At 41.3% G+C, this 72,089-nt stretch overlaps 1 protein-coding gene and 1 pseudogene across 1 annotated transcript; both read left to right on the forward strand.

Annotated features, from left to right (window-relative positions):
* The first annotated feature begins 19,206 nt into the window (after positions 1-19,206).
* Positions 19,207-19,753, forward strand: LOC121793695 (monothiol glutaredoxin-S6-like). The gene has a single exon (XM_042191739.1). The coding sequence runs from the start codon at positions 19,252-19,254 to the stop codon at positions 19,558-19,560; it is 309 nt and encodes a 102-aa protein (XP_042047673.1). The 5' UTR covers positions 19,207-19,251; the 3' UTR covers positions 19,561-19,753.
* A 48,949-nt stretch (positions 19,754-68,702) lies between these two features.
* On the forward strand, positions 68,703-71,908 carry LOC121795577 (annotated as a pseudogene).
* The last annotated feature ends 181 nt before the right edge of the window (positions 71,909-72,089 follow it).

A 72,089-nucleotide genomic window follows, 5' to 3' on the forward strand; every position in this document is an offset into this window, starting at 1 on the left:
TATACTCCTAATGTAAACACATATAATGAGGATGACTTACTCGATCATTGATTAGTCATAAGACTTAGTCAGTGTAACCCCAAAGACATTACATGAATGACTGGTAAATTAGAATATAGCGATTAGTCTTTCTCAAGTACTATGGTATATCCATTACCTTAATCAAAGTCCTTTGCCATAGTTAATATGATATATACTTGCTATGCAAAAGCACAACTAATATCAAACTTAGTACACATCATAGCATACATGAGACATCTATCTGCAGAATCAGTCTCATAGTCCTTGTTCTCACTAAGTGTCAAACGAAACTTGAGTAGAGACGAGACAATTCCATCTTGAATGGTAAAAACCTTTTCATGGAAATTCTAATGCTAAAATGTTCCAAGCAATGTATAGATATAAGATTCCTAAGAGAATCTCAACATTCTTTCTAGCAATCTCAAAGAATTAGATGCTTAGAATGTAATTAGTTTCTCTTGAATCCTTTATCTTAAACTGGGTAGACAACCAGTTACCTACGCTAGATGCCAATCTTAGTTGTTTGCAACTTTTATAGATTTCATCATCGTAGAGTACCAATAATACCATATTTAATGCACTTTCAACTTCTTTGTCCTCACAACACATTTAAGGGCACATGTCAAATTCCAAACATTTGACAATCTAGCTAAAACACATACTCTGATTTAGATGCGTGCCTAAGACCACAAAGGTCTTCATAAGTTTCCAATCATGTGTTTCTTGCCCTCTATTACATACCTATTAGGATGTTCCATGTAGATGATTTCTTCAAGACTGCTATTAATAGAAAGTTGTCTTGACAATCATGATACATACATTCTAATTATGTAAGTGCAGATAGACAGAAGGATCAAACAAATCTTGGCACAACAACAGCGAGAATATGATATTTCTCTTTGGGAAGAGCCCATTGTCATTGACTAGCCATTTGAGATCCACATTTACACTTGCAAATGTACTATCTCCCACTGACTGACACAACCTGTAGGCAGTATTGCAAGTCTTGTAAAATATGTTGTCTACCTAAGATTGTAGTTTGGAATCTACCACCTTTCCAAGGATGAATATCCAAACGAACCAATTCTACATTGTAGTTAAAGGGATTATGTTCAAGTTAATCTAAGACCGAGTCTTGCGACACTCTTAGACCCATGAACTTGTTATGTTCCTAGGAACGCTCCCACTACGACATGGTTCTAACAATCATAGGTGTTGAAGTTGATTTTATTAGTGCATAAGCTTCTAATGGTATTAGTCCTTGGTGACGTGGAAAATTCGATATCTCTCTCTGTCCTGAGAGTTATCACACTGTTAGGCTTTTAGTTCTGATAAGGCTAATTTCATGCATCGGTCTAGGGGTTTTTATTTCGTGAAATTACTGGGTCTAACGCATGTTTTAAGCCAGGTGTGTGAAGGTTTTCGCTAGATCCAGGAAAAGAAGAGGACGCTTGCATAGTCCTAGGAAACTGGCGAAAGAGCGGACATTATGAAAAAAATTGCTTGACGGAGGAAGCCTCGGAGTTGAAGGGTAGAATAGGGATTTCTACGAAGACTCTAGAAGGCTATGTCCGCATCTATAAAAGGAAGAAGCATGCAAGCTGGAGGGACCTTCTCGGTGGAGGCCTCACGAACAGCCTGTTGCTCAGTTCACTTTTCACATACTTGGTTCTAATTCGCGGAGGATCTCGGGTTCGCGCTGGGGTTCACATTTAGCTTTCCGATAGTGTTTGTGGGTTGTAACACCGTCCTTCTTTGGGGCGAAGAAACAATTTATTTCTGTTTTTTGTTTCTACTGAATTCGCCGAGTTTCGCTATTCGAAGCTCGGTCCTCTTTTGTTTCTGGATATTTCTCTACTTTTATGCAAGTTTCGTTTTCGCTTACGTCGATCGTGATGATTTCTGTCGATTGATTGTGTTTACTTGAATTCTGGAGTTGGATTGTTGGAGTTTGTTGTTCTCGTGGTTATTTTCTGGATTATTGCAGGTTAATGGTGAGATCTGGAAGAATGGAGTTTGTTTGTGGATGAATCGGGGTTTTGTTTTGCTGATGTTGTGGAGTTGTTTGTGATTGTTGGAATTTGGAGTTGATCGGAGCAGATCTGTGAGAATCGGAGTTATGGAGTTGATTTTGTTGGTTGTTGAGTTCGGATGGCTTGGATCCGGAGTGGATTAAGCGTCTGAAGTGATTCTGAGCAGGAGTGTTTTAATTTTATGCCTAGCTTACGTGTTTTCATTTCATTTCGCCTAGTTTATGTAGATCTGATGTATTTCCGATCCATAGCAAGTTTCCGGCGTCCAAATCTTTATATTCTGTTTGAATCTAGGAGTGTGCTCTATTTTCTTCATCTGCGAGTTTAGTTTAGTTGCGAAGGTGCATGTCGTAGTTAGTTGGAGCATGGGTTGGTTATCTGCAGCTTTTTACCGTACTTGCTATTTCTGGAAATATGGTCCCCACTGTTAGTTGCTTACTGTTTAGCTAGATTAGGTAGTCGTTTACTTAGTCTAGGGAGTAATTGTATCTTTCGGTATTGATGTCTGATTCCAGTAAGTTTTCTGTGTCCTAGGTCTAGCGTTTACATTTCTTGCCTAGATCTAGTGGTAGTTTAAATCTCAACCCCTTTGTGTGGCAGCAGCCGTTTGTTTCCATAGTCTCTTAGCACTACTTTGCGAATCCATCTCTGTGGGATCGACCCCACTTCCCTATACTAATTCATAGTATTCGGGTTGAGGGATTTATTTTTGAAGGGGAGTCGAGTGTGTCCAACGACAAAAACACTGTAGTTCTCTAGAGTTCCTGGACCCAGTGATCCAGTGGATTTAAGGAGCGTTGTGTCTGGACCGAGCTTTGCATTAATTCTCATATGTGCACACTCGCTTACTCCTGAGTCTAGTCATTCGACATTAGAGTCGAGTGAGACCCACTTCAAATGGCGCCGTTGCCGGGGATGGATGGCGTGCTTAGTGTTAGTGTTCAGAGTCTGTGGTGTAAATAGTTTTGATTTGTTTTCTTTCTCTTTTGTTTGCAGTTTATGAGCAGAGGCTCAAGATCTACCTACTGGAGCAACTCATCTGGGTGGAAACACGGCCAGTTTGATTGGCGGGTTAAGGGTACAGTCTCTACTGTGACCACCAGATCAGGGTTCACCACGGGAGGTCCGTTTCCGAGTGAATTTACTAGCGACGAATCTTGGACGTCATCAGGACGCGAAGATCCAGAATCACCACCCGAATCAGAAACAGAGTCAGAAACAGGGGAAGCAGAGGAAGTAGTCATGGCGCAGGTGGTAGACCCGGATCCAGAAATCGGCTCTCTCACTGCCCATTTAGATGGAGAACCAGCTCAAGCTATAGTGATGAATCCACGCCAGAGGACTATCGAGATCAAGACAAACGTACTCGGCATCTTGCCGACGTTCTCTGGGCGTAGAAATGAATGTTCGTATGAGTTCTTAAATGAATTCAGTAAGTTATGTGGTATTCAGAAGAGGCCGAATGATGCAACAGAGGAGGATTATCGCCTACGAGCGATTCCGTTTACCTTGAAGGGGGAAGCTAATACATGGCTATTGAGGTTGCCTCCGGATTCTATCCGCACGTGGAGGGACTTCAAGTTAGAATTCTTAGATTATTTCTTCCCATCCAACAAGACGAATGCACTTAAGAAAGAAATACTAGAGTGTAAGCAAGATTACGATGAATCGTTGAGTCAGTATTGGTCGAGATTTAAGGGGTTGTTGGATGCATGCCCGAATCACCGAATGATAGAGGCAGAGACCTACTCTCTGTTTTACGAAGGAGCCACTCCCGAGTCAAAGGACTTAATGAACTCCTCGAGTGGGGGAAATTTCACAAGAAAAAGGGGAAGTGAGGCAAGAGAGATCCTAGGGAAGTTGATTGACGCTAAGAAGACGTACGATAACCCTAGGAATGCAGTGAGAAGAGGATCGGTGCATGCTGTGAGAGAACAAGAAGATGACAAAGTCGAAGCAAGGATTGATAGGCTCGAGAAGGCTCTTTTGAACGCGATTGAAAAGGCGATTCCACTGGCTTCACAAGGGAAGGAGAAATCTCCTGGTCCAGGAGATAATCAAATTCAACAATATTACGGGACCCAGGAAGGAGATTATCAGGCCCAGGTCAATGCAATGGGAAGTTGGAATCCCGATGGGAGCTGGAATCCAGGGAGACAGGGAGATGCGCCCTGGAGAAACCATCCAAATTTCAGATGGACTGACAATGAACAGAATCAGCCGGCAACGCAACAAAGTCAGCAGTTTGCACCTCAGCCCGAAAGACAAGGTAATTGGTCAGGAAGGAATCAAGAGGGGCAGGGCAACTGGATTAATCGGAACCAAGGAGACCACTCGAGCTGGGGAAACAGGAATCAGAGCAGTCAAGGGAACTCTTATGTACCCCCACACCAAAGGAATTTTCAGAACAATTACCAGGGCCAAGGAAATCAATACAATAACTCTTCAGGCGGTCAAGGAAACGCTCGTCAGAATCAAGCAAGTGGACCGACTCTAAGTATCGGCCCAGGACCCAGTCAGCCACCGAAACCACCAAAAAGTATCGATGATATGGTGCACGACCTCGTCTGTTCTCAGCAACATATGCAAAACAACCTGCAATCGAACAATGACGTAGTGCACAAGCTTCAAGATGCTCAACAGGAGCAGAAAGCAGCCATGGATATGCTGGCTAAGCAATTGTCCCAGATAGCTACTTCTTTGTGTGATATGAGGGGAAATGAAGGGAAGATTCCTACCTCCGTAAGGCCACCGGACAGAGCTAATATAAGTCAGATTACCTTGAGATCCGGGAAGGGATATGATGGGCCAATGGTAAGAACAAAGGGGGTGACAGATCCCAAGGAAGACAGGGAAGAAGAGGATACAATTCCTAGGACAAGACACTTGGAGGGAGGAAGTCCCTTGGTCAAGGATGACCTTAAGACAGGAGATTTAGAGAAACCTTTGCCTAGATCAACTGAACCATTCTTCCTCGATCCAGAGCCGGAGTTGGAAGATGAGGCAGTAGGAAAAGAAACTGGAGAGTTATCAGCTGAAAGTTCTACCGGAGCAGGGAAGCGACTGAAACCCTTTCCGAGTCGGGGGGAAGCCAAGAAACAGAAGGAAGAACCGGTAGACTTCATGGACATTTTTGGGAAGTTGGAAATCAATCTGCCATTCTTACAGGCCCTGAAGATGCCAGTCTTTAGCAAGTTCATCAAGGAATTTATAGCTGGGAAGGCTAGGCCCAGTGGGAAAATTCTGATAGGCGAGAACGTCTCCGCAGTGATTCAGAAGAGGAAGATGCCTTAAAAATGCAATGACCCAGGTATGTTCACCTTGCCCATCTCTATTGGTGATGTGAGAATCGAGCACGCTATGTATGATTTGGGTGCGTCGATAAATGTGTTACCATTTTCCATATACAAGAAATTAGTGGGGGTAGGCATGGTAGACACGAGGGTTGTGATTCAACTGGCGGACAGGTCATGCATCTGTCCTGAAGGGGTGCTTGAGAATGTGATAGTCAAGGTACATGACTTCTTGTACCCTGCTGATTTCCATGTGATTAAGATGAGTGATAATGAGTCTGCAGAGTCGGGCGGAGTACTTTTAGGGAGACCCTTCCTACGTACCGCTAAGACTATCATTGATGTTTTTGATGGAACAATTTGCCTTGATTATTATGGGGAGAAATACACATTCAGCATTGATGAGGCAATGAAGAAACCTCTTGACGTTGAAAATTTGCATGCTATAGATGTTATTAACCCTTTGGTCCAAGAATACCTTGAGACGGAATTAATGCAGGAACAGATTGAGAACTCCGGGATGAGTCATGCCATTGATAGAGAAGTGGCCAGTTTGTGTCAAGCAATGAACACAAGCGAGTTATCAGATGAGGAGCTAGCTGAAGCAATTCTAAAATTCTGTGCAAATCCGGAGCTAGCTAGGTCAAGGAATACACCTTATGTGGCGAGTGTGGAAGGTTCTGCTGGGTCGAGGAAGGGAATGACAACGGAAGTAACAGAGAAAAATCCCTTGCCCCAGGAAAAAGATGTTCCCAAGAAAGAGTTGAAAACACTTCCACCAGGCCTAAAGTATGCTTATCTAGAGGAGAACGAAACTTTCCCTGTGATTATCAACAGCAGCTTGACCGAGGGACAAGAAGAGGGACTGCTGAAGGTAATCCGAAGAAACAAGAAGGCTATTGGGTGGACACTCTCTGACCTGGTAGGAATTAGTCCAGATTTGTGCATGCATCACATCCGCTTGGAGGAAGGAGCAAAAGCCTGCAGAGATCCTCAACGCAAATTGAATCCTAACATGAGGGAGGAAGTGCTGAAAGAAGTATTGAAACTACTCTCCCTAGGAATCATTTATTCCATACCAGACAGTGAATGGGTGAGTCCAGTCCATATGGTACCCAAGAAGTCAGGAATACAGGTGGTCAAGAACGACAAGAATGAATTGGTGCCCACCAGACTAGTTACTGGGTGGAGGATGTGCATCGATTATAGGAAGTTAAATGAAGCGACCAAGAAAGACCATTTCCCTCTACCTTTCATTGACCAGATACTGGAGAGGCTAGCAGGCAAGCAATACTTCTGTTTTCTAGACGGGTATAGTGGGTATTTTCAAATCTATGTGGATCCCGAGGACCAGGAGAAGACAACTTTCACGTGTCCTTTCGGCACGTACGCTTACAGGAGGATGCCGTTTGGCCTGTGCAAAGCGCCAGGCACTTTTCAGCGATGTATGTTGAGTATCTTCTCAGATCTTTTGGAGGACTGCATCGAGATTTTTATGGACGACTTCACTGTGTACGGGAATTCATTTGACTCATGTTTGGCTAGTTTGGATATAGTATTGAGAAGGTGTAAGGAAAAACATTTGGTTTTGAACTTCGAGAAATGCCACTTTATGGTCCCTGAGGGAATTGTCCTAGGGCACGTAGTCTCGGAAAGAGGTATACAGGTAGACCCGGCAAAGATTGAGGTGATCTCAAAACTGCCTTACCCGACGAATCAGAAGGAGGTGAGAGGATTCCTAGGGCATGCAGGATTCTATAGGAGGTTCATAAAAGATTTCGCAAAAATTGCTCAGCCACTCACCCACTTGTTGCATAACGATGTTGATTTTGTCTTTGATGGGGAATGCAAAAAGGCTTTTCAGTTGTTAAAAGACAGGCTAGTATCTGCGCCTATTATTAGAGCGCCCGACTGGAATCTACCCTTTGAGATTATGTGTGACGCAAGCTATTATGCCGTGGGAGCGGTGCTAGGTCAAAGAGTTGATGGGAAAAGCTATGTGATCTTTTATGCTTCAAAAGCGCTAAATCAAGCTCAGAGAAATTATGACACTACTGAAAAAGAAATGCTGGCGGCAGTATACTCATTTGAGAAATTTCGCCCGTACTTGCTTGGGTCGAGGGTGATAGTCTTCACCGACCACGCGGCTATAAAGTACCTGTTGGCAAAGAAAGAATCCAAGCCGAGATTAATCCGATGGGTGTTGCTTTTGCAGGAATTCGATTGGGAAGTCAGAGACAAAAAGGGAACAGAAAATAAAGTAGCCGACCATCTGAGCAGGATATTTCAAGAGGAGACCGAGGAAGCAATACCGGATGCATTCCCAGAGGAACATTTGTACTACGTAAAAAAAATTCCTCGACCTATCAGCTGGGAAGAGATTATGGTGTTAACAGGTCCAGGGGATGCCGAAAAAGGGAAATGTCATCAAAACGCTGAGCCATGGTTCGCAGACCTGGCAAATTACTTAGTCACTGGAGAGGTGCCCAGTTCGCAAGTAATTTCCCGGGCCCAGAAGATGAAATTGAAAAGCGAGGCCAAGAACTATTTCTGGGATGACCCGTATTTGTGGCGAATGGGAGCCGACCAAGTAATCCGGAGGTGTATTCCGGAGTGGGAACAGAGGTATGTGCTGAATCATTGCCATGCCCTAGCTTGTGGAGGTCACTTTGGACCTAGGAAGACCGCAGGGAAGGTGTTAGATAGTGGTTTTTACTGGCCTACATTGCATAAGGATGCGTTCGAGTTTTGTCAGAATTGTGAAAGGTGTCAACAGACTGGGGGAATCTCCAGAAGAGATGAAATGCCGCAAGTCCCGGTGATCGTTTGTGAAATTTTCGATGTTTGGGGAATGGACATCATGGGTCCATTTCCATCTTCATACGGGAATACATACATACTAGTGGCAGTGGATTATGTTTCGAAATGGATAGAAGCCAAGGCGACCACATCTTGCGAAGCTAAGGAGGTATCGAAGTTTCTTAGAGCTAATATCTTCAATCGGTACGGAGTGCCCAGAGCTATAATATCTGACAATGGGGCTCATTTCCGCAACCGGACTATTGAAGCTTTGATGAGAAAGTATGGTGTCCACCACAAACTGTCTACACCTTATCATCCTCAATCTAACGGCCAGGCGGAAATATCCAACAGAGAGATAAAGGCGATACTAGAAAAGACGGTTAATCCGTCTAGAAAAAGACTGGAGTAAGAGGCTTGGAGACGCACTATGGGCTTACCAGACGGCATACAAGACGCCTATTGGGATGTCACCATATAGGCTTGTGTTCGGCAAAATGTGTCACTTGCCCGTGGGAGTAGAACACCGAGCATATTGGGCGGTCAAGGAGATAAACATGAGACCCGAATCTTGCGAGGAAGAGAGGAAATTGCAGCTGCAGGAGTTGGAGGGGCTAAGGCTGGAGTCATATGAATCGGCAATGTGGTACAAAGAGAAAACAAGACTTTGGCATGACAAGAACCTCCGAGTCAATGAATTGCTAGTTGGGCAGAAAGTTCTCTTATTCCAATCCCGGCTCAAGTTGATGCCTGGTAAGCTGAAGTCCAAATGGGTCGGACCATACACTGTTGTGAGTCTTCGTGCAAATGGAGCAGTAGAGATCCAGGGAAGTGCTCCAAACTCTACTCCATTTCTTGTCAATGGCCATAGGGTGAAGGTATTTAGGGATAATTCGGAGATGTGTGTAGTGGACGAAATGCCACTACGCGCACTCCCTGATATCGCCTAATCAGTCTGGGAATTGAGTGTTCTTAGAGAATTTCCTAGGTCCAGCATCTAAGAAGTTTTAACATGTCCTGACCTAGGGAATCTTGAGAACACTTGAACATAAAATGTAAATATTTAATCGCTTTCTTTAAAATCAAGAAAAACCCAAACAAATCAGAAAAAAATAATCTTCCAAAAATATTTTCGAAATACTAGACTCCTTAAGGAATGTTTTTGATACTGTCATACCCTAGACCCGGGGAGTCTGGCGTTTCATTTTTTTTAGTTTAATATTTTTCTCTAAGTGTGATTTTGCAGAAGGAAGTTACTTGGGCAGGGAATTGAGAAGTAAAATTTTGGAGGGAGTTGGCACCGGCTCGGATTTCAAAAGACACCTTTATGGGAGGTGTACAGTCGCTAGCGTCATGCCTGCAACCCACCTGCAAAAACCGTCCTCGCCCATACTTATCGGATAATAACCGTGTTCTTTTATTTTTACTTACTTACTCTCTCTCTCTACATCCCAAATTCTCTCTAGGTTTTCTTTTCTAACCCTAATCAAAGAAGTTTCCGTCCAAGTCTTTGTCAAAAAAAAAAAAAATTCTGCAAAATTCTCCATGGATAACAAGCAAAGTGCCGGGAACACCTCAGGATCCGCCGATTCAAGTGCGGCGGTTATGGCAGACATGCTACAAAAATTTGGGGGACCAGAAAAGACGATGGAGGCGTTTGCCATGTTCGCGGCTGTAATGGGGAAATCCGTACCAACCGCCTCAACATCCTCCGCACCACCACCAGAGACCGTTCAAGAAACCACCGCTGAGCCGGAGGCCGTCGCAGAACCCACTGCCCTCCGTTTCAGAACCAACCGCTGCAGAAACTCGCGAAGACAAAGCAGATCTGGCCGCGGGGTTGGAGTTGTTGGCCGTAAGTGCACCCAGGTTAGGATCTGCCACTGAGGGGGAAACCCCTGTTTTAGAGGATAGAGTGGTTGGTGTTTCTGAGGGGGAAACCCCTGTTACTGATAGCCGTGTTGAGGGGGAAACCCCTGTTTTGGAGGAGTTTGTTGAGGGGGAAACCCCTGTTGATGGAGTTGAAATTCTAGAGGGCAACGAAGCCCTAGATGCTGAAAGAGATGTGGAGGGGGAAACCCCAGAAGTGGTTGGGGGCGACGAAGCCCTAATTACTGAGGAAGATGTCAGAGAGGGGGAAACTCCTGAGAAGTCTGCGGGTACAGAAACCCGCGTTGGAGAAGGTTTGGAGGGGATAGAGACCCCTGTTTATTTTTCAGGGGCAACCCCATTGTTGTTGAACAAGGAAGGAGAAGCCCTCGGTGCTGAGAATGTCCAAGAACCCGTCGATGTCGGGTTGGATTTGATAGTGGATCTGACTGATGTCCCCCAAAGGGACCGATTCACCGGTTAACGCAAGGGAAGAATGGAGACAGGCTCGTCGGAGCCTGCTTGATGAGATAGATGAAACCGTCAGCAGACGGAGGAAGAAATGCTGGGTCCAGAAGCCACAGCACCTGAGCAGGCAGAATCTCCCAGACCGAGCAGAGGAGGAGAGTGATGCAGAGGAACGCCGCCACGCGGCCGAGAAGAAAAGGAAGGGGAAACAAATTACTCCTTCCAAGACCAAGAAGGCGAAAGGGAAATCCCACTGAATCCCCACTTCCCTCGACCTGCCAAGGTACCATGCGCTGCAGAGCCCGAGGATTCTGCTGGGTCTAGTGACTCTGAAGAAGAACAAGAAGAGGAGCTCAACTTTGAGCCAACTGAGATCTGGATTACAAGAGAAGAGAGCTCCTGGACGAGATGAGAAAGTTTGACGACCCGAAACGCGCAACCATCCACAAGGAGAAGAGTGCCCAGGGCAAGTACGCTAAGTCTGGAAAAATGTACAGCTCATCGGAGCTCAAGCAGATCGCTTGCAATGATGAATTCCGAACTTATATCGACGCAATCGGCTTTGATTGGTTGCTCAAGCACAGCACCGCCGAAGTTCCAATCGACCTGGCAAGGGAATTCTTCTTCACCTTCCGATTTAAGTCCACCACTGATCTGAATGCTGACTCCATCAAATTCCGGCTCTTCAATGAAGAGCATGTGATGAGCATCCGTGAATGGACTCTACGGGTGGGACTGCTTACGCGCACAGAGGATGATGAGGGTTTTGTGGAGCGAGAGAATGATTGGTCCGCCGAAGCTGACGCTGGGATTCAAGACGCAGAACGCATGGGAGTTTGTGGCTCACCCTAGGGTAGGTCAGTTCAAAACCAGCTGGTCGAAGGCCCACCATATTGAGAACAGGGTCCTGCGATTCGCCCAGACCTTCATTAGCTACAACCTGATGGGCACAGCCAACAACGCTCTGACGACCCCCGACATGTACTTTACTTGGTGCATGGCCAAGGGAGTACGTGTTCACTTGGGCTATTGGTTAGCCCAAGCCTGCCATCAAGTGACAGCCAACCCTTCCCGACATCTTTACACATGCCACCTTCTAGGGGCTTACCTGCAACGCAACGTTATTATGAAAATCCACAAGTCCTGCAGAGAAGTGAAGATGTGTCTACCCCCGGAGGTGTTCAACGTGGACTACTTTTTCAATAAGGGGCTGCTCATTACACAGGGAAGGGACGTGTGCTTTTATGAAGTCGGTCAGTCGGAGGCGCAGACGAAGCAGGAGCCTGAGATGGTGGAGGCGAAGGATACTCCTGACATGGAAGCCAGAGTCAGGATAGAAGTAGAAGAAGTAAGGAAAGAGGTTGGATGGATGAGGTCAGAGATGAAAATGGTTTTGGAGGGGATTGTGGCCCTACGGGGTAAAGGAAGGGACAGTGCTGAGGATGCAGAAGTCAGAAAGTTAGTTGAGGAAGTGAGAAACGAAGTAGAGAATGTGAGGAAGGAGGTAATCGGTGTACGAAAGAAGTGACGGAGATACGGAGGGAAATGGGAGAAGTAGAGAGGAGGCCGTAGCCCTGAAGGGGCGTATCACCGACCTAGTGGCAGAATCGTCAAGGCTTTCCGACAAGATGGCGGAAGCCGTCGCACTGATGATGAAGATGACGAAGTGGCTTCAAGCGAAGTTCCCCGAGACACCGAAGGGACTTCCTGAACCTAGCGGCGGTTCCAAGACGCCGGGTCAAGGGAGTCTAGTTGTGCAGAAGCCGCCACAAGCCAAGGGCCTAAGACCACCGTCTTCCTCCAGGCCTGCTTTTGAAGAAAACCGTACCCCGACCCACAGAAGATCAGAAGGAGACGCCGGAGTCACCGGCAAGAAAGAAAGTTAAGTGACCCAACAGACAGTGCCACCCAAGTCTGGCTCCCGCGGGGCCAGAACCCGAATTGAATTTCCCCCAGAACCAAGTAACTTTTACTTTTCTGTCTTTTACTTTTCATTTTTCTTTCGCTTGTGTTTTTATGTGCCAGCATGCATCATTCTGTATATATGTGTTATACCTTCCTACACTTAGCCCAATTTTTGGTCTAAGTGTGAGAAGGGGTTGTTTTGTTTTGGTTTTGTATGTTGCGCTTTCTCCCACTTAGCCCGATGTTCGGTCTAAGTGTGAGAAATTTGTTTTGTTTTTGTGCTTTGTTTGCGTTTGTGTCTGGTGTCTGCTGTTCTTACTTCCTTTTCCCCCCTTCACTAGGATAGCTTGGGGACAAGCTTGAGTGAAATGGGAGGGGGGGAGTAAGTATGGTGTTTGTGTTCTTTCTGTTTTAAGAGTCTTTAGGATGTGTGTTTCGCATGAGCTAGTGAGATAATAAGGCAGGTTTCCCATAGTGAGAGCGATTGAAGAGAGAATGCATGTCAACTTTGACACCTTCTTCCTTAATAAACCAAAGGCGGTCTGAATGAAGTTGGGACGATGGAAAAAGCCTTAGATAACCCAGCTGTGCAGCCCTACTATAAGAGCGAGTTATAAGCCTAAACACTTTTTTGTGCTAACATGTAAATTGGGCTGCCACTTGATGCTTAGGGAGTAGAGTATAAAGGAGAAAAAAATGGGTTTCGGAGGTATAAGCTGGACGAAGTCCAGGGAAGGAGTAAAAAAAAAAAAATTGGAGGTATAAGCTGGACGAAGTCCAGGGGAAAAGAGGATATAATACAGGAAAAAATAAAAAAAATAAAAAAATTTATATCAGTATCCTCAAGGGCAGGAAGCAATTTCAACCTGACCTAGGAAAATCAATGGGAAAAAAAGAGAAGTACGAAGGGTAAAACTCTCATAACCCAACGCATCAGTGGCATAACTTTAACTGGGGAGCGTTTTGATCCTAACATACCTGGTGAGGAATGAGTGATCGAGCGAACCTAACAGCTAGGGTGTCAATAGGCTATCTTGACGAACTGACGGACCGTTTAGGTAGAAGAGGGAAGGGGGAAGATTTGAAGACTGTAGACGATCGGATTGAACTTAAGCTTGCGGGGACGGTTGCCTAAAAGTCGAACCTAGTTCATGCTTGTTTGTGTTTTGATTCTTTGTGTTGTTTTCTTTTATAAGTCTGTTTTTTTATTTTGCCAGTTGTCTAGGTCCAGGAGTCTGTTTTTGTTTTTGTTTGTAGAGTCGTTCTTGGGGACCGTGCATTGAAATTCGCCATATTTATTTCTCTTGTCTTTCATACTTGAGGACAAGCATGGTTTAAGTGTGAGCAGTTTGATAAGGCTAATTTCATGCATCGGTCTAGGGGTTTTATTTCGTGAAATTACTGGGTCTAACGCATGTTTTAAGCCACGTGTGTGAAGGTTTTCGCTAGATCCAGGAAAAAAAGAGGACGCTTGCATAGTCCTAGGAAACTGGCGAAAGAGCGGACATTATGAAAGAAACTGCTTGACGGAGGAAGCCTCGGAGTTGAAGGGTAGAATAGGGATTTCTACGAAGACTCTAGAAGGCTGTGTCCGCATCTATAAAAGGAAGAAGCATGCAAGCTGGAGGGACCTTCTCGGGGGAGGCCTCACGAACAGCCTATTGCTCAGTTCACTTTTCACATACTTGGTTCTAATTCGCGGAGGATCTCGGGTTTGCGCTGGGGTTCACATTTAGCTTTCCGATAGTGTTTGTGGGTTGTAACACTGTCCTTCTTTGGGGCGAAGAAACAATTTATTTCTGTTCTCTTTTCGTTTCTGTTGAATTCGCCGAGCTTCACTGTTCGAAGCTCGGTCCTCTTTTGTTTCTGGATATTTCTCTACTTTTATGCAAGTTTCGTTTTCGCTTACGTCGATCGTGATGATTTTTGTTGATTGATTGTGTTTACTTGAATTCTGGAGTTGAATTGTTGGAGTTGGTTGTTTTCGTGGTTATTTTCTAGATTATTGCAGGTTAATGGTGAGATCAGGAAGAATGGAGTTTGTTTGTGGATGAATCGGGGTTTTGTTTTGCTGATGTTGTGGAGTTGTTTGTGATTGTTGGAATTTGGAGTTGATCGGAGCAGATCTGTGAGAATCGGAGTTATGGAGTTGATTTTGTTGGTTGTTGAGTTCGGATGGCTTGGATCCGGAGTGGATTAAGCGTCTGAAGTGATTCTGAGCATGAGTGTTTTAATTTTATGCCTAGCTTACGTGTTTTCATTTCATTTCGCCTAGTTTATGTAGATCTGATGTATTTTCGATTCATAGCAAGTTTCCGACGTCCAAATCTTTATATTCTGTTTGAATTTAGGAGTGTGCTATGTTTTCTTCATCTGCGAGTTTAGTTTAGTTGCGAACGTGCATGTCGTAGTTAGTTGGAGCATGGGTTGGTTATCTGCAGCTTTTTACCGTACTTGCTATTTCTGGAAATATGGTCCCCACTGTTAGTTGCTTACTGTTTAGCTAGATTAGGTAGTCGTTTACTTAGTCTAGGGAGTAATTGTGTCTGTCGGTATTGATGTCTGATTCCAGTAAGTTTTCTGTGTCCTAGGTCTAGCGTTTACATTTCTTGCCTAGATCTAGTGGTAGTTTAAATCTCAACCCCTTTGTGTGGCAGCAGCCGTTTGTTTCCATAGTCTCTTAGCACTACTTTGCGAATCCATCTCTGTGGGATCGACCCCACTTCCCTATACTAATTCATAGTATTCGGGTTAAGGGATTTATTTTTGAAGGGGAGTCGAGTGTGTCCAACGACAAAAACACTGTAGTTCTCTAGAGTTCCTGGACCCAGTGATCCAGTGGATTTAAAGAGCGTTGTGTCTGGACCGAGCTTTGCATTAATTCTCATATGTGCACACTCGCTTACTCCTGAGTCTAGTCATTCGACATTAGAGTCGAGCGAAGACCCACTTCAGAGGCCTACAACGACACATATTTGCGAAAGCCGACTGTTGTAGATTGCCAGGGCCTGATGAAGATGCACGAGACGGCGCACGACTTTCCTGGGATGCTAGGGAGCATCGACTGTATGCACTGGGAGTGGAAGAATTGTCCGACGGCGTGGAGATGCCAATTTACTAGTGGATACAAGGGCAGCCACCCGACGATGATCCTCGAAGTTATCGCTGACCATCGACTCTAGATCTGGCATGCGTACTTCGGTGTAGCAGGGTCGAACAATGACATCAATGTCATCAACTCATCCACCTTCTTCACCGAGCAATGCAATGGCAACGGCCCGGCCATCGAGTTCACTGCCAACAAGCGCCAATACCACATGGGGTACTACTTGGCCGATGACATATACCCAAGGTGGCCTGTTTTCATGAAGACGATCAGCTGCCCAATCGGTGAGAAGAGAGTTTTAGTTGCGCAAAAGCAAGAGGCGGCGCGGAAGGATGTGGAGCGGGTATTTGGTGTGCTCCGATCACAGTGGGCAATAGCGGCGAGTCTCTGGTTCAAGGAAGTCCTCGTCGATGTCATGTATGCGTGCATTATCTTACACAACATGATAGTCGAACATGAAGGTGGGAGCATCACCGATTTGACCGATGATGAAGGTGCATCTAGCTCCTCCAGCACGGCGACCGTGCCCCCCGCTCGAGGATTACCGACGGGCTTCAATGAGGTTCTATCTAGACAGGCCTCAATGCGCAACCAACAAGACCATGCTAAGCTCATGAACGACATGATTGAAGAAGTGTGGGCCCGTAACCGTCGTCGCTGAGTTTGCGTATTTTTTTTAATTTGTATTGTAATGTATTAATTTTATAAATGAAATGAATGTTTTCCCAATTTTTGTATTTATTTAAATATTTAAATAAAAGAAAATGCTTAGAGCGCTCCTCAGGGCGGCTTGTAGGGCGCCCCACTGCAGGTGAAAGGGTAGGAGGATAAAATGCTGACGTGGCAGTGCATAGAGCGGGCTTTAGGGCACGCTTTAGGTCGCTCCACTGCTGATGCCCTTATGGCCTTACACACAAAAAGAGGAATCATTATTTTCAAAAACTGGGTCAAATCATACTATCGAACATTGTATATGATTCTTTAATGGAAGGGCATCCACTACCCAAATCTGTTCTAGTTTTTTATATTGGCCTTCCCAAATCAGACTAAGTGAACACGACCTTAGCGGAGAATGAAGTCCACTTTAATAGAAAGAAGTTACCATAAATAGAAGGAAATATTTTTATGGAACATCCCAAAATAGAAAATGTATTTATTTTTATATCACGGAAGGTACTAATAAAAATAATCACATCATATGAAGCGCATATTTCTTTAATTATTCCAAAAATGATACTCCGTTTTCTATCATTCTTTTGAATTGACCCTGATGATATTGGAGTAATATTTTTTCTTAATCATTAATAATAAGATGTTAAGGATGAAGTTCCTTAACTCGTAGATTTTGCGTCAAACGTCGCGGGAGCTTTTGCCCGTCGATCAATCCGGCGTCAAAATTATGATTTTGTGCGTTTTGCACGTTTGAAAGGAAAGAGAGTAAGAGAAAATAAAATAGAAGGATAAATGACATTTTTTGAATGATAGAACTAAAAAACAATGTCTACTATTTATAATAGTGGATACTAACTTAATGAGCAAGACAAAAGATATGAAAAAGATATGAAAATCCATAATTAACTAACTAACTGAATAATTATAATAATAATAGCCGTATCAACTCCCTCACGGTTGAAATCCACCTTCTCCTCAAGGTGGGCACCATGAAGCAACGATGAGTGTCGAGGAATCCTCCAGGGTCAAACATACACCGAATAGTTGAGCGTCTCCCTGCAGCAATGCGTCCATGAATGCTCAAGCATAAAGTGTCATTTTGCGGAGGAATCAACCGGGCATCGGCGTCGAGCGATGTTGATCGATGATTCATACTTGCGACAACCCTTACATGAGATGAATCACTCAATAATTTCAGCGATGCGTTGTCCACAATGGAACTACCCAAACCAATTTGGACTTGGGGAATCTTGAATTGAGAAGCATTCAATTGTCGCGCGCACTGAATCTTGATGCAACCGTGAACCGGTTTCTCTTTACGTGCGGAATCCGGTCTGGACTTCTCTATCTTCTCAACCTTTTCAACTCCACCAAAATGAGAAGAAGAATGTAGAATCTTCTCCGAAGAGTCATCAAATCCTTCCTCGACTCGATCACAGTCAAGAATCATAATCTCTTTCTTATTGCATTCCAAAACATTCCCAACTGAAGTCTTGGACAGAGCATAAGCCAACGAGCGATATTCCACTTGCCAAGGAATAAGTTCTGGCGGCGGCGGCGGCTCGAGGGCGATATCGGGAAGCAGCGCAAAGGGTGGTGGTGTTGTACTCGACTGCTGCGGCGGACCCAATGAGTCGTAGGGGACTAAACCCGACGGCCTCGACGAAGCCTTGCTATTTCCTGATGGAGGAAGGTGCTGAACGAGGTCCCCAAACCCGAAAATTTGGGAGCCGTAGGGCTGCGCAGGTTCAGGCAGTTCGGGAGGAAGCATGTTGTCGATTCGTCGGTCGGCTGCAACAAGGCGAGACTCCATCCTGTAGCACGCTTCCAACAATTGTTGAAGTTGTGCGAGAGTCAGATGTGTCGTGGTGGTGGCTGGACAAGGTGGCTGTGGCGCGGGTTGATTCCATCCTGAGTTATGGTTGGAGGGAAGTGGATGATCGTATGCCGAGACCTCGTGGAAGGGGCGTTGTCCCGTTGTCTCCCAATAGGCAGGTGGATCCCAGCTAGTGGGTTGTCTGAGCACGGTGTGGTGTGGCTGCTGAGGCGGTTGATAAGGCTGAGAGTATCCCTGTTGCGTGTACAACCTTGGCAGGTCCCAACAAGAGTGCGGTGGTGGCGAGTACAAATCTGTCTCGTAGGACGATGGTTGCTGAAACGCAGTTTCCTGGCGCAGCCATGGTGGGTCCCAGGAAGTGGGTTGACGGGCTTGGTAGGGATGGTGTTGTGGGTGGAGTCTCCCATCCTGTGGATATGGATATGATGGTTGTTGATCTAACGCTCTGTTCGGATGGAGCAGGGGTTGAGATACGGGCTGCCATGGGTGGTAATCCGCCTGCCGGAGTTGATATCCGGTGTAGCTGTACGACATGTAGACAACGATTCGGAGGAAGAGATCACGATGAAAGCACCAATTGTTAAGGATGAAGTTCCTTAACTCGTAGATTTTGCGTCGAACGTCGCGGGAGCTTTTGCCCGTCGATCAATCCGGCGTCAAAATTATGATTTTGTGCGTTTTGCACGTTTGAAAGGAAAGAGAGTAAGGGAAAATAAAATAGAAGGATAATTGATATTTCTTGAATGATAGAACTAAAAATCAATGTCCACTATTTATAATAGTGGATACTAACTTAATGAGCAAGACAAAAGATATGAAAAAAATATAAAAATCCATAATTAAATAACTAAATAATTATAATAATAATAGCCGTATCATAAGATATAATCCTTTTTCTCAAATAGGGTTCTCGTTTAAATTAAAAGTAAGAACACGTGTTGGAAACTGTAGTCATAATAAAACAAAAGAAAAGTGGAAAAAGGGATAAATGTTCCAAAGAATAAGAAAAAGGAAATTTTATCCCATAAGCTATCTACAAACAATTCCAATGCATGCAACTTTATCATATAAAGATCAAAGCCAAAAATCGCAGCATATTTTATGAAATCTCTAGATTGGACGTCAACTTTTTTTTTACCTTTATCTCTACCTCTATATATATCAACCTCAATGAACCCAAATGTAGCTCAAGTTCGAATCAAACAATAAACACATTAGGAAAAAAAAATACCAACACTACTTCTCAAAATGGATACTATTGTGAAGTTAGCAAGTGAAAATTCAGTTGTGATATTCAGTAAGAGCAATTGTTGCATGTCACATGCGATTGACTTGCTAATACGTGGCTACGGGGCGAACCCTAGGATTTATGAGCTCGACCAGCTAGCCGAGGGGGACCGGATGGAGAAGGATTTGATGGCAATGGGCTGCAACCCCAGCGTACCGGCTGTGTTCATAAACAAGGAGTTCATCGGGGGCTCGAATGAGATCATAAGCCTCAATGTTAGAGGAAAGCTCAAGCCCTTGCTCATCAAAGCCAATGCCATATGGGTATAGGTGGAAATTACAAGGCTAAGTGAGTAATTAATTAATAAGTTATGTTGTTAGATACATAAGCTACAACTTCTTTTTTTTTTCTTTTGTTTTTGGCCTAGAGGTATAAGAAGGATATATAGGTCAAGTTTTTAGCATGTGTATCATGTTATACATATAGTTAGTAAATGAGACCCTTCTCCATTTAACATGAGTAGATGTGGTCTATAAACGATTACATAAATGACATTTGAGCAAGGGTGACATAGAAAATACATATTGATAGTAACAATTAAAAGTTGTGGACCCTTATCATTATCACATGTAACGAGAACAAAAATTCAACTGTTGGAATAAAAACTGAAAGAATAAAATCAATCACACGCAATAGTTGATCAAATTGAGGCTAAGCCCAATACATACGTCCAAGAGTCACAATACAGTAGCCCAGAACCAAACTTTTTTTTTATATCGGTCTATTTAGTAAAAATTGTGTCCTAGTGCACCATTTTTTCCGTATACAACTATTTTCAGTTTGTCACTAAATAAGTTGAGAACTTTTACAACTATTATTATATTAGTTGGCACATGGCACAATACAACAAAAGTAATAGTTAAGGATTTTAGTCCATTAAGGACGCTTTTATTTGTTGCTAAATAATTCACCTTCAAAAAGTGTCCTTACTGGTAGTGTGCCAAATCTAATTAAGGACACTTTTAGTTAGTATCGGTAAATTAATTTTTGGGACAGTTTTAAAACGTGTCTCTAATATATTTAGGATGTTTTTTAAATTGTGTTCCAAATTTATATGGGACGCTTTTAAATAGCGTCTCCATTATAGTTGGGACGTGTCTCCAATCTAATGGTTAAAATTGATCTTAGTTTGAGATTGTTAATTAGTTAGCAGTTGATCACAACTCTCTCTCTATATATAGATGTAATCAAATGAAAATTCTAAAAATTGTACAAACTCCAAACTATGATCTGGACCATCAGAAAATGTCAACAACAGTATGTTGACATTTTCTGTTGATGTTATTTTGTCATCCTTTGACATTTTCTAATGACAGAGTTTGTACAATATATAGAGTTGTACGCCAAAAATAAGGGCATATTAACTTAATCTTTTGCTTTTTAGTACGCTTTCATTTGCGTCCTTTAATTTTAGTTAGGAAACAATAATAAGGACACTTTTTGAAGCATTAGTGGTATATTTAGAAAGACAAATTAGTGTCCTTAATTGCATTAAAAAATGTCCTTAACGAGTTTTTTGTTGTAGTGATATCGGTGTGCTTGAGATAAAGATTTTATATCGTGGATCTTATCTTGCTCCTTTCTAATATATCGTTCACCAGAACAAAATAAATAATTTTCTCCATCTGTCACCTCATAATTCCTTATTGGACGATCGAAAATCGTCACCTTACGAGAGATTTAACGTCAAAAAAAAAAGTAAGGCATTCATCTGCACTATACCCTTCAGCAATGGAATCATTTGGTTGTGCTTTATTCCGAACATATGATTTTAGCCTCATAAAAAATCTTCACAAAAATTAGTATAAATGAAGTTGCAAACTAGAATTTCAATGTGATGACAAATATAAAATGATAGTTATACATACTACTAGACTCACTAACCTCTCGATTGGATACAACCAATGATAATGCATAGGACCACCAAGATTGCCTTATAAGGTAGATGGATGATTAGATGAACCATAATTTTAAAGAACCATGGGGGAAATATTTTCTCCATGTGACAGTGCTAAAATTAGGGTTGGCTAAATATACTGAAATACCGCACTTACCGTACCGAAAATACCGAATTTACGGTATACCGCAAGTTGCGGTATGGTATGATATCTTACATATATATTTCGGTACGATAAAGGTGTAGATTTTCGTATACCGCGGTATACCGCATATATACCATTTGCCAAAAATTTGGTATATATATTGTTTTTATAAATTATACTAAATTGTTGAAAAGTTAAAATCCCTAACTCCACTTTCACATTTTAGTTCCTCTACTCCCAACCCCAAACAAACTCATGTAGAGATGCAAATCCAATCCACTGTAATTTGATAGATGAAGTTTTGTTGATTTCAATTTTTTGAATAATATTTGATTGTGGTGTAGTTTTAGTGCTTTGGACATTATTTAAATGGGTGATATTTTATTTTATATATTTGGTTATAAAATAGGATTTTTTTTTGGTATGAAACATAGGTGTAACGGTATTTTATACCTTATTTTGGTATACTGTACTCGGTATGCGTACATCATTTCGATATACCGTAAAAGTGCGGTATACCAAAATATTCTGTAAGGTATAGATATGACATTTTCTCATACCGCAATTTGCAGTACGGTATGCGGTATGACATTCTCGGTGCGGTATGCCATAAATAGCCCGAGATTGCAATTCATCAAGTTGAGTTGGATTAAGAGTTTTTGCACATAACTTCTTAAACACTACTGACACCTCTGAAATAGCCGAATTAATATTGTTAGCCATAATCCCTCTCAATGCAAGTGGAAGTATGCTATGCATCAGTATGTGCTCATCATGTGACTTAAGGTTAGAAAGCTTGCGCTCTTTCAAGTTGACACCTCTTGATATGTTGGAAGTATACCCATCAAGCACTTTCAAATTGCTAAGGACACTTAAAAATAAGTGTTTTCCCTATAAACATATATTGTAGGATGTCGTAGGCTTTAAGAAAACTCATTTTTCACAAAAAGGACATACAATTCTCCCTTTTGTACTCTATCTAGATAAGTTGGCATATGCGAAAAAATCATTGATTGTCAACATAAGAGCAACTTTCATATTAAAATTCGCACTAGCATAAGAGTCGCATGCTTCAACTCCCTCCCACAATACTTTTAATTCTTCAATCAGTAGTTGCAAATAAACATCGATATCATTACCAGGACCTTTTTTCCCCGGGTATAACCATTGTAGTAAAGTATCTAACACATTGTGATTGTGTAAACTATGACAAAAGAAAAGGAAAAACTGACCTTACTCTAGCAATTAAAGTTGTGAAGAAAGACAATTAATTCTCTCTTGGAATTTGTTGGAAGAGTTTCGATTTTTTTGGTTCAGCGGTCGTGGGAGGAATTCTTGTGGGAGGAATTATCTTTTTGGGTACTCTTTTGGTAAACCTAAACACCTGCCTTTTAAATTAGGGAATAGGGCAGTAGGCAGACTTTTTATACTTTTAGGGCTCGTTTGATATGTTGGTTGGGTTATGCACAGATTAGATATATATGTTATTGGGCCTATTGGGCCTATTTCCCTACTCTAAAAGTTAAAGAAATAAACAAATAAACTATTACTCCTATTCCCTACTCTTCCTACACGTACACAGCCATTCCACTCCTATTTTCTCTCTCTTTGTGTCATCTTCTACAATTCACAAAACAGAAACAATCCCAACCCCCATCTCTTTTTCCAAAACTTTTGTATTATCATTCTCAAAACTCTCTCTCTATGTGACAAAGACTTCCACCTCTCTCTCTCTAGTTCTCAAATTGGGAAAACAAAGCCAGGCAGCTCCATCTCTCTCATTCTGCTGTCTCCGTTCACACACCGCATTTGTCACTCTCACGCCGGGCGTCCGTTTGGAGTCCCGAGAAGAAGGTGCGGAAGAAGGAGGAGATCGGGTGGCGTGACATGTCGGCGGCGGAGGAGGCGAAGGACGAGGAGGATGAGGTGGAGGAAGGATCGTCGTCGGAGATCACGCAGTCGACGCGGACAACGACATTGTCGACCTGGGGAACAAGCGAGTGGAACCGCCTCGAAACGACGCAGCATCGCCCCAAGTGCTTGACGTCTCCGATTATATTGAAGATCAATAGGATGAGCGAGTCCGGCAACCGATCGAAGTCGTCCACCGCTCGGGGGTGGATTTTCCGGCTCAGATCTGCTCCAATCGAACCCATGGTTATCGGAAACAATCAGAGATCCTCCGCAACCGTAATACCCCCAAAAATTTGGCGGAAAATACACGAGAATCGGAAGGTAATGGCGATGGGGGAATTAGGGTGGGAAATTTGGCGGAAAATACACGAGGGGGGTTAGTCGGAGGAATTAGGGTGGGAGATTAAGCAAGTGGGTGGAATTTGGGGGAAGTGAGAGAAAGAGGAGGAGGAAGAAGAGAATGGCGATGGCGAGCTGTTTTGGTGTGTGTTGTGCGTGTTGGGCTTTTGAAAAAAACAAGGCTCATTATAGTTTTATATCAAACACATGAAATATTCAGATATATATCCATATTTGGGCTTATCTTAACATAACCATAGTATCAAACAAGCCCTTATTATTTTATTCATTTAAGTTATTTGTATGTTAGTGAATAGGGAACAGGGAACAGGCAGTAGTCCGTTTAAATAGGGAATCGGCACTAGTATAGACTATTACTTTTATTATTTTATTCACTTAAGTTTAATTGCTATTACTCCTTCATCGTCTTCTTCCTCTTCTCAACTCAGCTCCATAGATGTAAAGTTTTTATCTGTGATTTTAATTTTTCAGCCCTTCCTTTCCATTAAACCTCTAATAATTTAGACATCAAAGCTATTAACTTGGCGAGGGCTGACTATAGGTTCGAAAATTTTTAAAAAAATTTGCAGTAGAAATTTATAAAAAAAAAATGGTTTGGGAGGGGCTTAAGCCTCTCACCTCCTCCACCTGCGTCCGCCACTGCAAGGTTCCATATTGTAAACTACTAACATCACATGCCAAGTACTGTATGTAGTGCTCATGGTTCGAAAAAGATTAAATCCATCATTAGCTAATCCTAATCTCACATTACATGAATCAACGGTAATATTTGCCTACCGCACATCAAATGCCTTCCAAACGGCTCCATCTGCCGAATGCCTTAGAATTCCATCCTTCTTCATGCCACCTCATAAATAATGATGTTTTTGATGAAATATAAAGCCGCTTTAGTTGAGGAATCAATGGAAAATAGCATAAGACCTTAGCCGATCATTTTTCTTTGGTAATGTTGGGTTATTGTGGCTGGATCAACCAATTCAAGCCCAAGTGATTAATTCGTAGCCCAATCTCGGAGGCCCAAACAATGGCTGAAGTTTTATTCTCAAAAACTAGCCGTTGGAACAGTTTATATTCTGTTAGGCTCTTAACAGATTTCCATCATCTTCATAAGTGTGATTCCAGTCGAATCAAGAGAGAAGATTCCAGAGGAGTGAATACACATTGTAAACATTAGCTAGCTAGTTGAGTTTTCACAATCGAGTAGGGTTTCTCCGATTGAGTAGCGAGCTGAATAAGTGTGACTGTATTGTAATTGTTTTCTCCGTTTTGTGTTCTTAATAAAATCGTCTCCAACTTTGTCCGTGGATGTAGATCCAATTGTGGATCGAACCACATAAATTTCTTGCGTCGATCTTTGCATTTGAAATCTTCAAATTGGCGCCGTCTGTGGGAACTTGAATTGATCGGCGCGATGGCCTCGGCGAAATTCGAATTGGAGAAGTTTACGGGCAAGAATGATTTCGGTTTGTGGAGCTTGAAGATGAAGGCAGTGATGATGCAGCAAGGGCTCTGGGAAATCCTCAAGGAAGAAAAGGATAACATCATCGAAGGCTCGGGTGAGAAGGAGGATCCGAAGGCTCAAGAACTTCAACAAAAGGCTTATAGCACTCTGATCCTTAGCCTTGGTGATCGAGTTCTCAGGGAGGTCTCCAAGGAAGAGACCGCTGCAGCGATATGGAGAAAGCTTGAGACCATATATATGACGAAGTCTCTTGCTAATCGCCTTCATCTAAAACAAAGACTCTTCACTTTCAAGATTTCGGAGGCGAAGAACATCTTGGAGCAACTCGAGGATTTTGGCAAGTGTGTTGATGATCTGGAGAACATCGATGAGCAAATCAAGGATGAAGATAAGGCGCTCATGCTATTAAATCATTGCCTAAAAGCTTTGAGCAGTTCAAGGACGCTATACTCCTTGGAAGGGACTCCAAGTTCACCTATGAGGAGGTGTATTCGGCTTTGAAGTTGAAAGACTTTCAGAATTCCTCACTAAAGACACATGATCGGCCGGGGAGAGTTTAAATGTGAAGGCTAACATCAAGAAGACTGAAAAGTGGAAGAAGCAAGGTTTCGACAAATGGAAAGGGAAGGGCCAGAGGGAACCCGATCAGAGGGATTCTAGAACTTGCAATTATTGCAAGAAACCGGTAAGAAGAACTGCTTTGCTTGGAAGAAGAAGCAATCTGAGAGCAGCTCTGATCAGAATACTGCTGATTGCAGAGATGGAACCGGCTCAAATCTTGAACATTACTGAGAAACCCATTGCAGATTATTGGATCATGGACTCCGGGTGCTCTTTCCACATATGTAGCCATGAGAGTTGGTTTGATGACCTCACTGATGCACAGGGGTCAGTCTTGCTAGGAAACAACCAGGTATGTGTTGTCAAGGGAATTGGGAATGTTCGTTTCAAGATCCATGATGGCTCTGTTAAATTGCTAACTGAAGTCAGATATATACCTAGCATTAAGAGGAATCTGATATCTGTTGGTGTATTAGAAATGAAGGGGTTTTCCTGCATTTTTTCTAATGGACTCATGAAGGTTATGAATGGTAATTCCACTGTTATGTCAGCATCTAGAAAGAATAGACTGTATTATCTGGAAGCTGAGGTTATGGTAGGTGATTCATGTGTTGCTGAGGCTCAGAGTCTAGCCCTATGGCATAAGAGGCTGGGACATGTGAGAGATAAAGGCCTCAGGGAATTGATCAAGAAAGGAATATTCACTTGTAGTGGAGAGGAGAGTGTGAAGATGTGTGAGTCATGTTTGTTAGGGAAGGGAAAGAAATTACCTTATGGCTCGGGAAAACACAATTCATCACAACTTTTGGACTACTGCCACAGTGATCTATGGGGCCCAAGTCCAGTGAATTCTATAGGAGGTGGTAGATACTTCTTGAGCATTGTTGATGACTACAGCAGAAAGGTTTGGATCTGGATTCTCAAAGAAAAATCAGAGACTTTTGATAGATTCAAGACTTGGTATAAGGCTGTAGAAGTTGAAAAAGGGCATGGTTTGAAATATCTAAGGACAGACAATGGGCTCGAATTCTTATCAAAGGAGTTTGATAGCTTTTGCAAGCAGTTTGGGGTAAAAAGGCATAGAACTGCTCCGGGGAATCCTCAGCAAAATGGAACCGCAGAAAGGATGAATAGAACACTCCTAGAGAGGGTCAGATGTATGATGTTCACCTCTGGAAGTCCCAAGAGGTTTATTGCTGCAGAAGCTTGTCATCCACTGCAGCAGAATTGGTGAATAAATGTCCCAAGCTCGCCATAGGTTTAATGACACCCTAGACAGCAAGACTGGTTATGGTAGTTGGGGAGGCTATAGAGGCTTAGAGTTCTTTGGATGACAGAGCTTTTGCTCATGGACCTTCTCGGTGGAGGCCTCACGAACAGCCTGTTGCTCAGTTCACTTTTCACATACTTGGTTCTAATTCGCGGAGGATCTCGGGTTCGCGCTGGGGTTCACATTTTAGCTTTCCGATAGTGTTTGTGGGTTGTAACACCGTCCTTCTTTGGGGCGAAGAAACAATTTATTTCTGTTTTTTGTTTCTGCTGAATTCGCCGAGCTTCGCTGTTCGAAGCTCGGTCCTCTTTTGTTCTGGATATTTCTTACTTTTATGCAAGTTTCGTTTTCGCTTACGTCGATCGTGATGATTGTTTTTGTCGATTGATTGTGTTTACTTGAATTCTGGAGTTGGATTGTTGGAGTTGGTTGTTTTCGTGGTTATTTTCTGGATTATTGCAGGTTAATGGTGAGATCTGGAAGAATGGAGTTTGTTTGTGGATGAATCGGGGTTTTGTTTTGCTGATGTTGTGGAGTTGTTTGTGATTGTTGGAATTTGGAGTTGATCGGAGCAGATCTGTGAGAATCGGAGTTATGGAGTTGATTTTGTTGGTTGTTGAGTTCGGATGGCTTGGATCCGGAGTGGATTAAGCGTCTGAAGTGATTCTGAGCAGGAGTGTTTTAATTTTATGCCTAGCTTACGTGTTTTCATTTCATTTCGCCTAGTTTATGTAGATCTGATGTATTTCCGATTCATAGCAAGTTTCCGGCGTCCAAATCTTTATATTCTGTTTGAATCTAGGAGTGTGCTCTATTTCTTCATCTGCGAGTTTAGTTTAGTTGCGAAGGTGCATGTCGTAGTTAGTTGGAGCATGGGTTGGTTATCTGCAGCTTTTTACCGTACTTGCTATTTCTGGAAATATGGTCCCCACTGTTAGTTGCTTACTGTTTAGCTAGATTAGGTAGTCGTTTACTTAGTCTAGGGAGGTAATTGTATCTTTCGGTATTGATGTCTGATTCCAGTAAGTTTTCTGTGTCCTAGGTCTAGCGTTTACATTTCTTGCCTAGATCTAGTGGTAGTTTAAATCTCAACCCCTTGTGTGGCAGCAGCCGTTTGTTTCCATAGTCTCTTAGCACTACTTTGCGAATCCATCTCTGTGGGATCGACCCCACTTCCCTATACTAATTCATAGTATTCGGGTTGAGGGATTTATTTTTGAAGGGGAGTCGAGTGTGTCCAACGACAAAAACACTGTAGTTCTCTAGAGTTCCTGGACCCAGTGATCCAGTGGATTTAAGGAGCGTTGTGTCTGGACCGAGCTTTGCATTAATTCTCATATGTGCACACTCGCTTACTCCTGAGTCTAGTCATTCGACATTAGAGTCGAGTGAGACCCACTTCAAATGGCGCCGTTGCCGGGGATGGATGGCGTGCTTAGTGTTAGTGTTCAGAGTCTGTGGTGTAAATAGTTTTGATTTGTTTTCTTTCTCTTTTGTTTGCAGTTTATGAGCAGAGGCTCAAGATCTACCTACTGGAGCAACTCATCTGGGTGGAAACACGGCCAGTTTGATTGGCGGGTTAAGGGTACAGTCTCTACTGTGACCACCAGATCAGGGTTCACCACGGGAGGTCCGTTTCCGAGTGAATTTACTAGCGACGAATCTTGGACGTCATCAGGACGCGAAGATCCAGAATCACCACCCGAATCAGAAACAGAGTCAGAAACAGGGGAAGCAGAGGAAGTAGTCATGGCGCAGGTGGTAGACCCGGATCCAGAAATCGGCTCTCTCACTGCCCATTTAGATGGAGAACCAGCTCAAGCTATAGTGATGAATCCACGCCAGAGGACTATCGAGATCAAGACAAACGTACTCGGCATCTTGCCGACGTTCTCTGGGCGTAGAAATGAATGTTCGTATGAGTTCTTAAATGAATTCAGTAAGTTATGTGGTATTCAGAAGAGGCCGAATGATGCAACAGAGGAGGATTATCGCCTACGAGCGATTCCGTTTACCTTGAAGGGGGAAGCTAATACATGGCTATTGAGGTTGCCTCCGGATTCTATCCGCACGTGGAGGGACTTCAAGTTAGAATTCTTAGATTATTTCTTCCCATCCAACAAGACGAATGCACTTAAGAAAGAAATACTAGAGTGTAAGCAAGATTACGATGAATCGTTGAGTCAGTATTGGTCGAGATTTAAGGGGTTGTTGGATGCATGCCCGAATCACCGAATGATAGAGGCAGAGACCTACTCTCTGTTTTACGAAGGAGCCACTCCCGAGTCAAAGGACTTAATGAACTCCTCGAGTGGGGGAAATTTCACAAGAAAAAGGGGAAGTGAGGCAAGAGAGATCCTAGGGAAGTTGATTGACGCTAAGAAGACGTACGATAACCCTAGGAATGCAGTGAGAAGAGGATCGGTGCATGCTGTGAGAGAACAAGAAGATGACAAAGTCGAAGCAAGGATTGATAGGCTCGAGAAGGCTCTTTTGAACGCGATTGAAAAGGCGATTCCACTGGCTTCACAAGGGAAGGAGAAATCTCCTGGTCCAGGAGATAATCAAATTCAACAATATTACGGGACCCAGGAAGGAGATTATCAGGCCCAGGTCAATGCAATGGGAAGTTGGAATCCCGATGGGAGCTGGAATCCAGGGAGACAGGGAGATGCGCCCTGGAGAAACCATCCAAATTTCAGATGGACTGACAATGAACAGAATCAGCCGGCAACGCAACAAAGTCAGCAGTTTGCACCTCAGCCCGAAAGACAAGGTAATTGGTCAGGAAGGAATCAAGAGGGGCAGGGCAACTGGATTAATCGGAACCAAGGAGACCACTCGAGCTGGGGAAACAGGAATCAGAGCAGTCAAGGGAACTCTTATGTACCCCCACACCAAAGGAATTTTCAGAACAATTACCAGGGCCAAGGAAATCAATACAATAACTCTTCAGGCGGTCAAGGAAACGCTCGTCAGAATCAAGCAAGTGGACCGACTCTAAGTATCGGCCCAGGACCCAGTCAGCCACCGAAACCACCAAAAAGTATCGATGATATGGTGCACGACCTCGTCTGTTCTCAGCAACATATGCAAAACAACCTGCAATCGAACAATGACGTAGTGCACAAGCTTCAAGATGCTCAACAGGAGCAGAAAGCAGCCATGGATATGCTGGCTAAGCAATTGTCCCAGATAGCTACTTCTTTGTGTGATATGAGGGGAAATGAAGGGAAGATTCCTACCTCCGTAAGGCCACCGGACAGAGCTAATATAAGTCAGATTACCTTGAGATCCGGGAAGGGATATGATGGGCCAATGGTAAGAACAAAGGGGGTGACAGATCCCAAGGAAGACAGGGAAGAAGAGGATACAATTCCTAGGACAAGACACTTGGAGGGAGGAAGTCCCTTGGTCAAGGATGACCTTAAGACAGGAGATTTAGAGAAACCTTTGCCTAGATCAACTGAACCATTCTTCCTCGATCCAGAGCCGGAGTTGGAAGATGAGGCAGTAGGAAAAGAAACTGGAGAGTTATCAGCTGAAAGTTCTACCGGAGCAGGGAAGCGACTGAAACCCTTTCCGAGTCGGGGGGAAGCCAAGAAACAGAAGGAAGAACCGGTAGACTTCATGGACATTTTTGGGAAGTTGGAAATCAATCTGCCATTCTTACAGGCCCTGAAGATGCCAGTCTTTAGCAAGTTCATCAAGGAATTTATAGCTGGGAAGGCTAGGCCCAGTGGGAAAATTCTGATAGGCGAGAACGTCTCCGCAGTGATTCAGAAGAGGAAGATGCCTTAAAAATGCAATGACCCAGGTATGTTCACCTTGCCCATCTCTATTGGTGATGTGAGAATCGAGCACGCTATGTATGATTTGGGTGCGTCGATAAATGTGTTACCATTTTCCATATACAAGAAATTAGTGGGGGTAGGCATGGTAGACACGAGGGTTGTGATTCAACTGGCGGACAGGTCATGCATCTGTCCTGAAGGGGTGCTTGAGAATGTGATAGTCAAGGTACATGACTTCTTGTACCCTGCTGATTTCCATGTGATTAAGATGAGTGATAATGAGTCTGCAGAGTCGGGCGGAGTACTTTTAGGGAGACCCTTCCTACGTACCGCTAAGACTATCATTGATGTTTTTGATGGAACAATTTGCCTTGATTATTATGGGGAGAAATACACATTCAGCATTGATGAGGCAATGAAGAAACCTCTTGACGTTGAAAATTTGCATGCTATAGATGTTATTAACCCTTTGGTCCAAGAATACCTTGAGACGGAATTAATGCAGGAACAGATTGAGAACTCCGGGATGAGTCATGCCATTGATAGAGAAGTGGCCAGTTTGTGTCAAGCAATGAACACAAGCGAGTTATCAGATGAGGAGCTAGCTGAAGCAATTCTAAAATTCTGTGCAAATCCGGAGCTAGCTAGGTCAAGGAATACACCTTATGTGGCGAGTGTGGAAGGTTCTGCTGGGTCGAGGAAGGGAATGACAACGGAAGTAACAGAGAAAAATCCCTTGCCCCAGGAAAAAGATGTTCCCAAGAAAGAGTTGAAAACACTTCCACCAGGCCTAAGTATGCTTATCTAGAGGAGAACGAAACTTTCCCTGTGATTATCAACAGCAGCTTGACCGAGGGACAAGAAGAGGGACTGCTGAAGGTAATCCGAAGAAACAAGAAGGCTATTGGGTGGACACTCTCTGACCTGGTAGGAATTAGTCCAGATTTGTGCATGCATCACATCCGCTTGGAGGAAGGAGCAAAAGCCTGCAGAGATCCTCAACGCAAATTGAATCCTAACATGAGGGAGGAAGTGCTGAAAGAAGTATTGAAACTACTCTCCCTAGGAATCATTTATTCCATACCAGACAGTGAATGGGTGAGTCCAGTCCATATGGTACCCAAGAAGTCAGGAATACAGGTGGTCAAGAACGACAAGAATGAATTGGTGCCCACCAGACTAGTTACTGGGTGGAGGATGTGCATCGATTATAGGAAGTTAAATGAAGCGACCAAGAAAGACCATTTCCCTCTACCTTTCATTGACCAGATACTGGAGAGGCTAGCAGGCAAGCAATACTTCTGTTTTCTAGACGGGTATAGTGGGTATTTTCAAATCTATGTGGATCCCGAGGACCAGGAGAAGACAACTTTCACGTGTCCTTTCGGCACGTACGCTTACAGGAGGATGCCGTTTGGCCTGTGCAAAGCGCCAGGCACTTTTCAGCGATGTATGTTGAGTATCTTCTCAGATCTTTTGGAGGACTGCATCGAGATTTTTATGGACGACTTCACTGTGTACGGGAATTCATTTGACTCATGTTTGGCTAGTTTGGATATAGTATTGAGAAGGTGTAAGGAAAAACATTTGGTTTTGAACTTCGAGAAATGCCACTTTATGGTCCCTGAGGGAATTGTCCTAGGGCACGTAGTCTCGGAAAGAGGTATACAGGTAGACCCGGCAAAGATTGAGGTGATCTCAAAACTGCCTTACCCGACGAATCAGAAGGAGGTGAGAGGATTCCTAGGGCATGCAGGATTCTATAGGAGGTTCATAAAAGATTTCGCAAAAATTGCTCAGCCACTCACCCACTTGTTGCATAACGATGTTGATTTTGTCTTTGATGGGGAATGCAAAAAGGCTTTTCAGTTGTTAAAAGACAGGCTAGTATCTGCGCCTATTATTAGAGCGCCCGACTGGAATCTACCCTTTGAGATTATGTGTGACGCAAGCTATTATGCCGTGGGAGCGGTGCTAGGTCAAAGAGTTGATGGGAAAAGCTATGTGATCTTTTATGCTTCAAAAGCGCTAAATCAAGCTCAGAGAAATTATGACACTACTGAAAAAGAAATGCTGGCGGCAGTATACTCATTTGAGAAATTTCGCCCGTACTTGCTTGGGTCGAGGGTGATAGTCTTCACCGACCACGCGGCTATAAAGTACCTGTTGGCAAAGAAAGAATCCAAGCCGAGATTAATCCGATGGGTGTTGCTTTTGCAGGAATTCGATTGGGAAGTCAGAGACAAAAAGGGAACAGAAAATAAAGTAGCCGACCATCTGAGCAGGATATTTCAAGAGGAGACCGAGGAAGCAATACCGGATGCATTCCCAGAGGAACATTTGTACTACGTAAAAAAAATTCCTCGACCTATCAGCTGGGAAGAGATTATGGTGTTAACAGGTCCAGGGGATGCCGAAAAAGGGAAATGTCATCAAAACGCTGAGCCATGGTTCGCAGACCTGGCAAATTACTTAGTCACTGGAGAGGTGCCCAGTTCGCAAGTAATTTCCCGGGCCCAGAAGATGAAATTGAAAAGCGAGGCCAAGAACTATTTCTGGGATGACCCGTATTTGTGGCGAATGGGAGCCGACCAAGTAATCCGGAGGTGTATTCCGGAGTGGGAACAGAGGTATGTGCTGAATCATTGCCATGCCCTAGCTTGTGGAGGTCACTTTGGACCTAGGAAGACCGCAGGGAAGGTGTTAGATAGTGGTTTTTACTGGCCTACATTGCATAAGGATGCGTTCGAGTTTTGTCAGAATTGTGAAAGGTGTCAACAGACTGGGGGAATCTCCAGAAGAGATGAAATGCCGCAAGTCCCGGTGATCGTTTGTGAAATTTTCGATGTTTGGGGAATGGACATCATGGGTCCATTTCCATCTTCATACGGGAATACATACATACTAGTGGCAGTGGATTATGTTTCGAAATGGATAGAAGCCAAGGCGACCACATCTTGCGAAGCTAAGGAGGTATCGAAGTTTCTTAGAGCTAATATCTTCAATCGGTACGGAGTGCCCAGAGCTATAATATCTGACAATGGGGCTCATTTCCGCAACCGGACTATTGAAGCTTTGATGAGAAAGTATGGTGTCCACCACAAACTGTCTACACCTTATCATCCTCAATCTAACGGCCAGGCGGAAATATCCAACAGAGAGATAAAGGCGATACTAGAAAAGACGGTTAATCCGTCTAGAAAAGACTGGAGTAAGAGGCTTGGAGACGCACTATGGGCTTACCAGACGGCATACAAGACGCCTATTGGGATGTCACCATATAGGCTTGTGTTCGGCAAAATGTGTCACTTGCCCGTGGGAGTAGAACACCGAGCATATTGGGCGGTCAAGGAGATAAACATGAGACCCGAATCTTGCGAGGAAGAGAGGAAATTGCAGCTGCAGGAGTTGGAGGGGCTAAGGCTGGAGTCATATGAATCGGCAATGTGGTACAAAGAGAAAACAAGACTTTGGCATGACAAGAACCTCCGAGTCAATGAATTGCTAGTTGGGCAGAAAGTTCTCTTATTCCAATCCCGGCTCAAGTTGATGCCTGGTAAGCTGAAGTCCAAATGGGTCGGACCATACACTGTTGTGAGTCTTCGTGCAAATGGAGCAGTAGAGATCCAGGGAAGTGCTCCAAACTCTACTCCATTTCTTGTCAATGGCCATAGGGTGAAGGTATTTAGGGATAATTCGGAGATGTGTGTAGTGGACGAAATGCCACTACGCGCACTCCCTGATATCGCCTAATCAGTCTGGGAATTGAGTGTTCTTAGAGAATTTCCTAGGTCCAGCATCTAAGAAGTTTTAACATGTCCTGACCTAGGGAATCTTGAGAACACTTGAACATAAAATGTAAATATTTAATCGCTTTCTTTAAAATCAAGAAAAACCCAAACAAATCAGAAAAAAATAATCTTCCAAAAATATTTTCGAAATACTAGACTCCTTAAGGAATGTTTTTGATACTGTCATACCCTAGACCCGGGGAGTCTGGCGTTTCATTTTTTTTAGTTTAATATTTTTCTCTAAGTGTGATTTTGCAGAAGGAAGTTACTTGGGCAGGGAATTGAGAAGTAAAATTTTGGAGGGAGTTGGCACCGGCTCGGATTTCAAAAGACACCTTTATGGGAGGTGTACAGTCGCTAGCGTCATGCCTGCAACCCACCTGCAAAAACCGTCCTCGCCCATACTTATCGGATAATAACCGTGTTCTTTTATTTTTACTTACTTACTCTCTCTCTCTACATCCCAAATTCTCTCTAGGTTTTCTTTTCTAACCCTAATCAAAGAAGTTTCCGTCCAAGTCTTTGTCAAAAAAAAAAAAATTCTGCAAAATTCTCCATGGATAACAAGCAAAGTGCCGGGAACACCTCAGGATCCGCCGATTCAAGTGCGGCGGTTATGGCAGACATGCTACAAAAATTTGGGGGACCAGAAAAGACGATGGAGGCGTTTGCCATGTTCGCGGCTGTAATGGGGAAATCCGTACCAACCGCCTCAACATCCTCCGCACCACCACCAGAGACCGTTCAAGAAACCACCGCTGAGCCGGAGGCCGTCGCAGAACCCACTGCCTCCGTTTCAGAACCAACCGCTGCAGAAACTCGCGAAGACAAAGCAGATCTGGCCGCGGGGTTGGAGTTGTTGGCCGTAAGTGCACCCAGGTTAGGATCTGCCACTGAGGGGGAAACCCCTGTTTTAGAGGATAGAGTGGTTGGTGTTTCTGAGGGGGAAACCCCTGTTACTGATAGCCGTGTTGAGGGGGAAACCCCTGTTTTGGAGGAGTTTGTTGAGGGGGAAACCCCTGTTGATGGAGTTGAAATTCTAGAGGGCAACGAAGCCCTAGATGCTGAAAGAGATGTGGAGGGGGAAACCCCAGAAGTGGTTGGGGGCGACGAAGCCCTAATTACTGAGGAAGATGTCAGAGAGGGGGAAACTCCTGAGAAGTCTGCGGGTACAGAAACCCGCGTTGGAGAAGGTTTGGAGGGGATAGAGACCCCTGTTTATTTTTCAGGGGCAACCCCATTGTTGAACAAGGAAGGAGAAGCCCTCGGTGCTGAGAATGTCCAAGAACCCGTCGATGTCGGGTTGGATTTGATAGTGGATCTGACTGATGTCCCCAAAGGGACCGATTCACCGGTTAACGCAAGGGAAGAATGGAGACAGGCTCGTCGGAGCCTGCTTGATGAGATAGATGAAACCGTCCAGCAGACGGAGGAAGAAATGCTGGGTCCAGAAGCCACAGCACCTGAGCAGGCAGAATCTCCCAGACCGAGCAGAGGAGAGAGTGATGCAGAGGAACGCCGCCACGCGGCCGAGAAGAAAAGGAAGGGGAAACAAATTACTCCTTCCAAGACCAAGAAGGCGAAAGGGAAATCCACTGAATCCCCACTTCCTCGACCTGCCAAGGTACCATGCGCTGCAGAGCCCGAGGATTCTGCTGGGTCTAGTGACTCTGAAGAAGAACAAGAAGAGGAGCTCAACTTTGAGCCAACTGAGATCTGGATTACAAGAGAGCTCCTGGACGAGATGAGAAAGTTTGACGACCCGAAACGCGCAACCATCCACAAGGAGAAGAGTGCCCAGGGCAAGTACGCTAAGTCTGGAAAAATGTACAGCTCATCGGAGCTCAAGCAGATCGCTTGCAATGATGAATTCCGAACTTATATCGACGCAATCGGCTTTGATTGGTTGCTCAAGCACAGCACCGCCGAAGTTCCAATCGACCTGGCAAGGGAATTCTTCTTCACCTTCCGATTTAAGTCCACCACTGATCTGAATGCTGACTCCATCAAATTCCGGCTCTTCAATGAAGAGCATGTGATGAGCATCCGTGAATGGACTCTACGGGTGGGACTGCTTACGCGCACAGAGGATGATGAGGGTTTGTGGAGCGAGAGAATGATTGGTCCGCCGAAGCTGACGCTGGGATTCAAGACGCAGAACGCATGGGAGTTTGTGGCTCACCCTAGGGTAGGTCAGTTCAAAACCAGCTGGTCGAAGGCCCACCATATTGAGAACAGGGTCCTGCGATTCGCCCAGACCTTCATTAGCTACAACCTGATGGGCACAGCCAACAACGCTCTGACGACCCCCGACATGTACTTTACTTGGTGCATGGCCAAGGGAGTACGTGTTCACTTGGGCTATTGGTTAGCCCAAGCCTGCCATCAAGTGACAGCCAACCCTTCCCGACATCTTTACACATGCCACCTTCTAGGGGCTTACCTGCAACGCAACGTTATTATGAAAATCCACAAGTCCTGCAGAGAAGTGAAGATGTGTCTACCCCCGGAGGTGTTCAACGTGGACTACTTTTTCAATAAGGGGCTGCTCATTACACAGGGAAGGGACGTGTGCTTTTATGAAGTCGGTCAGTCGGAGGCGCAGACGAAGCAGGAGCCTGAGATGGTGGAGGCGAAGGATACTCCTGACATGGAAGCCAGAGTCAGGATAGAAGTAGAAGAAGTAAGGAAAGAGGTTGGATGGATGAGGTCAGAGATGAAAATGGTTTTGGAGGGGATTGTGGCCCTACGGGGTAAAGGAAGGGACAGTGCTGAGGATGCTGAAGTCAGAAAGTTAGTTGAGGAAGTGAGAAACGAAGTAGAGAATGTGAGGAAGGAGGTAATCGGTGTACGAAAAGAAGTGACGGAGATACGGAGGGAAATGGGGTGAAGTAGAGAGGAGGCCGTAGCCCTGAAGGGGCGTATCACCGACCTAGTGGCAGAATCGTCAAGGCTTTCCGACAAGATGGCGGAGGCCGTCGCACTGATGATGAAGATGACGAAGTGACTTCAAGCGAAGTTCCCCGAGACACCGAAGGGACTTCCTGAACCTAGCGGCGGTTCCAAGACACCGGGTCAAGGGAGTCTAGCTGTGCAGAAGCCGCCACAAGCCTAAAGGCCTCAGACCACCCCGTCTTCCTCCAGGCCCGTGCTTTTGAAGAAAACCGTGCCCCGACCCACAGAAGATCAGAAGGAGACGCCGGAATCACCGGCAAGAAAGAAAGTTAAAGTGACCCAACAGACAGTGCCACCCAAGTCTGGCTCCCGCGGGGGCCAGAACCCGAATTGAATTTCCCCCAGAACCAAGTAACTTTTACTTTTCTATCTTTTACTTTTCGTTTTTCTTTCGCTTGTATTTTTATGTGCCAGCATGCATCGTTCTGTATATATGTGTTATACCTTCCTACACTTAGCCCAATTTTTGGTCTAAGTGTGAGAAGGGGTTGTTTTGTTTTGGTTTGTATGTTGCGCTTTCTCCCACTTAGCCCGATGTTCGGTCTAAGTGTGAGAAGTTTGTTTTGTTTTTGTGCTTTGTTTGCGTTTGTGTCTGTTGTCTGCTGTTCTTACTTCCTTTTCCCCCCTTCACTAGGATAGCTTGGGGACAAGCTTGAGTGAAGTGGGAGGGGGGGGGGAGTAAGTATGGTGTTTGTGTTCTTTCTGTTTTAAGAGTCTTTAGGATGTGTGTTTCGCATGAGCTAGTGAGATAATAAGGCAGGTTTCCCTTAGTGAGAGCGATTGAAGAGAGAATGCATGTCAACTTTGACACCTTCTTCCTTAATAAACCAAAGGCGGTCTGAATGAAGTTGGGACGATGGAAAAAGCCTTAGATAACCCAGCTGTGCAGCCCTACTATAAGAGCGAGTTATAAGCCTAAACACTTTTTTGTGCTAACATGTAAATTGGGCTGCCACTTGATGCTTAGGGAGTAGAGTATGAAGGAGAAAAAAATGGGTTTCGGAGGTATAAGCTGGACGAAGTCCAGGAAAAGGTGGAATAAGCTAGACGAAGTCCAGGGGAGGAGTAAAAAAAAAAAAAAATTTTTTGGAGGTATAAGCTGGACGAAGTCCAGGGGAAAAGGGGATATAATACAGGAAAAAATAAAAAAAAAAAAAAATATAATATTAGTATCCTCAAGGGCAGGAAGCAATTTCAACCTGACCCAGGAAAATCAATGGGAAAAAAAAGAGAAGTAAGAAGGGTAAAACTCTCATAACCCAACGCATCAGTGGCATAACTTTAACTGGGGAGCGTTTTGATCCTAACATACCTGGTGAGGAATGAGTAATCGAGCGAACCTAACAGCTGGGGTGTCAATAGGCTATCTTGACGAACTGACATACCGTTTAGGTAGAAGAGGGAAGGGGGAAGATTTGAAGACTGTAGACGATCGGATTGAACTTAAGCTTGTCGGGACGGTTGCCTAAAAGTCGAACCTAGTTCGTGCTTGTTTGTGTTTTGATTCTTTGTGTTGTTTTCTTTTATAAGTCTGTTTTTTTTATTTTGCCAGATTGTCTAGGTCCAGGAGTCTGTTTTTGTTTTTGTTTGTAGAGTCGTTCTTGGGGACCGTGCATTGAAATTCTCCTTATTTCTTTCTCTTGTCTTTCATACTTGAGGACAAGCATGGTTTAAGTGTGAGCAGTTTGATAAGGCTAATTTCATGCATCGGTCTAGGGGTTTTTATTTCGTGAAATTACTGGGTCTAACGCATGTTTTAAGCCAGGTGTGTGAAGGTTTTCGCTAGATCCAGGAAAAGAAGAAGACGCTTGCATAGTCCTAGGAAACTGGCGAAAGAGCGGACATTATGAAAGAAATTGCTTGACGGAGGAAGCCTCGGAGTTGATGGGTAGAATAGGGATTTCTACGAAGACTCTAGAAGGCTATGTCCGCATCTATAAAAGGAAGAAGCATGCAAGCTGGAGGGACCTTCTCGGTGGAGGCCTCACGAACAGCCTGTTGCTCAGTTCACTTTTCACATACTTGGTTCTAATTCGCGGAGGATCTCGGGTTCGCGCTGGGGTTCAAATTTAGCTTTCCGATAGTGTTTGTGGGTTGTAACACCGTCCTTCTTTGGGGCGAAGAAACAATTTATTTCTATTTTTTGTTTCTGCTGAATTCGCCGAGCTTCGCTGTTCGAAGCTCGGTCCTCTTTTGTTTCTGGATATTTCTCTACTTTTATGCAAGTTTCATTTTCGCTTACGTCGATCGTGATGATTTCTGCCGATTGATTGTGTTTACTTGAATTATGGAGTTGGATTGTTGGAGTTGGTTGTTCTCGTGGTTATTTTCTGGATTATTGCAGGTTAATGGTGAGATCTGGAAGAATGGAGTTTGTTTGTGGATGAATCGGGGTTTTGTTTTGCTGATGTTGTGGAGTTGTTTGTGATTGTTGGAATTTGGAGTTGATCGGAGCAGATCTGTGAGAATCAGAGTTATGGAGTTGATTTTGTTGGTTGTTGAGTTCGGATGGCTTGGATCCGGAGTGGATTAAGCGTCTGAAGTGATTCTGAGCAGGAGTGTTTTAATTTTATGCCTAGCTTACGTGTTTTCATTTCATTTCGCCTAGTTTATGTAGATCTGATGTATTTCCGATTCATAGCAAGTTTCCGGCGTCCAAATCTTTATATTCTGTTTGAATCTAGGAGTGTGCTCTGTTTTCTTCATCTGCGAGTTTAGTTTAGTTGCGAAGGTGCATGTCGTAGTTAGTTGGAGCATGGGTTGGTTATCTGCAGCTTTTTACCGTACTTGCTATTTCTGGAAATATGGTCCCCACTGTTAGTTGCTTACTGTTTAGCTAGATTAGGTAGTCGTTTACTTAGTCTAGGGAGTAATTGTGTCTTTCGGTATTGATGTCTGATTCCAGTAAGTTTTCTATGTCCTAGGTCTAGCGTTTACATTTCTTGCCTAGATCTAGTGGTAGTTTAAATCTCAACCCCTTTGTGTGGCAGCAGCCGTTTGTTTCCATAGTCTCTTAGCACTACTTTGCGAATCCATCTCTGTGGGATCGACCCCACTTCCCTATACTAATTCATAGTATTCGGGTTGAGGGATTTATTTTTGAAGGGGAGTCGAGTGTGTCCAACGACAAAACACTGTAGTTCTCTAGAGTTCCTGGACCCAGTGATCCAGTGGATTTAAGGAGCGTTGTGTCTGGACCGAGCTTTGCATTAATTCTCATATGTGCACACTCGCTTACTCCTGAGTCTAGTCATTCGACATTAGAGTCGAGTGAGACCCACTTCAAGTTCATTTCTTGATCTTCATACAAGAATTATATCTTTGAAGATTACAGAACTTATAGTCTTACATCATTTGGGAGAAACTTAAAACATACCTCAGTACTCAACTCCAATTACTTGGATACCTTTCCAACATGCGTTGGAACAACATTACACCTTGAGATATGCTAGACTAGAGTCGCTCTAGTCCACAACTTGTGTTTTGTAGAAGGTACTGATGATGGTAGTTTCTTTAAGGTGTATCTCGTTATATCTAATGCTTATCCCATCAATGATAAGATTTACATGAGTACAACTCATCACTTGATCAAACTTGTCTTAGAAAGACTTCGATTCCTTCTTACATAACTATCTCATTCTTTGAAAGAATGCTTGGATTCGTTAATGGAGATTAGACTCCCACTACTGATCATAACGCTTTGCTCGCCTCCTTATTGGTGTAAACCATTGAGACTTGCTAGTCTTTCTACGTTGCACTTCTATAAGTATTCTGAATCAAATGATTCTAACTCATAGTGCATCGAATAGACATTCTCGACTTTCAAGCTATTTAACAAATTGTTAAAATCTTGATAGTCTAGATCAGTTTGAACAATAACTAAGTATTTTCTTGGTCTTAAGACTAAGAGCCATAAATACTTTATCATTCATTGTTTAAGAAGTTGATGTGTTGTTTCATACTCAATCTTGTTGCATCTATATTGTTTCAATACTATGATGCCTTAAACATCAACCATAAAATAATAATTGAGCATTAACAGCTCCCACTGCAACAAAATCCTAACTGGATCAAGATCTCTTACATAGAAGTTGCATTGTCATGTAAGCCATTGTCCTTCTTTAAAAGAGGCCAATCCAACTTACAAAACATCTTCACTCGCTTTAAACAAATTTTGATGACAATTCAGGCTCTCTCATTTCCATATCTAGTCTTTTGTTCAAATGAATTAGGACTTAGGAAAAATGTAGCCTATACGAATTCGTCATCTGTCATGTTACTTTCCTCTAACAGTAATATAACGACTAATATTCTGAAGGTTTTCTACTTTTTGGTTAAACCTTCTTTTAGTCATTTCTTATTACTCCAGGCGGTGACTTGAGTCAGAAACTATTTGAGTGATCAAAAGATTCCTCAAAATATTCTGTCCCTTTAGGATATTCCAATCGAATCATCTTGATAGATTCTATTGATATCCATCTTTCATCGACACTAACCAAGACTTGTCGTGCTACTTAAAAGAAAATAGCTTGACCTTATTCCTTAAAGAACTTGTCAAGTAGATGCAAAAAACATTCTCGAACAATCTTCGTGGAATTATGTCGAGGAAATGGAGGACATGAATCAGTGAGTATAAACTCCAAGTTTTAGCGATGAGAATCTTATGCATTTACGATTCCAGTCTACATAATTTTGACATTCGAGTTTATTTCTTTAAGGATCGCAGACAAGATACTGAATGACATAATGAAGATTTGGCAAATAAACTTATTATCATATACTTATGCTCAATACATAATCGCAAATAACCACAAAACAATTATGTATCTTGCAACTGTAAAATTAAAATTTTGTATCCTCCAGAGGAGGTCAATACGCATTAAAATCTTACATTTTTACTGGTCACAATCATCGACGAATAGTCCAGAGACCACAAGTGTGGCATGGCCGCCTAATGTTGCCTAAGCAAGACCACCGAATTTAGCATTACAAAGTCTCATTTCTACAACACACTCCCATAACAATGTTCATGTGTTGTTAACAAGATCAAGCTATCTCATAAATTCTGTGTGAACTTCTGAATCTCGCAGTTTCTTAGGATTATTGTCCCCACAGAGCAGGTGGCGATAATATTGGAAATCACATTCTAGTTCATACTATTTATTTTCGAGAAATCCACCCTCATGAACTCGCTATTTCTTAGGATTATTGTCCCCCACATAGCAGGTGATGATAATATTAGAAAAAGCTTCATAAATTGCAGACCAATTGATGGAGACCATATACAACGCACTTGTTGTAATTATCGCTTAAATATTTTATATGGTTTTTGCATAATTATCACATAAGCAGATAAAACAGATAATCCACTTTAATGCATGGCATTTAAACACACTGGATAATTAATGACAATTATTTAATCTAGTCAAGGGAGAATCAATTAAATAATTATGTTTTATCTTGGATAATTAAAATCTAAATTCATTTAGGATTTATCAAGATAGTGTTAACTATCTAAATCCATTTAGGATCATTCTAGATTTTATTTCGATAAAATCAAATCATTCAATTTAAGATAACGTTGATCTAGGATTATCATTATTTAAATCGTTCTAGGATATTACTAGATAGAAACGATTCCATCATAATCCATACGATAAATAAAATCCAATCAACCAATATTTATACAAATCTTAATTCTATTTAGAATAGACATCTGGAATATATCAAATATTACTTAGGATTTCTTTGATAAATTAATTTATCTAAATCCAATTAAATACGGATTTTCTTATATATTATCTTTATCCTAATCTATCTAGGATATAAATCCAAAAGATAAGAATAATCATGGATTAATACTTATTTTAATCCATCTAGGATTTGTCTTAAATCTATTCAAATCCATAGGATAAAATAAATTAATATTAATATTAATCCTAATCCATCTAGGATTTATTCTTGGAGTAAATCCATATAAATCCATATAATTAGATAATATTATATTATACTTATTCAAATCCATCTAAGATTTATCTAGGAACAAATCCATATAAATCTATAAGATAAGAATAAAATATTATATTATCACTATCCAAATCCATCTAGAGTTTATCTATGACTAAATTCATTTAAATTCATAGGATAAGAATAAAATAATATTATTATTATCTAAATCCAACTAGGATTTGTCTAGGAATAAATCCATATAAATCCATAGGATATAGATAAAATTTAGATTATTATTTTTCAAATATAACTAGGATTCATCTAGGAATAAAATCCTTATAAATCCAATGAATAAGGAAAGAATCTAATTAATCCATGATTTGATATTAAATCAAATCTTATATAATACATAAAATCCATAAAAGATATATTCAAATCTTATTTCCAAATTCATCTTGAATATTTTCCAAAATAAAATCCAAGAATCTAGGGAAATCTTCCCAAAAGATTTTATTTCCATTAAATAATAATATTTTAATGATATCTTTTAATAAAATAATTAAATAATCATTAAAATAATCCTTCATCGTTATCTCATCGTACGAGGTTCGCACGAACGATGAACGACGAAAATCCGACGAGTTCTTCGTCGGAATACGAGGCACACGGCGTCTCGGCCACCGTCCCGCAGGTGGCGCACCAGTGTCTCGGCCAGCGGCTCGTCGGGAGTCGCCAGCATCTCGGCCAGGAGCGTGCGCGTAGGCGCGGCTCCTCTCGGCCAGCGGCGAGCGCCCGTCTCGGCGTTGTGTTCTGACGAGTGTCGACGCTTCTCGGCCAGGTGAGCATGCGGCGGCGCGCGCCTCTCGGCCAGCGTCTTGACACCTGTCTCGGCCATCCGAGCCGTCGGGTGGCCCGAGCTCTCGGCCAGCGCGCACAGAGGCGCGCCTGCTCTCGGCCAGCTCCGACCGCCCGTCTCGGTCCTTCCGCCTAGGGTTGGAGCTCTCGGCGCCTGGTGTCTCGGTGGTTCTCGGACGAACCACCACACCTCGCCAGCTTCATGCGTCGATCTCGACGCGGGTGCGTCTGGGGCTTGCGGTCTCGGCCGGCGGCGCGCGAGCCCTCGCCTGTATGCGCGTCGCCCCATGATCGTGGCTCCCTGGCTCCCACTGTCTCGACATCCCTACCTCGATTACGCGTGGTGTGATCCGTCTCGGCGCGAGCGCCGACGGATCGCACGTCTCGTACGATCGAGTAATTCAAGTTCTTTGATTCGATTGTTCTTGAGTTCATCATGCATAATAAATTAAACAAAACACCAAGAACATGCTTCGAAATCATATAATACATGCATACATGAATTTCGCGAAATTTAAATCCAAATAATCAGAGCCAAAAACCTGGCTCTGATACCAATTGAAGGGGTTGGCAGCGGAAGCATGCATTCTAACGGATCACATATGCGGATCTATTTTGCAGATTATTTAGACAAATTCTATTCACGTAATTATCACATGTATCATGCTCATAACTTGAATTTCAAACATGCTTTAGCACAAAAATTCCCTAAAACATGCTTGCTACGGAGTTAGCCAATTTACCTCGTTGATTCTCCAAAGAATCGTCGATTGCTCGCGTCTTCTCCACGATGATCTTCAATACTAGACCACGGATCTTCTGACTGGTGTCCCGAACTGTATCTCGACATCAGGGTGGACTGATCTTATCGAAACACTAGGACTCGAATAAAGAAGACAGAAATTCCTCATGGAGGAGGAGAGAGAATTTTCGAGCTCCTCTCAAAATAGAGGGGGACGAAAATTATATTATGAAATCCATTCCTCTTCTGTCTCCTTTATTCTCCTGTTTATAATAGTTACATATTGGGCCCAATCAGGGATCTATGGAAGGTTTTGGATATGGGCTCCCCCAATTAGCTTTTTACTAATTAAATTGAACCCACAATTTAATACAAGCTTATACTGAAATGTTACGAGCAGCCACTACAGAAGTAATATTGAACTCTCCATCCAAATCTGAAATTACAAGTAATCTAGGTTTCCATTTTGTTTATTATTTATTTCCCGCGCTTAAGATATAAATGTCCATTAATTAATTAAAGTGTGCTATGGACTTAATTAATTAACATCTTATTATTTTCAAGAGTGGACTTAGCAAGAAACACTTATTTATTATTCATAAAGTAATAAAACTCCAACTGGCCAGTTTCCGAATAATAAAACCTTTATCAAGCTCCTCTTGAGGACATTATCAAACGAGACTCACCTCGCGCACGATTCAACTGACATTGCAACCTTTCATAATAGGTAGCCAAAGCCTATCTAGGTTGTGAAATTCTTCTTTTTCTTTTGCAAAGCATTGCATAGAACCGACTGTAGTTACCTTAAAGTGGACGACGCCCATAACCAGTCTACTAAGCAAAAGACTTAGGCTTCGTTTACTTCTTATGCATTTAAATATTTATAAAACATCTTATAAACGCATAAGAAAACACAATGTAATAATATACTGATTCTATTCATGCAAACTGCTCGAATGATACTAAATCGGGTCAAAAGTGGATTGTAGAGTTTTTCCGTACACAAGCAAGATTCTATTCGTGCGAAATCACTCGAAACATGCTTTTCAGTGTACTAACCCTAACAATACCACAGCCGAAGAAACCAGAAGGAGGCAGCTCGTCGGAAGGAGAAGAGATGACTGAAGTTTACGCATTCAACTAGGCTGTAAACTTGGGCGTCGGAAAAATGTTTCTAAATGGAGGTGCTAACTAGAAGTGTATTGGCGTCGATGAACAGGTTGTCGCCAAGAAGAGAAGATTAAAGGAGTCAAATCAGTCGAAGAATAATCTGTTAGATGTGGAGAGGAAATACACTACCGGAAGATTCGTCTCCAATTCTACCAGCCATAGTGGTGCGTGCAGCCGTGATTTGAGGCTTGGCTGGAATCGACGAGGAAATCTTCCGTGATGACGGCAAGAGGAGAAAGCGAAGTGAAAGTGTGATCGGAGAAGTTTCACCGCCGGCTATCGGTGACGCAATTTTTGAAGGGACTACGAGCAGCCGATCTAGTAGCCGAGAAGAAGAGGCTGCGAATGTATATAATAGCATCCGACTAGGGGGAGATAGCAGCGATAGCCAAATGACTCATCTCTGAGTCAGAGAATAGCATCCGACATGATGAGTTACCGCTGATGAAGATCAAGGCTTCACAGCAACTCATTCTAGAGAAGTGGAAAAGTGAGCAGGTGGTGGAACCGGCATGTCTGGAGAAGATTGAGCGACCGAGAAGAGCTGCTGGCGGTAAAGGCAGCAGAAAGACCGCAACGGCTGCTGGAGAAGAGTTGTTCGGCATAAGAAGCCGACATCGGAGGAATGAGAAGAAGAAACGTCGAGAGAGCGAGAGCAAAAGCTCGTCGAGATGTCTCTCCGTGCAAAGGGCGGATCCAACCGGAAGTGTATGGCGATTACTCGTCAGAGTTGGCGCCGCTGAACAGGTTGTCGGCGAGAAGAGAAAAGGATGCACTGTTTGATTGTCTTCTCAATATAGGGTTTTCATGTAAAGAAGAAACATGGGCAATTTTGGGCTAGTGTTGGGCTCAAGAAAAATAAAAAAAGAAAAAAATGGGCCTCATAGTTTGAGATGGAATGGGTCGAGAGTGGTTCCCCAAATTAAATTCAGTCCAAAGACGAGTAGCTCCCGGATACGAGCTAAAACTAGCTAAGATGGCTCCCGAATATGAGTAAAAACTGTCTAGATTAGCTCCTTGGCACGAGTTAAAACTGCCAGTCAAAAATTGAAGAGCTCTATGACACGAGTTAAAACTATCAACAGAAAATTGAAGAAACTCCTTGAAATGAGTCTAAACTTTCAATGATGAAGAGCTCCTTGATAAGAGCCTAAACTTTCAATGGAAAAAAATGAAGAAGCTCCTTGAAACGAGTCTAAACTTTCAATGACAAAAAAAACTCTTTGATACGAGTATAAACTATCAATGATGAATTGAAGAAGCTCTATGATACGAGCATAAACTGTCAATGAAAAGTGAAGGACTCCTGAATACGAGTATAAACTATTTATCAAAGTGAAGATCGTGCAAGTTAAGTGTCGAAAAAACTATATACTTAACTTGAGGGGGAGTCTTGGAAATAGATAATTTGAGAGTCTCAATATTGTGGGAAAGAGTACCTTTAAGGACTCTAGGAAATATTATCATTAATATGTTAGAGTCCCCAGTTCATTAGTACCTAAGCACATTTACTTCTCTGGTCCTATAAATAGAGATGTACAATGTATCTCAAAACAATTAAAATCAATCAAAATGTAGTCTTCAAGAGTTTTATTTTTTTTATCAAGAGTTCTTGAGTTTTATTTTCTGCATTTTACTTTTCAACACACTCCAAGTGAATGTCAACCCTACAAACACAGCACCCATAGCGCCACCCGCCGCATAGGCGCCTGCAGACGGCACAGGGGCCAACCCAAAAGGATGGATGGTGTGGAGGGCGTGGTTGAGCTTCTCTGGCAGCTGAGTGCAGAGTGGGTGCACGTCGAACTCGCACTCCTTGCACCGGTAGAAGAGCCCATCGACCGTTTCTCGACAGAGGTCGCAGACACGGTCGACTAGGCGGGCGGCCTTGGTGGATGCCGGCTTCCGTAGGACGAGGGTGAGGGGGTGGGGGTGCATGAAGGATGAGAGGGAGCGGGGACAGTTGGGCAGTAGTCGTGGAGGTCGAAATCGCAGGCGTTGCAGCGGAATCGCTTCCCCGTTTCCGAGAGTCCATATTAGAAATGGGCCACTCACCCCTTAAAAGGCCTCATAAGGGGGAGGGTTATCCACAGTTATATAGAAGAGATAGAATCATCACCAAGCCGGGGCAAGATATTAGAATTTTAACACGCCCCCTCACGTGTGGGCCGGAATGACACATCGGACTTCCATCACGTGGGTAGGCAAGAGAAGAGATAAAGAAAATAAACTCCATCATCGACTTGGGCCCGCTCTGATACCATATTAGAAATGGGTCACTCACCCTTTAAAAGACCTCATAAGGGGGAGGGTTATCCACACTTATATAGATTAGATGGGATCTTCACCAAGTCGATGTGGGACAGAATTTAGAGAATTTAACACAACCATCACAGGAGAATTCTTGGTTGTTGTCAGCTGCAGTTAGAGGGTGAGGGTGAGGGTGAGGGTGAGGGTGAGGGTGAGGGTGAGTGAAGTGGTCTATAGAGTTTTTGGGTGGGGCCATTCTAATTCAGCCTTGTTGATTCAAAATGTGATTATCTTTCAAGGACAAAATTAGCAAGGCCTGCATTGATTTTGATGTTTATTTTGTGAATAAAAAAAAGACTTTGGATTATATTAATGTGAGCTGGAATTTCAGGATTGGATGAATCTTGATCAATCTACCTGTCGTGATGAGTACATATTTAGTTTGTAAAATTTGATGAATTGATGTTACTAATTAACCAGTCTTCGGTTTGATGGGGCATATCAAGAAATACCAAAGATTCTACTCATAATTTTGTTATAATAAGAGATATGAATGTCAATTTACTAAACAATGGTGTTATGTGCCTATGGAAACGGTCAAATTACATAACGGAGGAGACAATGCATTATTATAGTAAATTGATTAGTTATTTTTTCTTTATTTAAGGAAGCACTTGGTATATACTATTGTGATCTCAACCTCTTGAAGTTGGGGGCCGACAAACTAACTATACGAGTTGGAACGTGAGTTTCATATTTAGTTGAAGGAAGGGTAGATGGTATTTGAATTTTCAAAAAAACGATATAGATTGCATTGAGAATGGTTCAATGTAGGAGTAGTTCGATTCTATATTATATTTAAACTTCACTAAATTTTGATCATAAATCAGTATTGATTAATCTTGGTCAAATGTTGTATCTCAGAGAAAAACTTTTGAGAATTTATAAATTAATTTTACAAAATTAAATATATTTTCGAAAGCAAGATATATGTAATAATTAGATTTCTAATCATGTACATAGGGGTCAGGATATATCTTATAATAGATTTTTTTGGACAATGGTTTGCAACCCATCACTCTATCAAAAGATTAAAATCTTGAATTTTCAAATAAATTACATTTACTAAAAAATTTGATTATTACATGATCACTAAATTGTCACTCTAAACCTTGTAAAGAGAAAATATCACAGCTGTAGATAGTGTAATTCTAAAATCTAGGAGGAGAGTATATAATTCTCTTTAAACATTTTATAATGGACTACTTGGAATTGGCTAGGGATCCAATCATATTTGTATAGATCTAAAGATAATAGGTTTCCAACTTTACAAATTTTGAACCTAATTTAATTTTTTCCGTTATGAGTATTGATTAGTACAACTACCGTAATTAATATTAACTTACTATTCAATTCTTGATTAAGTAATTTAAGTTAATTTATTTCTTGTGTTTAAAATATTTGTATGTCCATTGATTATTCGTGTTTGTTGTTATCTCAAATTTAATTAATTTATTTTTCCAAAGTTCTAAGAGTTCATCTATCTATAAATATATAAAAGACGAGCTTTGACCTTCTTTTGAAATATTTATAAGTTTTGTCCTCATTCTTGAATATTTATTAGTTATGGGATCACTTTGAATATTTATGAAATAATTGATTCCTTCCAATGATCATTACATAACAAAATAATTTTAGTAAATGTGCTTGGACGTTTAGTAACTGTTATTTAGATTTAATAGGTCCTATACAATTCAAACATTTAAAAGGACAATGATTTCCAAAACTAGCAATCATGCGTGAATTAACATAGCTATAAATCTTCTATTTAGGGTATTTGTAACTACCAACCATAGCAAAAATATGTCATTTGTCATAAATAAATTAATGCGATTTAAATAGCAATATGTCATTAATTCTTAATTAGCCACATCATTTGTAACCGCCAACAATCGCAGCAATATATATATGTCATTTGCCATATACAAATATGACATAATCCTAAAAATAAAGTCATTTTTTTTTACTTTACAATATAACATAATGACGATATTAATGGCCATTGATGTTATAAATATTGATTAATGTTCAATACACGACTCTATAAATACAAGACCAAAAATTTAACTCAAATTCATTAGCCGTGAGGTTAGCATATCTATAGTATACACTACACAACAACAAAATCGTTTGATGCTCAACGCCATCACTACAGTCCGCTCTAGAATGATCTCCTCAAGTGAGGGGTAGGACATGCAAAATCATGGAAGAGTCTCAAACATGTAGAAACGAGGAACCGAGAAAAAAAACCCGAAAATGATCTCTTGAAGAAAGGACCGATGGTGGTAGCATCCAATCTACGGTGGGGAAACAAATCTGAAGAAAGTAATGACGGTGGTGGCGGTGCAGAGGTAGAAGCTGTACTGAGAGAGAGTTGAGTGAGGACTGGTGGATTAGCGTCTTTAATAGCATTAATAAGTGTCCTTATCCGATTTTTTATTGTAATGTTAGTGTTAGAAGTTTTGCAAAATAAATAAATATCTAATTGTAGATAAGGTTATTTTAAAAATAGATGGATTGTGGAAATTTTTCAAGTAAAAATATTATTTACTATGGATAAACACTTTTATTTATAGTGATCTTTAGTTATCTTTATAAAGTAGGGGCCAGTTTGATAACCTGGGTAGGATATAGCAATATATATAACTCGTGACAAGAAACACGGGTCGGAGTCTATATTAGGAACAAAATAAAGATTTTATATTATTGTTTGATAGATCAAATAGTTATCAATATAATGTCATATATAGAAGTGAAAGGACACATTTGCCCTAATTCTCAATATGTGGAGTATATGTTTAAATTGCTTCAATATTCGCTTTCTAAGGTATTAATGAATTGCTAAAATTCTTTATTAGTGTCAATATGAAGAATTAGAGCCTCCAATCTTAATTAAACTACTCCATATCATTATATCATCACTGCCTCAAGAACATATCTCACAAGAAATCAAGCCACAACAACCAATAAATTGTTGACTGCCTCAAGAACCAAATGACAGAGCATGAATGAAGAGTAGTTGTTAAATCATTTACTTCCTCGACGAAGGGCAAGGGCATAGTACACAGAATATAGACATAAAGTCTCAGATCTAGAATTTTAAACTGAATTGTCTTAAGAACTCGACAACAAAAAAGGAAGGTGCGACGGTGGTAAAGTTACGACAACTGCCGTTGAGAAACACCCTCACTTCCGCCAGAGGCAATCGATTCTAGTGCGCACACACCACCGCACACATCGAAGGAGAGAGGCAAAGTTGCAGGGATAGAGAGCAATCCAGCGGCGGCGCATCGTCGGAAGGCCGGCCGCCTTCAGCGAGAGAGTCGTCGTGGTTGACAAAGTGAGATGCAGCGGCAAAAGCACTCTGGATGGGGAGAGAAGGGTGAGAGGGGTGCGACTTGAGATAATGCAGAAAAGGGCATTATGGAAATCTAGGTTGAACAGTGTTGTATCTTACGAATTTGATAAGATGCTAAAATGGGTGAAATAGTTGTTTTTTGTTGGGCCTGGACGGGCCTAGCGCATTAATGCGGGCCATGAGATAGTAATAACTTTGGTACCAAACAGGTGGAAATATACAGATATAAATCCATATCTTGGCATTTCCATGGTATCAAACAGGCCTAGATGTTTTATAGTATTGAACGATATATGTTGTTAAGGTATGGTTGCCCCATTTAATAAATCCAATAATAATCTAATTAACATACTTCTTTTTATTACTTGTATTGTAAATTAATTTAATTTTATGTTTTTATTGTCTAATAAAGTGTGTATTAACAATATGATATTAACTCGAGAAAAATAAAATGGATCTTGCAACGCACGGGTACGATACTAGTTTAGAATAAATTTCAACTAGCTAGGTTTCTACTATATAATAAAACCTTATTAGAAACATCTCGAGAAGACAATATTTTGGCGGACTGTGATATGTTAATTGTGATACACTATTTTTAACACTACAACTACTTGCAAGTATATAAGGCGGAAATAGTACATCTAAAAGTCAGTACCTGATGCACTTTTTATAAACACTATAAATACCTACAAGTATACAGAGTAGGAATAGTATAGCTAAAGGTCAGTATCGAATATCGATCACGGGGGAAAACAATCACAGACTGGTTACCCTCTACTAAAACTCAATTACTATTTGGAAAAACCGAAAGATTTGAAGATTTTTGAAAACAAAACAATTTGAAAGCAAGTAAACAAATTATTGCAAATAGATCACGGAGATAAAAGTATAGAGATTAGGGAATTCCAACTACAATACCCTAGCATGGATCTTACTTTGATAGAACGAGTCACCTAGTTTATGCTCATGCGATGCAAGCGTAGGTTACAAATATTAGGGTTGTCAATCCTAAATACGTAACTCCTAAAAGCTCCTAAGACCCTTCAAAAGTCGTCACTCTCAATTAACAGTGTCGTTTTAAAGGAAGCTAATTCTAGTGTCTATTAAGTGGATTTAACTCGCCAACCTCCTCTCACGATTATGTAGCAAGCTATATTAATTCATCACAAAATGTGTCACTCAAACGTGAAGCATTCTCTAACAACTTAAGGAAGAAAAAAGTAAGAAAAATATGGATATTAAATACAAAATGAATTGTATAACCAAAGTAGTTACTAACACATCCCTAAAATCCTATGAATTTTGTTACACATGATAGAATAATCTAAAAACATAGATTGAAGTGAAAACAATTGGAACATAAAACTATAGCAAATAAAACCCAAAGGTTGAATCCTTGTAGCTTTGATGTTCTTGAATCCTTCTTCAACTCCTTCACAATGAAGCACTCTAACTTTTAATCTCTAGAAAATATGTTACAAAAAGAGGATCCTAATAATGAAGCTTGAGGGGCTATATATAGGGGAAAAATCGCCCCTTTCAAATAAGGTAAAGGGTTGCAAAATATAGTAAATCTTGGAGAGAAAGTAGGGCAAATTCTGCTCGCTGCGTTTTTGCAGCGGACCGCTGCACCTTTGCCAGGAGTCGCCATGCATTGATCTGAGGCTTCTGACTCTTGGGTGGTGGTCGCCATGCATTGTCCAGCGGTTGTTGGGCGTGTCTTTATTCCATGCACAATTTTCCCGGAACGGGCCGCTACAGATATGGCAGTCGCTGAGCGCCGACGGTATTGCAGCGGTCGCTGGACGCTCCTAGAAACTCCAGATTCCTACTTCGTGTTTTGACTCCCTTTTTAAGCTCAAATATGCACATTTCTCACAAAACATGACAAAATACCAAAATATATAAAATATGCAAATAATGGACATGTAATGCAACTTTGACATTCAAAACGGACCAAATAATGGCCTTAAAACCGTACAAAATCTGAGCGTATCAACTCCCCCAAACTTACATTTTTGTTTGTCCTCGAACAAAACATAAAAGACACAAGAATAGATGCACAAGGACTAGAAGTCATAATTGCCTCAAAGTGTGGAAAAGATAGATTAAGCATGTTTAACGCAATCAAATCAAGCAAGGCTTATTAGTGCACTTTCTTTACTAATTCGTGGCACACCTTGAATTCATGCACTCACATGTGGCAAACTTCCAAAGATGGTAAGTGATTTATCTCTCACTCTCAAAGTGTATATGGCAAAGTGTATAACTCTCAAATCATGCATCATGCAAAGTTTACCACAGGCTTGCTCAAAGTCTAATCCATCTTCTACTAGATGTGATTAAGCATCAAAAGTCCGAAAGGTCTTTATTTTTTGTTGTAATGTAGGCTCTTTGGTAGGTGAGGAATATTTGGCTAAAAAGTGACTCAAAAATTAAATTATCCCAAGTAGTGTAAAAATGACTCCACTTTTCTAAAACCCAAGACACTCTAACACTTATTTTTCTCCTTCAACTCACTTTCCAAACCTTTGATTTTCGTTTCATCTTCACAACCTTTCTTTCTTTTTCTTTTTCTTTTTCTTTTCTTTTCTTTTCTTTTCTTTTCTTTTCTTTTCTTCTCATAAGTATCCTTTCTAGATCAACCACATATTTTGAATTTTTCTATTTCACAACTTGCACTTTTCTACATTTAAGCACACTACTTTTATAACTTTCCTCCTTATCTCTCCAATTCCTTTACAAAAGATATCAAAAACTAACTAACCCAAGGAATTGTCCCCGTTTATTTTAGCTTCCAAAGAATAGGCTTAAAGGCTCAAAAGTGGCTCCAAAGGAAAAAAAATTGAAATTTTGAGAGGGTCGAAAATTTTGGGTATAAAAGTATCTAAGAAAAGATGGCCTAACATCCTCCTAAATCAACCTAAACACTATGTAAACTTAGGCAGACTAGGAGCAAGTTCTATAAACATATACATGAATGCAGATAAATCACACAAGAAAGAATTAAGGCTCAAATCTCACAAGGTATAAGCATGATTCAAGGCGAACAAGCAATTCACTAATTATGCACCTTTTAACCAAACCATCAAATCAAAACGTCAAGCCATACTTAATCAAAGATGAAAAGAACTTCATATCATTGGCAACTCGGTCTAATGTGTCCCTAAACATGCGTGTTTCTAAGTTCTTCATGCTTGGTTCATGACATGGATTCACCTTCAGGATTTTTAAAAACAAAAACTAAACTAAAACCCTAAAAACAAAAACCTAAACTCACGGTCCACCACTTCATCCCCCCAAACTTATTTTCAACAAAGTGTAAAATAAGTATGTAGAGTCGGTAGGGACGTGAGTAAACTACTAAAAAGAAAACAAACCTTGAAAAATTTCGCGTAGAGGCTGGACGGGGCGAAAATTCAAAAAAAATCGCACTGGAAACTGCAATTGGGCGGCGGTCGCCTGGGGCCCTCCAGCGGTCACTGCGACGAGTCAGATTGTTTCCAGAAGCTGGCCAGCGGGCCACTGCAGCCACTGCAGCGATCGCTGGCGAAGGTCTAGAACCTGCAAAAATTTTCAAAAATATGAAAACTAAACAAAAACCAAAAAGTACTAAAAAACTTAAGCAAAAATTGTCAAAACATAAAAGAAATTGTCTTAAAACCAAAATAAATGATACAAGTGCTCATTTAGAGTCATGAGCTTGACTTCTTCAATCTTGAGGAGGAGGTGGGAAACGAGCGTTGAGGTCGTCGAATATGCCAATAAGATAGGCGATGTCGCCACTCATGGTTTGGCGCTCTTGTCGAGCCTTGGCGGCCATCCTTTGACGCTCGGCGATTTGTTGACGTTGACAAACATCTTCTAGCCGTTGATGCTCCCAAAATTCTTGCTTCGCCGTTCGCCATTCGCCTTGTGCCTCCCATCCTTGGCGGTTGTAGGCGTTCTCTAGTTGTTGCTCCGCCCATCGATTATCCCAAGTGTTGGACGTATATTGCATATAGGAGAACATGTCTCCTAATTGGGCGGAGGTGTTGGCTTGGAACTCCTCATTGGCGTTAGGCCTCCCTCGGCGGCAATTTTCTCTAGCGCTGCGGTGATGGGCTTCAACTTCTTCTTCTTCTTCTTCTTCTTCTTCTTCTTCTTCTTCTTCTTCTTCTTCTTCTTCTTCATTTTGTGGCGGTGGCGGCACCCCACTCCCTTGAGCTTCTGAATGCTCCGCCTCTTCCCGGTAATTTTCTCCCCCATGTCTTCGGCGAACCCCGCGGTCAAGATGCCAAGATGTTCGGCGAGCGTCGTGATCAATCCCCCACAACAAATAACTCCCCCGTCCTTCTTTGAGATCCGGTCAACGTAGAGAGTGAAGAGGATTCCAAAGTTGAACCCCCTTTTGGTGAGAAGACACCACATGACGTTGAGCTCGGTGTGGGAAACACTCCCACCATCAATCCTTGCAAACATAAGTTGGATCATGGCCCGGTGGAGGTACCTCAAAACGGGGTTGCGGACGGACAAGGACTTGGCGTAACCTGGCTCATGATCTTCCCTCTCCGTAGTCATCGCACCCCAAACATCGGAGTAATCATAATCAACCTCTTCATCGGGGTTGGGGTTGAAGCAATGGAACGCCGCACAAAGTTCCTCCATGGTAAGTGAGTGGTTGCGGTTGCCTAGGTGGAAGTCAATGCTCTCGGGGATGCGGGAGCGGCGATTCTTGTGTACCTTGAGCGAGCTTAGAAACTCTAGAGTGAGTCTCCTATATGATGGCCACCTCCCTTGGATAATGAGGATAAGGCCATTCCCCTTGCCGAAGTTGCATAACGCCGAAAAATCGTCCAAGATCCCCAAAGTTTGTAGGGGAAGATCGATGGGTATCTTGAGGGTGCCGTCACCCTCACCGACACTTTCTTCCACATAGCCTTATGTTCATCCGTCGTAAGGCTAATGTCGTAGTTCTTTGTATTCTCGGGCTTTTCTGTTGTTGTCATTGTCCTACAAAAGAATAGACAAACAAGGGTTCCCCCAAAATCATCCAAGATCCCCAAAGTTTGTAGGAGAAGATCAATTGGTATCTTGAGGGTGCCGTCACCCTCGCTGACACTTTCTTCCACATAGCCTTATGCTCATCCGTCGTAAGGCTAATGTCGTAGTTCTTTGTATTCTCGGGCTTTTCTCTTGTTGTCATTGTCCTACCAAAATAATAGACAAACAAGGGTTCCCCCAAACTTGCACTCAACGAAGTATTCATAAAAAATCGACAAAGTTGTGCAAGTTTGTATCAACAAGACATCCTAAATTATAGCATGTGTGTAGCACCCTGGAAAATTGTGACTTTTTTAATTATTTTTATTTGATGGCTTATTATTATTATTTTTAATTTATGTGGATGTTGAATAAGAATTTCTTTTGTGGAAATTTAGTCTCTATGTGTTTGAGTTAATTATGTAAAATTAGTTGTTGTGAGTTATGTAAGTTAATGTGATTAAGCTTCCAATGTGTAATTAAATTAAATGGGATCATGCATAATTGTTCTAGCCATTTTATTGAAATTTTCGGCCCTCCTATTTATTGGAAATAATACTTTCTTTCTTGGATTTAACTAATTGCTTTGGGATATTTATCCAAATTAAATCCAAACCAAATTATCCCTATGCTATTCTACATGATTTTCGACCCCTTGGCCATCCCTTGAGATTTTAGAAATCTCCAATTAATTAGGAGAAGGAATTATTTTTGTAGATTTAATTAGTATCTTGTTTGTCTCCTTCCTTGAATTAAAATCCAATTAAATCTTACCATATCTTACAAAATTTAAATCTTATTCCTATTTGATTTGAGGATTTAAGTATTTTTTTTCCTTGATCTCTCCCATTCCACACGCCTACTTTCATTTTTAATTGTGGGATTTTATTTTATTCCCCCCCCCCAATTTAATTATTTTATTTAAGTGTGGGATTTATCCAAGACTATAAATTAAAAGAACCCTAACCCTAGCCCTCATATTTTTCACCTCCCTCTCTTCTCTCCTCCCACACGTTTTTTTTCCTCTCTTCCTCTTCTTCTCCACCAATTATTCACCAATCCTTTGTTCTTGCATCAATTTGGAGTTGGAAATTCAAGATTTATCGAAGAATCGCATCAATTATCTTTCCTACCGATTGTTTTTGAACAAGAAAGGTATATTTGAATTCTCTTTCTCATCCTTTCCATTGAACCCATGTTTCTTGATCCCCTCATGCATATAGTGAGTGTAGAAATCATAGATCTAAAAACTAATCGGTTGTGATTGATGTTTTGCATGAGAAAGTATGTGGATATGCGTTTATGTATGTGTATGTGTGAGGTTGTGGATGATTCGTTGGTGAATGATATGTGAATATATGAGAACTTGGTTGTGAGATCTTTTTGAAGCATGATTATGTGTTGGAAGCATGAATATATGTATTTGGATGAATGATAAATAAACCCTAATTCGAATTTGTGAAGCATGAAAACTGTGGTGTTCGGACAGTAGATTCCGACGTGTGTTTGACTGAACAAAAGTCTTATTTTGGTACGAATTTTTAACTGAGTAAACTTAGGGATGTCTTCGGTGTTGTGTATAAATTTCAACCTCTTTTGAAGAAAGATGAATTATAAATGAATTTTTAAAGTTAACTGCGCAGTTTTGTCAGAATTTGTATTCTCATCCAGTGAGTTTCGTTTTTTATTTGACTGACCTAAAGATGTGATTTTGATGTGAAATTTTAACTAGATGATCCTTGATATGTCTACTGTGTTGTGATAAAACTTCATCCCTAACGGAGGTCGGATGGAATTTTAAAAATTTTTACAAAACGACTGCGTAGTTCTACCAGATTTCTGTCATGTTAAAATAATACTTGTTGTCAAGTTTTGAGTGAATAAATGATACATGTGTGAATAAGAAACGTATCCTATGTTGTGATTATGTGTTGCACGTTGATGTATGCCAAATGGTTTCATTTCGTGTATGATGGTGAACGTTGGGATGGGCAATATAAGAAAACGGTGAAAGAAACGATAGGGCATGCATGATTAATGTGTTGATAGAAAACTGATTATGTTGTATTATGTGGTTACGATGTTGATAAGGGTTTTTGTGCGTACGTGGGTGCGAAGATCAAGGATTTCAATAAAGTTCTGAACCGTGTTTGTAAGCAATCGAGGTGGGCTTTCTTTACTAAAACTCTTTTACGTTTCAAAATTATGTAATTGGAGATATAAGGGTGGTTTAAAGTGTTATGTCATGCCGTGATTGTTTTGATGTTGAGATTGTTGCATGATGCCTAGTTCGTTTGAGCTTACTCTGTTAGGCTATAGGGCTATGTTGAGATTGTGTTTGATGCCTAGTTTGTAAGTTCGCTTCATTAGGCTATAGGGCTATGATAAACGAATTCGGGTCTGAGTAGGGCCGCAAACCCTATCAGGCGGTGTACATAGAGGGGATCGTGTGCCGTCCTTGCTAGTCGGCTGATCTCGTGGGCGAATAGTGTGGCCACACTTTCGTCGCACTATGGTAAGAGGATGTGAATGATTGATTGTTGAGAAAGTGGGGAGATTGTTTTGCCTGGCCAGACTATGAAAATGTTTTTCTGTTCTCGATGATATTTCTTAACTACATGTAAAACCCGAGTTCATTGGTATGGATGACGTAACTGTTATAAAATGTTTTCGGCATGAGCCCATTGAGTACAACAAGTACTCAGCCCTGCATATGTTTTCACTATGTGTAGGTTGAGCAGGATGTTGCAGCGGATGTTGAGTGAGCTTTAGGAATTCCCGGATGCGACGTGTCTTCATACATGGGCGTCATCCTATGACTCTCCTTTGATACTTGTTTTTCCGCTGCCGTGTTTGAAATTATTTTCTAGAAGTCTTCCGCACTATTTAATATTGTTTTATGACATTAAGTATCTTGAGACTAAAATCCATTGCTTAACTTTTCCATAAACTAAAATGTTTCTTTTTGAAGATAATTAGGTTTTCATATTCAATGTCGTCCTTTATTGTTGTCTGCCCTTGCGCCCCCCTCCCTTTTCTTCCCCGCTCCTTAGTCCCTCCCCTCGTCACGTTTTCCCCGTCTTCACTATCCTTAGTAAGGGCGGTCGTGGCAAAGTGATATCAGAGCTTCGTTCTTTCGCTCTGGTCCGAGAGTCTTCTTTCAGATTAAGTCTAGATTAGTACCCCTAGACTATAAGTGTCACGAAGGCTCAACATCCGAAGCATCACGCTCAACCACAAGAAAGTGAGGTATGTTTTAAGTTATTGAAAGAATATAGAATTGATGATGATATGATAAGGGTGTATTGGCAAGAGTATGCATGTGTATGGAAGTTATGTGTGAATATGCTAATGTGATGATACTATTATGTTGGAACGTGAGCATGAATTGTGTGATGTCATAAAAGTGTGCTATGTGTGAAAGTACTATGACCTGGGAGTTAGAAGATAAGATGAAAGAGAAGTACCCCGATTTGTTTTTGTGAGACGACCAAATTTCGGGACGAAATTTCTGTTAAGAGGGGAAAGATGTAGCACCCCGGAAAATTGTGACTTTTTTTTTATTTTTGTTTGATGACTTATTATTATTTTTTAATTTATGTGGATGTTGAATAAGAATTTCTTTTGTGGAAATTGAGTCTCTATGTGTTTGAGTTAATTATCTGAAATTAGTTGTTGTGAGTTATGTGAGTTAATGTGATTAAGCTTCCAATGTGTAATTAAATTAAATGGGATCATGCATAATTGTTCTAGCCATTTTATTGAAATTTTCGGCCATCCTATTTATTGGAAATAATACTTTCTTTATTGGATTTAACTAATTGCTTTGGGATATTTATCCAAATTAAATCCAAACCAAATTATCCCTATGCTATTCTACATGATTTTCGACCCCTTGGCCATCCCTTGAGATTTTCGAAATCTCCTATTAATTAGGAGAATGAATTATTTTTGTAGATTTAATTGGTATCTTGTTTGTCTCCTTCCTTGAATTAAAATCCAATTAAATCTTACCATATCTTACCAAATTTAAATCCTATTCCTATTTGATTTGAGGATTTAAGTATTTTTTTCCTTGATCTCTCCCATTCCACACGTCTACTTTCATTTTTAATTGTGGGATTTTATTCTATTCCCCCCAATTTAATTATTTTATTTAGTGTGGGATTTATCCTAGACTATAAATTAAAAGAACCCTAACCCTAGCCCTCATATTTTTAGCCTCCCTCTCTTCTCTCCTCCCACACGTTTTTTTTTCCTCTCTTCCTCTCCTTCTCCACCAATTCTTCACCAATCCTTTGTTCTTGCATCAATTAGGAGTTGGAAATTCAAAATTCATCGAAGAATCGCATCAATTATCTTTCCTACCGATTGTTTTTGAACAAGAAAGGTATATTTGAATTCTCTTTCTCATCCTTTCCATTGAACCCATGTTTCTTGATCCCCTCATGCATATAGTGAGTGTAGAAATCATGGATCTAAAAACTAATCGGTTGTGATTGATGTTTTGAATGAGAAAGTATGTGGATATGCTTTTATGTATGTGTATGTGTGAGGTTGTGGATGATTCGTTGGTGAATGATATGTGAATATATGAGAACTTGGTTGTGAGATCTTTTTGAAGCATGATTATGTGTTGGAAGCATGAATATATGTGTTTGGATGAATGATAAATAAACCCTAATTCGAATTTGTGAAGCATGAAAACTGTGGTGTTCGGATAGTAGATTTCGACGTGTGTTTGACCGACTAAACGGTCTTATTTTGGTACGAATGTTTAACTGAGTAAACTTTGGGATGTCTTCGGTGTTGTGTATAAATTTCAGCCTCTTTTGAAGAAAGATGAATTTTAAATGAATTTGTAAAGTAAACTGCGCAGTTCTGTCAGAATTTGTATTCTCATCCAGTGAGTTTCGTTTTTGATTTGACTGACCTAAAGATGTGATTTTGATGTGAAATTTTAACTAGATGATCCTTGATGTGTCTACTGTGTTGTGATAAAACTTCAGCCCTAACGGAGGTCGGATGGATTTTTAATGATATTTACAAAACGACTGCGCAGTTCTACAAGATTTCTGTCATGTTAAAATAATACTTGTTGTCATGTTTTAAGTGAATAAATGATACATGTGTGAATAAGAAACGTATCCTATGATGTGATTATGTGTTGCACGTTGATGTATGCCAAATGGTTTTGTTTCGTGTATGATAGTGAACGTTGGGATTGGCAATATAAGAAAACGCTGAAAGAAACGATAGGGCATGCATGAGTAATGTGTTGATAGAAAACTGATTGTGTTGTATTATGTGGTTATGATGTTGACAAGGGTTGTTGTGCGTACGTGGGTGTGAAGAGCAACGATTTCAATAAAGTTGTGAACCGTGTTTGTAAGCAATCGAGGTGGGCTTTCTTTACTAAAACTCTTTTACGTCCAAAATTATGATATTGGGGATATAAGGGTGGTTTAAAGTGTTATGTCATGCCGTGATTGTTTTGATGTTGAGATTGTTGCCTGATGCCTAGTTCGTTTGAGCTTGCTCTGTTAGGTTATAGGGCTATGTTGAGATTGTGCTTGATGCCTAGTTTGTGAGTTCGCTCCATTAGGCTATAGGGCTATGATAAACGAATTTGGGTCTGAGTTGGGCCGCAAACCCTATCAGGCTGTGTACATAGAGGGGATCGTGAGCCATCCTTGCTAGTCGGCCGGTCTCATGGGCGAATAGTGTGGCCACACTTTCGTCGCACTATGGTAAGAGGATGTGAATGATTGATTGTTGAGAAAGTGGGGAGATTGTTTTGCCTGGACAGACTATGAATATGATTTTGTGTTCTCGATGATATTTCTTAACTACATGTAAAACCCGAGTTCACTGGTATGGATGACATAACTGTTATAAAATGTTTTCGGCATGAGCCCATTAAGCACAACAAGTACTCAGCCCTGCATATGTTTTCCCTATGTGCAGGTTGAGCGGGATGTTGCAGCGGATGTTGAGTGAGCTTTAGGAATTCCCGGATGCGTCGTGTCTTCATACATGGGCGTCATCCTATGACTCTCCTTTGATATTTGTTTTTCTGCTGTCGTGTTTGAAATTATTTTCTAGAAGTCTTCTGCACTATTTAATACTGTTTTATGACATTAAGTATCTTGAGACTAAAATCCGTTGCTTAACTTTTCCATAAACTAAAATATTTCCTTTTGGAGAAAATTGGGTTTTCATATTCAATGTCGTCCTTTATTGTTGTCTGTCATTGCGCCCCCCTCCCTTTTCTTCCCTGCTCCTTAGTCCCTCCCCTCGTCACGTTTACCCCGTCTTCACTATCCTTAGTAAGGGCGGTCGTGACAATGTGATTATGTAAAACAAAACCAACAAAATAGAACACCAACAATCCGTCTCCCAACATGAATTCATCCCCCATGCAAAGACATATCAACAAAATCAACACAAATCAACAATCTCTATAACTGCGCATGTATTGCAATTCATGGAAGTAATAATAGTCTCACAATGCTATGAACATGATTGCAAAATATAAACACTAAAGAACAAGAGGAAAATCATCAACAAAAATCAACAATTCACCACCCTATGCAAAATCTAACCATAAAAAATAATTCTAGACATCATCAAACTCATCCCCCATACTAAAACATGCTTTTCCACCGAACAATTCATCAAGAAATAGCAAAATCCAGGGAAGAACTCAACCAAAACTCAGAAATTAAAAGTAGGATTCATACATAGAATTGGAGAGAATTTGAACGATGAAAGCTTTGAAATTCGGAATGTAATGGGAGAATGAGAGTGTGGGTGTGTGAATTTGGTGATAATTTGTAGTTGGGGTCGTGTGCAAGAGAAAATTGGAGAAGATGGTGGAAACAATGAGAGAAAACTCACCCTTTATAGACTAATTCGCGCCACTGACCTCTCCGTGGCGACCGCTGCGCGTGTGCTGAAGACGGCACATCTCTAGAGGGCCGTTGCTGCCCGCACAGCGGTTCCTCCAACCCGCCCTAGGGCATGGCCTGTTCCTGCACACTGAACAACCGGTAGCGACCGCCGTGGATTATGCAGCGGCCGCCACGCGTTAAAATATTTTATTTTATTTTTTTATATTGCACAGAAAATGCACAAAATTTAAAGGGAAAACAGAAAAACAAAACCGAAGGAAATTAAAGTAAAAACAAATTGGGTTGCCTCCTAACAAGCGCCTTTGTTTTATAGTCGTTGGCTCAACTTGAAGTTGCCCAACTAAGTGGGCGGATCAACGACTCTAGTGCTGGAAACTGCGAACGGGACCATTTTGTTGCAAATATTTTTCCACCGTTTGTCCTTTCCGTTTTAGTTCTTGATCACATAGACTTCGGGATCGGCTTGAGTTTGAGGCTTCTTCTTGCCTTTCTTCTTCTTTTTAAGTTTCTCCTGCAAGGGAGGTTTAGCATGTTTAGGTATGTTCTTTTTAGGAACTTGAGGAAGAGTATGGACAACAAAGATAGAAGGGTTGGAAGAATCCTCCCCTTCTAATGGCCTCAAAGGATTAGATGTGTCGGTAATCATGACCGCCCTGCATTCACACTCCATCTTGGTTTGTTGCGCCTCTTCATACTTAAGCATTTCACTCTCTATCTTGTAGGTGGAGCGGTTGTAATTATTTCTAATCGTGATCTCGCCTCTACCTACATCAATAAGAGTTTTGCATGTTGCTAGAAAATCTCTGCCTAAGATTAGAGGTACATTTTTGTCTACTTTCATGTCAAGAATAATGAAATCGGCAGTGAAGATAAAATCGTCTACCTTTACCAAGACATCCTCAATCATGCCCACTGTTTTGATTGTCGTGTTATCGGCTAACCTAATGCTTACATCTGACGTCTTGAGAGGCCCGATGTTGAGCTTTTCATAGTATTTCAGCGGCATGAGGTTGATGCTAGCCCCTAGATCGCAAATGGCCTTGTCCACTTTCCCTTCTCCTATTGAACACCTAATTATGAACTGATCGGGATCTCTTTGCTCACTGCCCTCTCCCTTTGAATGATCTCGCTGCAATGGTGAGGCAACTTAAGGTCGGCTTTTGTAGGCTTTTTCTTTCTCATCACGACCTCCCTTAGTAGCTTCGCGTACTTAGGTATTTCCTGCAATGATTCAACGAGAGGGATATTAGTATGGACCTTACAAAACTTATTGAGAAAATGCTTGAATTGCTCTTCAAGCTTGAACTTCTTCTTCGGCTGGAAGGGGAGTATAATCCCATTGTGCCGCACGAGTTCCTTTTTAGCGGGCGTCTCTGCCTCTTCAGTGGCGGGCCACTGCTAGGTGTGCGACGGTCCGCCAGGCGTTGGGCAGACTCCATTCTTTGGTCCAGCGGCGGGCTGCTGCGGGGTGTGCGGCGGTCCGCTGGCTGTCGGGCAGTCACCAGATTTCACTCATGAGGCGCTGTCTTCGTCCTTCTTTTGCTTGGCGACCCACTTCTTGTTTATGTCCGCCACTCGTGCTGCTGCCTTTGCCTTGTCTTCTTCAATCTTTTTGTGGACTTGGTCCATTTGAGTTTGAATATTCGAGAAGGCAGCGACAATTGTGGTTATTCCGGCCTAGAGGTTGTTAAACCTTGCTTCAACTACCCCAATCTTGGTATCGTTGGCTTTCCTATCTTGTATTAGTACCTCCAAAATCTTCATGATGCATTGGTCATACTTCTCCTCTTTCTTGATAGGCTCAACTACTCCACCTTTGCTCACATTAAATCTTGCGGGGGGTTGCAAGAAATAATTATTAGAGTATGAAAGGTTGGGATGAGGACGGTTCCCATTATAATTATTGAAATTACCGCCCCCTGGTTAGGGCGATAATTGTTATTATAGGGTCTGTTGGGGCCGCCTCCTTGTTGCACGTAGTTGACATCTTCCATAGGAGGGGTAGGAGTGTCGGGTTTGGCGACTACGATAACGGAGGTCGGTGGAACCGGATCCTCTTTTCTCGATGTATCCATTTGGTTTACCCGCACTTTGAGCTCGGCCAATTCCTTTGAGCTCTCATCAGCTTCCTCTATGGCTGCTACTCTCCTCGAGTTGTGCCTTTCTTTCGACCACCCCCTGCTGTTGGTGGCAAACTCTTCAATGACCGCCATGGCATCCGGTCCTATCTTCCACAAGAATCCTCCATTCGCGCCTGAATCCAACATAGCACAAATCTTTTCATTAAATCCATTGTAAATGATTCCTACCTGATGGTCCACGATGAAACCGTGGTTGGGGCACTTACAGAGGAGGGCTTTGTAACGAGCAAACGCCTCGTAGAGGGGCTCATCATGGCCTTGCATAAATTGGAAGATCTCACTCTTGAGCTTTAAGATAGTGCTCGGCGGATAGTACTTGTCGAGGAAGGTAGCCACTATATCCTTCCATGTGGAGACTCGTTCTGTGGGCATACATTCTAACCACTCTTTAGCAGAATCAATTAAATAAAAGGGAAAGAGTCTTAACCTTATGGTGTCGTCGCCGACACCATTTAATTTCAGAGTTTTGGCGATTTCCACGAACTTCGAAAGGTGGCAGTTGGCGTCTTCTGTGGCCCTACCTGCAAAAGGAGATTGCTCAACCCTTTGTATAAGGGTCATTCACATCTTAAAATTATTAGCATCAACGCGACGACCCTCGGGAAAAGTAATCATATTCCCATGATTGAACATGTGCATCACGGGTACTATCTCCTTATCCTTCTTTTCCTGCGCCTCGCGGGCTGCCTTTTCCGCTTCTCTCTAATCCATCAGCATCTTGACCATGGCTTGAGGCCCCTCTTGCTCTGTTCTGTCTGACATTGATCCTTGCTCACTTCTTATTCTCCTTCGGGTCCTTTCAAGTTCGAGATCGAGCGGTTCTAAGCTGTTCTTCCCAGAACGCGTTCGCATACACAACCTGAAAGAAACAAAAACAAAAACAAATTAAACTAAAATTAAAAACAGAAAGCAATTTAAATACAAAGTGGTAAAATTGTCCGTTTGAAGATATCAATGACAAAGTGAATGTATTCCTCGGCAACGGCGCCAAAAACTTGATGCACTTTTTATTAGCACTATAAATACCCACAAGTATACAGAGTATGAATAGTATAGCTAAAGGTCAGTACCGGATATCGATTACGAGGCAAACAATCACAGACTGACTACCATCTACTAAAACTCAATTACTATTTGGAAAAACCGGAAGATTTGAAAACAAAACAATTTGAAAACAAGTAAACAACTAATTGCAACTAGATCACGGAGATAAAAGTATAGAGAAAAGGGAATTCCAGGGATGTGCGTTCACAGTTATGGTTATACAAATTCCAACTACAATACTCTAGCACAATTCTTACTTTGATAGAACGAGTCACCTAGTTTATGCTCATGCGATGCAAACGTTGGTTACAAACATTAGGGTTGTCAATCCTAAATACGTAACTCCTAAAAGCTCCTAAGACCCTTGAAAAGTCATCACTCTCAATTAACATTGTCGTTTTAAAGGAAGCTAATTGTAGTGTCTATTAAGTGGATCTAACTTGTCAACCTCCTCTCACGATTATGTAGCAAGTTATATTAATTCATCACAGAATGTGTCACTCAAACGTGAAGCATTATCCAACAACTTAAGGAAGAAACAAAGTAAGAACAAAACGGATATTTAATACAAAAGGAATTGTATAACCACAATTTCAAGGATAATGATTTCACTAACTCTTTAGTAATTTTAATTAGTTCTACGTTCATTCGATTCAAGTTTTACTATGAGTTCTCCCTATCATGTATCAATACTTATGCCACAATTCTTGTACGAACTCATAAAGATAAATCAATCTAAGCTATCACCAATTAGTGATTTACAGAAATCAAGGTTCGTTCAACAAAAGGTCAGGAAAAATCAAAATATAAAGGGATATTGACATCTAATATCATAGAACTTTCAAAAAGTTGGATTTTTCCCACAAACTTTGAAACTGACAAATAATATCACGAACTTTACCCGAGTTTGTTATTTCCCAACAATGAAAAAAATTCCGGCAAATAATATCATGATACAGATTTTTTCGCAATTTCTCGACAACAACTTCGAGAGTTTCAAGATTTTCAATCTTTGAGAATAGTTTTTCTTGAAACACACCCTCCAAATTTCTTCTTCAATCTATTAATATAATCAAATTTTTTTCACTAATGGGAAATAACAAACTCAGAGTAAAGTTCGTGATATTATTTGTCAACTTCAAAGTTTATGGGGAAAACCCAACTTTTTAAAAGTTCCATGATATTTATTAAGTGACAATATCCCAAGCATAAAAGTCAATTACTATCAATCCTCCAAATTTTATCCGTCCAATCCGTTCGAAGCATACTTTTGAGTATATTAATACTAAATGTCAAAAACTCAATTCCCTAATAACAATGGTATAAATATTCTATCTTATTATTAGTACTCTCTTACGCAATTATGAATAGTTGCACTTGTAATGGGATTATGTATTTTTCTCATAGATTCGAGGTTGTCATTATTGAATTCTAAAATTTTATACCTATCTTTAATGGAGAAAGGAAAATGAAATAGCTTAAGATTTGACTGCGGTAAATAAGAAACGATTTACATGGCTTTTGATTAGGTGCGAATCATTCCATTAATTAATCATGAAATCATAGCTGCAAATGTTGCACTTATTTCCAAGAAATTGGATTCGTTCCCAGTTTCTTTGGAATCTTTTTTTTTAATCATAAAAAATGGGCTTCGCCGTTATGAATTCTCCAATCTTATTAACCTCATCACATTTAATTATGGCCACGGTGCGTCACTCCGCACGCGCGTAATCGCTATCATTAATAGTATTTTTTTTATTTTCTCTTAATTACATCCTGACTTTTTAGGAAAGATTTGCTCAGATTGTTTAATATTTATAGCACTCGTCAAGGTTTGCACTCGGATTGTCGACAACGCCGCGCCGTTTCCATGAATTGCCAAGCGACGGCGGAGAATTCTGTTGTGTCTGGCTACAAAATGTTGGTGAGTTTTCGGATTAATTCGAATAATGTTTGTAATTAGTTAATTAATTGCGGATTAATGTTGATTGAGGTAGGTGTTCGTCCCGCCGCACCCTTTAATTAAGCACTGGATTTCAGTTCTTCGGAATGAGCAGACGCCTTGTCCCGTATTCAGTAGGTCCCAACTTTTTCTACTTTAATTGAATTAGGCAATGGAATATTCTACCCGTTTTTTTTTTTATTTCTTCTTCTTTAATGTTTGATTATGTTTTTTCAGAGAATGCTATGGCTGAGCTTTTAGTTTATTTAGGGATGACTCTATAAAGCAATTTGTAGACTTTTAGTTTATTTAGGGATGTATGTTAAACATTAGTCTAGGCTTACGCTAGAATATCTATCTATGCATACACATTTGAGTTAAAAGTTTGGTGTTTTTTGATTACTGCCAGCCAACTATCAGCGCAGAGATCCAGTCGCCAATGGGTGTTACAACAGTGGAATTTATTGATCCAAGGGAACCCATTGCAGTTAGTCTCAATCTCAAACACACCCACACACATGCTCTCTGTCTTCCATGTTCATTCTACTCCCTACCTTGATTTTGAATGAAGTTGTAACACTTTGTCTTAAAGTTTTTACTTTGGTAGTTGGATTTTTCGCTTAAGACTTGAGACAATCATTATCCTATAGATTGTGCCCATATTGAGAGCTGGCCTGGCTTTGGCAGAGCATGCACCATCAGTTTTGCCAGCGATGAATACATATCATTTAGGTATGGATATGTTGTTTTTCTTATGACTAAAATGGATAACATTTCAAACATTGCATGTTATACATTTTGAATACCACTAAATACTGTTTTCCCTGGCTATGGTGATACATTTTACAAACTCACTTGTTGATGTAGTTGTTAACTCTTTCATTATCTTTGATTCATTGATTAATTGAGTTTATATTATGATTAACTCATGTTTGTCCTCCTTATAAATTTCCTTTTGACTGGATCTAATAATGCTAGGTATCGGCAGAAATGAAGAAACACTTCAGCCATCTGTATACTTGAACAAGTAAGTAGAGATTGCAAACAATGTCTATTGGGTGAAGTGGATTAAATGTGTTCTACATGTTTCAAATCCTGTCTTGTGCATTGAACTCTTCACTCAATCTATATTCTATAACTGCAAGCTCAAGAAAATGTTTTAGATTTGCCTCCAGTTTCTTCTTGATTTTAATAGTTGCTATATAAGTCAGGCTTTCCAATGGTCCGAGTCTGATTAACTTTTCACTTTAAAATAGGCTGCCAGATAAATTTCCTGAAGGCTCTCGAGTATTCGTGGTAGATCCCATGCTTGCAACAGGTAAAGATTTTCAGATATTGCTAACATATCACAAATGTTTACTGCCAATGTTACCATAATACGGGTTGCTCTTCAGCTGAAACAAAGCCTTCTCTACGTCAAGCTCATCGTTTTAGTTTTAGATAGTACATACCCACAGGAGGTTCGTAAATCCATGTACAGGAAAACATCCTTTTAGGTGGTGTTCGGTTTCCTAGATAAAATAGTACTCCCTCTGACCCATTAGAAATGAAACGTTTTCCTTTTTGGTATGTCCCATAAAAAATGAAACGTTTCTGAAAATAGAAACAATACTCTCTCTACCTTTTCTTCTCTCTTACTTTACTCTCTCTTTATTCACTCACAAAACAACACTACATAAAATCTCGTGCCGAAAAGCAAATGTTGCATATTTAATGTGACGGAGGGAGTACCAAGATATAATCTAGGATTTGTTGTGAGATTATTTTAGTTGGAGGGGTTGACTATGACTAATTATCACATTATTATCAATCTAGAATTGAGTTGTGGGATTCAATCTCATAAACCAAACACACTACATATTTAATCCCGAGATATAATCTTGCGAACCGAACAGCCCCTTAAAGTATAGCTATTGGCAGATAGGTTAATACATTTCCCTGAGCATAGAGGATTTTATATCATTGTTGCTGAAAGTGTGTACTTTAAATGAAGCTTCTGATGGTGATTGGTGATATGGTTTGATGTTTCTTCTCGTAATGTTTCAGGTGGTACCGTTGTTGCAGCTATACAATTGATAAAGGATTGAGGCGTTGACAACAAGCAAATAAAAGTGGTTGGTTTTCCATGTTAAATTGCTTCTATCTTAATTCAAATTGTGGCCACACCTTTGCTCATAGTTTGATTCAATTATCTGTGTCTCCATTGTTGGTTATATCCGTTATCAATTGCTAATTACCATGTCTATGTAGTTCTCTAAAATAGCCTCCTTTTCTCGTCCTTTGCCTACTGGCTTCATATCTAAATTGTGGATAGCCACACCCTGCTTGCTTGGCTTACATGGTTCTGGCATTTGCTTTTCCCACCGCATTCACATATTTTTTGTCTTCAGATAGCTGCTGTCGCTGCTCCTCCCGCCCTTCAGAAATTAAGCGAGAAGTTCCCTGGGTAAATTTATCTGATGATTCTGGTGATAAGCTTTTGCGATGTATGGTTTAAGTAACTATCTCTTATTGAATCTCAGGCTTCATGTGTATGCTGGGTAGGCTAGTAATTCAAGGGAGTTTATCAATGGTTGCTTGGCTTACATTAAACTTTTTGTTTTTTGGTAGATTTCTTAATTGCTGGTCATTTTTCAGGTTCATAACTCCCTGACTTGGAGATGCTGGCGATCGTAGCTTTGGCACATAAATATGGCAAATTGTATCTTTCTTCATTGCCCCCAATTTTGTTACGATTATAAGACAAGGTACGCCATTCTCTGCCTACGATTCGTGAGTTTGATGTTCATTGAAACCTCAAAAGCAAGTAATTTTTCAATTTTGTTATTGACTTAGGTTAGTTGAACTCAGGTAATTCAAATCAAGCCCACTGCTGATGAGGGCACTTATTTCATTCTCTACCATTACAAATATCATTTTGTTCTATATATCAGTTTTGTATCTGGCTTCAATTTCTTGACATTATCTTAGTTTTATATTTTGGTATTATTTTTAATGAACTTACTACATTATTGCAAATTCGTAAATGGTTTAGTCAATTATTCAGAAGTCAGAACCTACAAAAAGTTGAATAAATTTTAGGTCAATCGATTTTTGGAATAGAAAATAAACGGTCTTATAATATTATTGCATAAACAAACAATACTAACGAAATATACTTTATTGGGTTGATCAATTAAGCATAAAATGCTCATTGGCA

Source organism: Salvia splendens, chromosome 3, assembly GCF_004379255.2.
Source record: "Salvia splendens isolate huo1 chromosome 3, SspV2, whole genome shotgun sequence".
In the NCBI taxonomy this organism is placed as follows: Eukaryota; Viridiplantae; Streptophyta; class Magnoliopsida; order Lamiales; family Lamiaceae; genus Salvia; species Salvia splendens.

Coding starts and splice junctions, on each gene's coding strand:
- LOC121793695 (XM_042191739.1), top strand. CDS start 19,252: ATGGATACTATTGTGAAGTTAGCAAGTGAAAATTCAGTTGTGATATTC.